Raw genomic sequence first — 71,311 nt, 5'->3', positions numbered from 1 at the left:
GCAGAATTATGTTAGAATTCAGTCCTTATAAAGTAATGTAGTGTATTTTTCTTCTTGGCTTTTGGAAATAGAATACAGTTTCAGACATAAACATTACTCACTCAGTTCCAGGTTGGATGGTGTTTTCAGGTTTCTGTTGTTTTCCAGAGAATTTGCTGTATAGAATAATAATCCTTGGTAGTTGTAAACCTTCCAGGTGATTCCGTAATTCCATCCAAAATCAGGTTGTAGGTTTTGAGTTTTGATTTGAAGTGAAGGTTATCTTGTAGAGGGTAGCATCCTGTATATGTTCCTGGCAAAAAAATCCAAGTTGATCTAACTCTAAATCTATATTTTTTAAGGAAAATGCAGGAGCTCATCTGATCATGACCTCTAGCCTGCTCTCTCTCCTTGTCCCCACTACCCCTCTCCCAATCTCCACTCCCCCTATTTCCACTACCACTCTCCTTGTCTCCACTACCCAGCTTCCTGTCTCCACTACCCAGCTTCCTGTCTCCACTACCCCTCCCCCTGTCTCCACTACCACTCTCCCTATTACCACTACCCCTCCCCCTGTCTCCACTACCACTCTCCCTACTACCCACTACCCCTCTTCCTACTACCCCTCTCCCTACTACCCACTACCCCTCTCCCTACTACCCACTACCCCTCTCCCTACTACCCATCTCCCCACTACTCCTCTCCCTACTACCCCACAACCCCTCTCCCCATCCCCACTACCCCTATCCTCCTTTCCCAGTCCCCACTAGCCCTGCCCTCCTCTCCCCGTCCACACTACCCCTATCCTCCTTTCCCTGTCCCCACTACCCCTATCCTCCTTTCCCTGTCCCCACTACCCCTATCCTTCTTTCCCTGTCCCCACTAGCCCTGCCCTCCTCTCCCCGTCCACACTACCCCTCTCCCTGTCCCCACTACCCCTATCCTCCTTTCCCTGTCCTCACTAGCCCTGCCCTCCTCTCCCCGTCCACACTACCCCTCTCCCTGTCCCCACTACCCCTATCCTCCTTTCCCTGCCCTCCTCTCCCCGTCCACACTACCCCTCTCCATGTCCCCACTACCCCTATCCTCCTTTCCCTGTCCCCACTAGCCCTGCCCTCCTCTCCCCGTCCACACTACCCCTCTCCCTGTCCCCACTACCCCTATCCTCCTTTCCCTGTCCCTACTAGCCCTGCCCTCCTCTCCCCGTCCACACTATACCCCTCTCCTTGTCCCCACTACCCCTATCCTCCTCTCCCTGTCCCCACTAGCCCTGCCCTCCTCTCCCCGTCCCCACTAGCCCTGCCCTCCTCTCCCCATCCACACTACCCCTGTCCCTGTCCACACTACCCCTATCCTCCTTTCCTTGTCCTCACTAGCCCTGCTCTCCTCTCCCCATCCACACTACCCTTCTCCCTACTACCCTTATCCTCCTCTCCTTGTCCTCGCTACCCAAAGTGGGATGGAGAGGGTGGAGGGACGGAGAGGGTGGAAGGGATGTGGAGGGACAGAGAGGGCGGAAGGGACAGAGAGGGTGGAAGAGGTGGAGGGACGGAGAGGGTGGAAGGGGTGGAGGGACGGAGAGGGTGGAGTGGAGGGACGGCAGGAAGAAAGGCTCTTTGTTGTCTGTCTCCGTGGCGAGGTGCTCCCGGGTCACCATGGCGCTGCTCGTCTGTCAAGGGCCTCAGGACGAACCTTCGTCACCACGGTAACCCAGTAGGGACGAAGATGATGGCAGCGATGACAACACCACTCAACCAGGTCTGACCAAGCAGAATCTGGCAGCGCACGTGGCTCTGGGACCATATTAACAAAGATCTCAGAGTAGAAGTGCTGATCTTGGATCAGTTTCCTATTGAATACAACTTCATGGACAGAAGGGATCAGATCCTAGATCAACTATTTTTTAATACGGGCTCTGGCCATGACTTGGCTTAACTCTTTCAGTGGAAAATAACTATTCTGAGCTTGAACGTTCCCTGGTCAGAAGTGTAAAGCATAGAAGTTTATTGGTTGGTGTATGTTGTAACAGTGATTAAATAAGGGAGTGGTCAAGAGGTAGAACATTTTGGCTCCAAGGACTAGTTTCCCACGTATGGATTAAATCAGGCCTGAGAGCACTTTTATATCCAAGACTGGGCTTACTTTGTGTCTGGGGAAACTGGCCCTAAGATGTCATAACAAGCTACTAAAATTAGGTCTAGGGTGACATGTTCACCTTGCCATGGAGCGTGAAACTGACTGTGGTGTAAATTAGATTCCCTGTCAATGACAGTCCATCTTTGAGACAGAAGTACATGACAGTTCAACTCTGAAGAAGAGAGCATCGTTACTAGAGTTAACATAAGACCAATCACCACAATGGTACTTCTTAATAATGTCCTCAGGAGTCTCTCCTCTCCATTCCCCATGACTGGCTCTCAGCCCTAACCTCAAGCCTTCTGCAACTTGGGTGTGATTCCCCCAAGACGTTACCCTGGCCTGTCTCCTCCGCCCTTTGCTGTGTGTCTCATCATAGCTCGTGGTCTAACACACTGACAGATTTATTACAACATGGACAGGCCAATGTCTATGGAACCGGCCCTTCAGATCTCACACCCACTGTACACATCTGAAATGACGCACTACTAGGGACTATGGGGTTCCATTTTGGATGGAGCCTCTGTCTTCTTATAGGGTCATATTGAGACAGTACAAACAAGTCGGCAGAATGTGAACAAAATGTCCTGTCCTCCTCAAGGACCAGATGTAATGCCGCCCAGACTGGTGACATCATGACATTCAGGCAGGAACTTGTGTTTAATCTCATTGTTGGTTGTCTTGGCAACTCCTATGGTTATTGTCATACGGTTGTCAAAAAAGTCTGTGTCCTACTTAGTCATGTACAGTACACGTTACTCTCTACCCTCTGTCTCCTACTTAGTCATGTACAGTACACGTTACTCTCTACCCTCTCTCTGTCTCCTACTTAGTCATGTACAGTACACGTTACTCTCTACCCTCTGTCTCCTACTGAGTCATGTACAGTACACGTTACTCTCTACCCTCTCTCTGTCTCCTACTTAGTCATGTACAGTACACGTTACTCTCTACCCTCTCTCTGTCTCCTACTTAGTCATGTACAGTACACGTTACTCTCTACCCTCTCTCTGTCTCCTACTGAGTCATGTACAGTACACGTTACTCTCTACCCTCTCTCTGTCTCCTACTGAGTCATGTACAGTACACGTTACTCTCTACCCTCTCTCTGTCTCCTACTTAGTCATGTACAGTACACGTTACTCCTCTGAGTCATGTACAGTACCCTCTCTCTGTCTCCTACTGAGTCATGTACAGTACACGTTACTCTCTACCCTCTCTCTGTCTCCTACTGAGTCATGGACAGTACACGTTACTCTCTACCCTCTCTCTGTCTCCTACTTAGTCATGTACAGTACACGTTACTCTCTACCCTCTCTCTGTCTCCTACTTAGTCATGTACAGTACACGTTACTCTCTACCCTCTCTCTGTCTCCTACTTAGTCATGTACAGTACACGTTACTCTCTACCCTCTCTCTGTCTCCTACTTAGTCATGTACAGTACACGTTACTCTCTACCCTCTCTCTGGCTCCAACTTAGTCATGTACAGTACACGTTACTCTCTACCCTCTCTCTGTCTCCTACTTAGTCATGTACAGTACACGTTACTCTCTACCCTCTCTCTGTCTCCTACTGAGTCATGTACAGTACACGTTACTCTCTACCCTCTCTCTGTCTCCTACTGAGTCATGTACAGTACACGTTACTCTCTACCCTCTCTCTGTCTCCTACTGAGTCATGTACAGTACACATTACTCTCTACCCTCTGTCTCCTACTGAGTCATGTACAGTACACGTTACTCTCTACCCTCTGTCTCCTACTGAGTCATGTACAGTACACGTTACTCTCCACCCTCTGTCTCCTACTGAGTCATGTACAGTACACGTTACTCTCTACCCTCTCTGTCTCCTACTGAGTCATGTACAGTACACGTTACTCTCGACCCTCTCTCTGTCTCCTACTTAGTCATGTACAGTACACGTTACTCTTCAGCAGTTTAGTGAAATAAGGATTGACGGATTAATTACCTCTGTCATCTACTGGTTATATTTTGACTTGATTACAGAATCGGGAACATTGAAATGTTAGTTTCCCTCTCCCCAAGCCCTGCATTCCAAATGGAGCCCTATTCCCTATATAGTGCACTACTATAGACCAGAGCCATATTCCCTATATAGTGCACTAATTTGGACCCTGAGCCCTATGGACCCCGGTTAAATGTAGTGCAATATATAGGGAATAGGGTGTCATTTGGGAGGCAAGCCCACAGCTCCTCAGCTCACGCTGCCCCTATTAAAGTCAGTATAATGGCTCTCATATGACCAGCAGCATCCCCTGGCTCCAGATTCACTTAACACACTGATTGGATCAAACTGAAAGAAGACGCATCACAGAGATGATCTATCTCCACCTATTATGGACCAGAGAGAGTCATATCACCTATTATAGACTGGAGAGAGTCATATCACCTATTATAGACTGGAGAGTCATATCACCTATTATAGACTGGAGAGAGTCATATCACCTATTATAGACTGGAGAGAGTCATATCACCTATTATAGACTGGACAGAGTCATATCACCTATTATAGACTGGAGAGAGTCATATCACCTATTATAGACTGGAGAGAGTCATATCACCTATTATAGACTGGAGAGAGTCATATCACCTATTATAGACTGGAGAGTCATATCACCTATTATAGACTGGAGAGAGTCATATCACCTATTATAGACTGGAGAGAGTCATATCACCTATTATAGACTGGAGAGAGTCATATCACCTATTATAGACTGACGAGAGAGTCATATCCCCTATTATAGACTGGAGAGAGTCATATCACCTATTATGAGATGGAGAGAGTCATATCACCTATTATGGACCAGAGAGAGTCATATCACCTATTATAGACTGGAGAGAGTCATATCACCTATTATAGACTGGAGAGAGTCATATCACCTATTATAGACTGGAGAGAGTCATATCACCTATTATAGACTGGAGAGAGTCATATCACCTATTATAGACTGGAGAGAGTCATATCACCTATTATAGACTGGAGAGTCATATCACCTATTATAGACTGGAGAGAGTCATATCACCTATTATAGACTGGAGAGAGTCATATCACCTATTATAGACTGGAGAGAGTCATATCACCTATTATAGACTGGAGAGAGTCATATCACCTATTATGAGATGGAGAGAGTCATATCACCTATTATGAGATGGAGAGAGTCATATCACCTATTATAGACTGGAGAGAGTCATATCACCTATTATAGACTGGAGAGAGTCATATCACCTATTATAGACTGGAGAGAGTCATATCAACTATTATAAAATGTGTTCCAACTTCATATTAAATATAAAACCAGCAACAGACTGGTCAGAACAGAACAGGTCCTCTGGAAGGGCTTCTGTCTGGACAGAACAGAACCTCTGGAAGGGCTTCTGTCTGAACAGAACAGAACAGGTCCTCTGGAAGGGCTTCTGTCTGGACAGAACAGAACCTCTGGAAGGGCTTCTGTCTGGACAGAACAGAACCTCTGGAAGGGCTTCTGTCTGGACAGAACAGAACCTCTGGAAGGGCTTCTGTCTGGACAGAACAGGTCCTCTGGAAGGGCTTCTGTCTGGACAGAACAGAACCTCTGGAAGGGATTCTGTATGGACAGAACAGAACCTCTGGAAGGGCTTCTGTCTGGACAGAACAGGTCCTATGGAAGTGCTTCTGTCTGGACAGAACAGAACCTCTGGAAGGGCTTCTGTCTGGACAGAACAGGTCCTATGGAAGGGCTTCTGTCTGGACAGAACAGAACCTCTGGAAGGGCTTCTGTATGGACAGAACAGAACAGGTCCTCTGGAAGGGCTTCTGTATGGACAGAACAGAACCTCTGGAAGGGCTTCTGTCTGGACAGAACAGAACCTCTGGAAGGGCTTCTGTCTGGACAGAACAGGTCCTCTGGAAGGGCTTCTGTCTGGACAGAACAGAACCTCTGGAAGGGCTTCTGTCTGGACAGAACAGCACCTCTGGAAGGGCTTCTGTCTTGACAGAACAGGTCCTCTGGAAGAGCTTCTGTATGGGCAGAACAGAACAGGTCCTCTGGAAGGGCTTCTGTCTGGACAGAACAGAACCTCTGGAAGGGCTTCTGTCTGAACAGAACAGAACAGGTCCTCTGGAAGGGCTTCTGTCTGGAGAGGACAGAAGAGGTCATCTGGAAGGGCTTCTGTCTGGACAGAACAGAACCTCTGGAAGGGCTTCTGTCTGGACAGAACAGAACCTCTGGAAGGGCTTCTGTCTGGACAGAACAGAACCTCTGGAAGGGCTTCTGTCTGGACAGAACAGGTCCTCTGGAAGGGCTTCTGTCTGGACAGAACAGAACCTCTGGAAGGGCTTCTGTCTGGACAGAACAGAACCTCTGGAAGGGATTCTGTATGGACAGAACAGAACCTCTGGAAGGGCTTCTGTCTGGACAGAACAGGTCCTATGGAAGCGCTTCTGTCTGGACAGAACAGCACCTCTGGAAGGGCTTCTGTCTTGACAGAACAGGTCCTCTGGAAGAGCTTCTGTATGGGCGGAACAGAACAGGTCCTCTGGAAGGGCTTCTGTCTGGACAGAACAGAACCTCTGGAAGGGCTTCTGTCTGAACAGAACAGAACAGGTCCTCTGGATGGGCTTCTGTCTGGAGAGGACAGAAGAGGTCATCTGGAAGGGCTTCTGTCTGGACAGAACAGAACCTCTGGGAGGGCTTCTGTCTGGACAGAACAGAACCTCTGGAAGGGCTTCTGTCTGGACAGAACAGAACCTCTGGAAGGGCTTCTGTCTGGACAGAACAGAACCTCTGGAAGGGCTTCTGTCTGGACAGAACAGAACCTCTGGAAGGGCTTCTGTCTGGACAGAACAGAACCTCTGGAAGGGCTTCTGTCTGGACAGAACAGAACCTCTGGAAGGGCTTCTGTCTGGACAGAACAGCACCTCTGGAAGGGCTTCTGTCTTGACAGAACATGTCCTCTGGAAGAGCTTCTGTATGGGCGGAACAGAACAGGTCCTCTGGAAGGGCTTCTGTCTGGACAGAACAGAACCTCTGGAAGGGCTTCTGTCTGAACAGAACAGAACAGGTCCTCTGGAAGGGCTTCTGTCTGGAGAGGACAGAAGAGGTCATCTGGAAGGGCTTCTGTCTGGACAGAACAGAACCTCTGGAAGGGCTTCTGTCTGGACAGAACAGGCCCTCTGGAAGGGCTTCTGTCTGGACAGAACAGAACCTCTGGAAGGGATTCTGTATGGACAGAACAGAACCTCTGGAAGGGCTTCTGTCTGGACAGAACAGGTCCTATGGAAGCGCTTCTGTCTGGACAGAACAGCACCTCTGGAAGGGCTTCTGTCTTGACAGAACAGGTCCTCTGGAAGAGCTTCTGTATGGGCGGAACAGAACAGGTCCTCTGGAAGGGCTTCTGTCTGGACAGAACAGAACCTCGAAGGGCTTCTGTCTGGACAGAACAGATCCTCTGGAAGGGCTTCTGTCTGGACAGAATAGTTTTCATCCCTCTTTTTGTGACACACAATCTTGGAACTGTGAGTCACAGTCTTATGTACTAAGTCAGGGAAGTAATTACTGAATGGGTTGAGGGAGGTCATTCTCCTGCCTTTAATTTGTAGCGCACAAACAGACAAAACCACCCTGAAGGCTCAGCCACTGATGATCAAAAAGTAGTCAAGATGACATAGTACCACAGTAGTTGGAGAGCCAGTCTGTCATAAGGAGAGCCAGTCTGTCATAAGGAGAGCCAGTCTGTCAAGAAGAGAGCCAGTCTGTCAGGAAGAGAGCCAGTCTGTCAGGAAGAGAGCCAGTCGGTCAGGAAGAGAGCCAGTCTGTCAGGAGGAGAGACAGTCTGTCAGGAGGAGAGACAGTCTGTCAGGAGGAGAGCCAGTCTGTCAGGAGGAGAGCCAGTCTGTCAGGAGGAGAGCCAGTCTGTCAGGAGGAGAGCCAGTCTGTCAGGAAGAGAGCCAGTCTGTCAGGAAGAGAGCCAGTCTGTCAGGAAGAGAGCCAGTCTGTCAGGAAGAGAGCCAGTCTGCCAGGAAGAGAGCCAGTCTGCCAGGAAGAGAGCCAGTCTGCCAGGAAGAGAGCCAGTCTGTCAGGAAGAGAGCCAGTCTGTCAGGAAGAGAGCCAGTCTGTCAGGAAGAGAGCCAGTCTGTCAGGAACAGAGCCAGTCTGTCAGGAAGAGAGAAGAGGAAAAAACCCAACTCATCTTGGGACAAGTCCAACATACCAGCAGAGGGGAAAGATAATGACGCTTATTGTTCATTGTGTGTGTACCTGGAGACAGAGAGCAGAGGAGGTTTCATGTTCTCATTTCACCTGTCCTCTACCACCCTAAACGCTGTACAACAAGGATGAATTGAGGTCATTGGCAGGAGCTGATGCTCAATGAACAAAACATCTGTCTTAGATGGGCTGATGCCACCTCTCCTCTCTCCCTCTGCATGACACCTCTCCTCTCTCCCTCTCTCTTCCTATGCATGACACCTCTCCTCTCTCTTCCTATGCATGACACCTCTCTACCTCTCTCTTCCTATGCATCTCTCTTCCTATGCATGACACCTCCTCTCTTCCTCTCTCTGCATGACACCTCTCCTCTCTCTTCCTATGCATGACACCTCTCCTCTCTCTGCCTATGCATGACACCTCTCCTCTCTCTTCCTATGCATGACACCTCTCCTCTCTCCCTCTCTCTGCCTATGCATGACACCTCTCCTCTCTCTGCCTATGCATGACACCTCTCCTCTCTCTTCCTATGCATGACACCTCTCCTCTCTCTTCCTATGCATGACACCTCTCCTCTCTCCTCCTATGCATGACACCTCTCCTCTCTCCCTCTCTTCCTATGCATGACACCTCTCCTCTCTATTCCTATGCATGACACCTCTCCTCTCTCCCTCTCTTCCTATGCATGACACCTCTCCTCTCTCTTCCTATGCATGACACTTCTCCTCTCTCCTCCTATGCATGACACTTCTCCTCTCTCCTCCTATGCATGACACCTCTCCTCTCTCCCTCTCCTCCTATGCATGACACCTCTCCTCTCTCTTCCTATGCATGACACCTCTCCTCTCTCTTCCTATGCATGACACCTCTCCTCTCTTCCTATGCATGACACCGCTCCTCTCTCTTCCTATGCATGACACCTCTCCTCTCTCTGCCTATGCATGACACCTCTCCTCTCTCTGCCTATGCATGACACCTCTCCTCTCTCTTCCTATGCATGACACCTCTCCTCTCTCTTCCTATGCATGACACCTCTCCTCTCTCCTCCTATGCATGACACCTCTCCTCTCTCCTCCTATGCATGACACCTCTCCTCTCTCCTCCTATGCATGACACCTCTCCTCTCTCCCTCTCTTCCTATGCATGACACCTCTCCTCTCTCCCTCTCTTCCTATGCATGACACCTCTCCTCTCTCCTCCTATGCATGACACCTCTCCTCTCTCCCTCTCTTCCTATGCATGACACCTCTCCTCTCTCCCTCTCTTCCTATGCATGACACCTCTCCCTCTCTCTTCCTCTCTTCCTATGCATGACACCTCTCCCTCTCTCTTCCTATGCATGACACCTCTCCCTCTCTCTTCCTATGCATGACACCTATCTCTCTCTCTTCCTATGCATGACACCTCTCCTCTCTCTTCCTATGCATGACACCTCTCCTCTCTCTTCCTATGCATGACACCTCTCCTCTCTCTTCCTATGCATGACACCTCTCCCTCTCTCTTCCTATGCATGACACCTCTCCCTCTCTCTTCCTATGCATGACACCTCTCCCTCTCTCTTCCTATGCATGACACCTCTCCCTCTCTCTTTCTATGCATGACACCTCTCCCTCTCTCTTCCTATGCATGACACCTCTCCCTCTCTTCCTATGGATGACACCTCTCCCCCTCTCTTCCTATGCATGACACCTCTCCTCTCTCTCTTCCTATGCATGACACCTCTCCTCTCTCTTCCTATGCATGACACCTCTCCTCTCTCCCTCTCTCTTCCTATGCATGACACCTCTCCTCTCTCCCTATGCATGACACCTCTCCTCTCTCCCCCTCTCTCTTTCTATGCATTTGACTCCTGCTGCACCTGAAACAGCTTAAAGGTGGTGTGCAGTACATCAGTCTCTGTTTTTAAAGGCAACCGTTCTTTAGTGCTGGTTCTACTGTCACCTTGGTAAACTAGCTATATCTCTAGTCTTTTAGTGGTAGCAGATTTGTTTGTGCTGTTTTGCCAACTCCTATGGTCAGCACAAATAAGTCTGTGACCAGGATGTTTTTATGGCTCAGGGACCTTTACATTAGAGAAATATGGGGGAATCCCCTCCATTACCAGACCAATCAGTGAGCTTCACACCAGCTGTTTCCTGTCTGGTGATCACCTGGGGGCCAATTAGAGACCTTTTAACGACCTTTGTCTCCTCATGAATCAATACTCTAATGTACGGTTTATCTGGGAACCTGTGGGTGTGTGCGTGTGCCTGTATGTGTGTGTGTGTGTGTGTGTGCGTACATTAATCAATACTCTACTGTAATGTTAATGTTCAGTTTAACAACTGTTAGACACAGATACTGCAGGGAGATTAAGATTACAGATACTGCAGGGAGATTACAGATACTGCAGGGAGATTAAGATTACAGAGACTGCAGGGAGATTAAGATTACAGAGACGGCAGGGAGATTAAGATTACAGAATCGGCAGGGAGATTAAGATTACAGATACTGCAGGGAGATTAAGATTATAGATACTGCAGGGAGATTACAGGTACTGCAGGGAGATTACAGGTACTGCAGGGAGATTACAGATACTGCAGGGAGATTACAGATACTGCAGGGAGATTAAGATTACAGAGACGGCAGGGAGATTAAGATTACAGAGACGGCAGGGAGATTAAGATTACAGATACTGCAGGGAGATTAAGATTATAGATACTGCAGGGAGATTACAGAGACTGCAGGGAGATTAAGATTACAGAGACGGCAGGGAGATTAAGATTACAGAGACGGCAGGGAGATTAAGATTACAGATACTGCAGGGAGATTAAGATTATAGATACTGCAGGGAGATTACAGATACTGCAGGGAGATTACAGGTACTGCAGGGAGATTACAGATACTGCAGGGAGATTACAGATACTGCAGGGAGATTAAGATTACAGAGACTGCAGGGAGATTACAGGTACTGCAGGGAGATTACAGGTACTGCAGGGAGATTACAGGTACTGCAGGGAGATTACAGGTTCTGCAGGGAGATTACAGGTTCTGCAGGGAGATTAAGATTACAGAGACTGCAGGGAGATTACAGGTACTGCAGGGAGATTACAGGTACTGCAGGGAGATTACAGGTTCTGCAGGGAGATTACAGGTACTGCAGGGAGATTAAGATTACAGATACTGCAGGGAGATTACAGGTACTGCAGGGAGATTACAGGTTCTGCAGGGAGATTACAGGTTCTGCAGGGAGATTACAGGTACTGCAGGGAGATTACAGGTTCTGCAGGGAGATTAAGAATACAGATACTGCAGGGAGATTAAGATTACAGAGACTGCAGGGAGATTACAGATACTGCAGGGAGATTACAGAGACTGCAGGGAGATTACAGAGACTGCAGGGAGATTAATAATACAGATACTGCAGGGAGATTAAGATTACAGACACTGCAGGGAGATTACAGAGACTGCAGGGAGATTACAGAGACTGCAGGGAGATTACAGATACTGCAGGGAGATTACAGAGACTGCAGGGAGATTACAGATACTGCAGGGAGATTACAGATACTGCAGGGAGATTACAGAGATATTGCAGTGAGATCAGAGATACTGCAGGAAGATCAGCAAGACTGCAGGGAGATCTGGGAGAGTGCTGGGAGATCGGCAAGAGTGTGGGGAGATCAGAGAGACTGCAGGGAGATCATAGAGACTGCGGGGAGATCAGAGACTGCGGGGAGATCAGAGACTGCGGGGAGATCATAGAGACTCCGGGGAGATCATAGAGACTGCAGGGAGATCATAGAGACTGCAGGGAGATCATAGAGACTGCAGGGAGATCATAGAGACTGCAGGGAGATCATAGAGACTGCAGGGAGATCATAGAGATGGCAGGGAGATCATAGAGACTGCAGGGAGATCATAGAGATGGCAGGGAGATCATAGAGACTGCAGGGAGATCATAGAGATGGCAGGGAGATCATAGAGATGGCAGGGAGATCATAGAGACTGCAGGGAGATCATAGAGACTACAGGGTATCTGAGAGAGTGCAGGGAGATCATAGAGACTGCAGGGTATCTGAGAGAGTGCAGGGTATCTGAGAGAGTGCAGGGTATCTGAGAGAGTGCAGGGTATCTGAGAGAGTGCAGGGAGATCAGAGATACTGCACTATCGTACGATCGTTTAGAAGCAGATACATCACAGGAGGTTGGTGGCACCTTAATTGGGGAGGACGAGCTCATTGTAATAGCTGGAACGGAATAAATGGAATGATATCGAACTCATCAAACACATGGTTTTCATGTGTTTTATACCATTCCTCCCCTCAGCAGTCTCCTGTGATTAGTAGTAATATTCAACTGTCACACACAACAAATAATGTCGCAGTGAGGTAGCTAGCAGCTAGTATTACAGTCACCTGAAATACTACATATTCAAATGATTGGAAGTCCAATTTGGTCCATTATTAAAAAATAATTTCTATAACCAGGAAAAACCAAATGGCCTTAAGAAGCTCTATCACTGCTCACTGTGTGTAGACATGATGTCCCGGAGACAAGGTGTTTTCCATTTGACACCCTCTCTACCATCACTCCATTCAGACACCCTATCCCCTATATAAGGCACTACTCTTGACCAGTGCCCTGTGGGGGAACTGTATAGGGAACAGGGTGCTATTTGGGACGCAGCCCAAGAGTCCCACTATGAGACGACGACACCTGATCGACACAGTGGAGCATAGTACCAACTAACCAGCCAGCCAGCCAGCCAGTCAACCGGCCAGTCGGCCAGCCAGTCAACCAGCCAGCCGACCAGCCAGCCAACCAACCAGCCAGCCAGTCAACCAGCCAGCCGACCAGCCAGCCGGTCGGCCAGCCAACCAGCCAGTCGACCAGCCAGTCGGCCAGCCAGCCAGTCAACCAGCCAGTCGGCCAGCCAGCCAGCCAACCAACCAGCCAGCCAGTCAACCAGCCAGCCAACCAACCAGCCAGCCAGTCAACCAGCCAGCCGACCAGCCAGTCGGCCAGCCAGTCGGCCAGCCAACCAGCCCATCGGCCAGCCAGCCAGTCGACCAGCCAGCCGACCAGCCAGCCAGTCGGCCATCCAACCAGCCGGGCCAGTCAGTCAGCCCTGTCTGCAACACAAACCAACATCTTGTCCTGCTATCTGCTACATTATTTGTTGTGGTAACCTGGCATATTATTAAGATTCACAAGCTCCATAACATCACAAATGATCACATTTCCGACTACATCAGCATTGGCTTGGTAACAGCAGCAGGGCTGAGTTGTGTCATCTGTTTAATGTTGCAGGCCGGAGGGGAGACATTACTTTGTTGGCTGCCAGTGGTAGGAGAGGCTCCCTCCTCTCCTCCTTCTTCTCTCCCTCTCTCTATCCCCCCTCCCTCCTTGCCCCCTTCCATCCCTCCATCTCTCCCTCCCTCCTCTCTAACTCCACTCTGAGGACTGTGCCAGGAGTCAGAGTGTAGACCAGACACTAGGCAGCCTGAGCTGTAGTGGCTGGTCTCCTCCCGTCCGGCCAATGCAGAGTTGATGTATATTAGTGCTGCAGAGTCCTCAGTCTTCAGAGCTCTGGGCTGTGGAGTCGTCACAGAGGAGATTAAAACACCAGTTTGTATCAAGAAGTACAAGTACAACTGCAGCAGGCAGTGTGAGAGGAATACAAGCATATAAACAGTGTGTCTACCCCAAAAACAACAACACTGAACTTACCTTAATACAGTACAAAGCCTACTTATCACATTAAACTTCCTAAAACTTCAGGTACTATATAGGTCTTAGTGTATGCCTAGTTATGGATAGACAGTGAGCTAGGGTAGGGAACAAGATATACTGACCAAGTAAAACCACTTCATGAATTACGCCTTAAGAAACTATTCAAAGTGATAGATGTATTAGGAAACAAATCATTTATACTTATGAAGAGATATAAACCTTGTTGCATTACTGCTGTATCAAACTCCCTTCTCTACAAATGTATACTATCATTTAGATGATAAATACTAAAATACTCATTCTTAATACTAAAATACTCATTCTTAATACTAAAATACTCATTCTTAATACTAAAATACTAAAAAATAAGTGTTTCCATGAAAATGTATAAAAACCTGACATCCAGCTTTGATGTGCCGTTTTGTTAGTCGAGTGTCTTTGGTATTGTTGGTTTGGTAAAGAGTGTAGCATTGTACCTACGTGACAGCATCTTAGAGAATAACAGAAATGACCGTCTATTCAATCTACATGCATTTCTCATTGGATCTGGTATCAAGATGAGACATTCCATTAGGTGTTATTGCAACATGTGACAAGTTCTCTGTGATATCCGTGACAGAACCAGCAGTGTAGATATTTTGGCCATTGATCGTCTTGTTTCACTATCCTCTGAAACGTCCATCTTGGACATCAATTAAAGAACTGTTGGGCGAAGCCTTTTATTCGAACAGTTCAATTGAACTTCAACACTTAATTTTCAGCGGGGTTCAACTTAGTTTGAACTAGTATTCAATAGACATTACAAAAATATTTTTTTTGTAAAACAAGAAAATCCTGCCACTGCAGAATTGGACTTATTCCTTGCAGTTAGTTGATCTGGAGTACCTCATCTGCAGACTGGGTAGATCTTCCATATAAACCAACAAGTGAACTGATTCTCCCATCCCATCTCATTTACAGATGTTTTTCCTTTTCAATTCTTCACAGTGTTCTCCCACCGCCTACGTTTCTCTTCCAATTTCTCCTCTAAACACTTGATAAGCACCGGGTCAACTTTGGGGTCAAACTTGTTAGCGAACCAGTGGCCATAGTTCAGCAACCATCGCAGCTCTGCAGCCCCATATATACAGACACTCCTCATGTGAGTCCCAGTGCAGGGAGGGTACAGAGACCCTTCCAGATAATTCCATTTCACCAGGCGTGTCTTACTCTTCAAGTCTGTTACATCTGGGGCAGACCGGGAGATCTCTCCCGGTACACCGGGGATTCTCGTCAACGTTGCCCAGAAGTGTTCATCCGGAGAGTAAGTGTCAGCTGACCATTCCAGGAAGTCCCTCGCCACCCGGCTGGTTTCCACGAACAGGACAAAGTCACGGGACAAGACGAAGTAGGCGCTGCCGATGAACATCTCAATGTTGTGCGGCGGCGGCGCCTTGGCCTGTGTGGTTCGGACGGGTATGCGGCGGTACTCGTAGGGCACATCCTTCAGCTGGTGCTGGAAACGGAAGCGCTGTTTCTTCAGCTCGCTGGGACGGGAGGTCTCCAGCATGTTGGCACCGTTCAGCGCCTGCAGCTCCGACACCAGCTCACCGTTCGACCTAATGATAATAATAATAATCATTATCAAACGTTTCAATTGTACAGTGCTTTTCAAGACTTTACAGATAAAGACTATACCGTGTACTGCTGACCAGAGTAGCGGTGCCATTTCAGGAGTATATGACTACAAGTACGATTTTAAAAGACTACAGATAAGGACTAGGACTATCATCTGTCGATGTGCTCTTGAGCAAGGCACTTAACCTTAATTGGCTCCAGAGAAGCCATTTCACTACATCTATCCAGTGTATGTGACAATAAAACATTATTAAAATAATTATACTATGAGTAAAATAATCTGTAAAAGTGTATGGAGGGGAGAGGGGGGGGTTTACCTGAGGGGGAAGTCCTGGCCGCAGAGGTTGATGACATACTTCCACTTGACCTCTGACCTTTCTAACAGGTCGTTGAGGCAGTTGAGGTCGGCGTTAAGCCGTGTGATGTGGGCGTACTGCACTGACTCCAGCTTGGAGGCCAGGAAGAGGTTAGGGAAGCAGTGAGCCAGGTTCCTCATGGCTGCTATGAAGCTCTGAGAGGACTAGAAGGATAAGAAGACGCCTATCAATAATCCATATAGGAGACAGGAAATGTGTCTGCTGCTGTACCCAACTCTTCCCATTACACACACAGACATCACTAAAAGCCCTCAAGTAGTCAGCACAAATCCCCTCCGATTGTCCCCTACCTTCTCCAGGCTACCTGGTTGCCGGCCCTACCTTCTCTAGGCTACCTTGCTGCCGGCCCTACCTTCTCTAGGCTACCTTGCTGCAGGCCCTACCTTCTCTAGGCTACCTTGCTGCAGGCCCTACCTTCTCTAGGCTACCTTGCTGCAGGCCCTACCTTCTCCAGGCTACCTTGCTGCAGGCCCTACCTTCTCCAGGCTACCTTGCTGCCGGCCCTACCTTCTCTAGGCTACCTAGGCTACCTTGCTGCCGGCCCTACCTTCTCTAGGCTACCTTGCTGCCGGCCCTACCTTCTCTAGGCTACCTTGCTGCCGGCCCTACCTTCTCTAGGCTACCTTGCTGCCGGCCCTACCTTCTCTAGGCTACCTTGCTGCCGGCCCTACCTTCTCTAGGCTACCTTGCTGCCGGCCCTACCTTCTCTAGGCTACCTTGCTGCCGGCCCTACCTTCTCTAGGCTACCTGGTTGCCGGCCCTACCTTCTCTAGGCTACCTGGTTGCCGGCCCTACCTTCTCTAGGCTACCTGGTTGCCGGCCCTACCTTCTCTAGGCTACCTGGTTGCCGGCCCTACCTTCTCTAGGCTACCTGGTTGCCGGCCCTACCTTCTCTAGGCTACCTGGTTGCTGGCCCTACCTTCTCCAGGCTACCGTGCTGCCGGCCCTACCTTCTCTAGGCTACCTGGTTGCCGGCCCTACCTTCTCTAGGCTACGTGGTTGCCGGACCTACCTTCTCTAGGCTACCTGGTTGCCGGCCCTACCTTCTGGTCATAGTGAATGCAGTAGAGGTTGTGAGGGGCGTAGGTGGCCCTGAAGATCCTCTCGACCATGGCAGCGTTCTTATGCACCACCAGGGAGTACGCCAGCGGGAACCCCCGCTCCTCTTCCGACACTGGGATGACGTCATATCCTCTCGTCTCGATGTACCTGAGATTAGAAGATATGAGAGATGCGATAGTACTTTATTAAAATCACCATTAGGCTGTCATCTTTACAGCCATAGAAAAACACTTACAAAATATTCACAACATTAAAAACCCTTCACAATAAATACATAGAAAACAAAAGGCAAGTTACAAAAGTAGTGTACAGAAAGCACAAGTACCTCTGACAGTCTGAGGTTAAAGACACGAGGCGGTCATCCTCCAAGTCCACTATGACTTTGCGTCTGATCTCCAAGGACTTCCCTACCTTTGACACAAGGATCATAACGGAAAAATAAAACGACTTCACCATCTTATCCTTTATTTTGAAATGTTTTATTTATTTATTTATTTACATATTTAAAATGGTCAAATTAATTCAATCTATTAATGTACCTCCACAGGGTCCAGTTGGTAGATGGCGGTGCAGTTGATGTTGTACTGGTGGTTGGGGTTCTGTGAGGAGCGGTCTGTGATTCCATAGGGTTCGATGTAGAAGTTGTTCCTCAAAGTTACTTTAACATAGAACAGCTTCAGCAGACACAGCAGCAGCAGGGCCAGGGACAACAGGAAGCACCTCTGTCTCAATTTATGGAACAGGGCACATCTTATTTTCATTCTGCAGAAGAAGAAGAAGCAGGAACAGTGTCAATGAACAAATGCACTGTAACAAACATAAGAGTATTCTGTCACTAAGCTACTAACATACATTTAATAAGAAAAGCATGTTATTAGGCTAACTACCCAATTTCAGCCTTTGCCCAACGCTTTCAAATATATATATATATATATATATATATATATATATCAAATGCATTCAGGTGAGAAGTTGTGGGTGGGAATTTATCATGAATATACATTTTGGGGGGGTAAACATAGTTTACCAGAAGTCTACTGACATGCTCTGATAATTAAATAATGTACATCGCAAGCCAATACTGCGTGGACAGTTAGCTCACAGTGGTAAGGCTGCTCCTTCCTGACATCGATCGCCACTTGCAATTGTGTAGGGAAGAAAAGTGCAATCATCACCTTGAAAATTAAGATTAGGGGCTCAATTCAATTTAACCCACATTGCAGTATTTACACAGTAGCTCTTTTCCCAATGGTCAAATTAACTCACAGATTGGTACTGTATAAAGACCTACAACTACTACCAGGGCGACCCTTCTCAGATAGGCTTTCACTTCTCAGAATTATAAACGTGTGGGGAACTGGATGGATATTGTAAATAAAAGATTTGGGGAAACTCACAGCCACTGACCTATCATATGAGCCAACTGTTAGCGAGTTAACATGACCACAGTCGTCATCGATAGTTAACATTGACCACAGTCGTCATCGATTTCTTGTTACGACCGATGTAGCTAAGAATATAAATGTAGAATCCTCAAAACCTACATGGTTTTTTTCTTCCTCTTCGTAAAACCACATAGATGTGTAGTAAAAGTTGTCCCAAATATAAATAGTAAAGTACAGAAACGCCCAAAAACGACTTAAGTTAACGTATTTTTTACTTAAGTACTTTACACCACTGTCTAGAAGGGAGTGTATTTAACACCGAACCCCTACATTGAGATGAGGTAGCGGTACCTTCTCAAGGTGCCTCTACATTACGATGTCAATGGTAGAGTTGAAGCGCTAGGGCAGGGATTCACAAACTTTTTTGGCCTAGTACCCCATTTTGATATCTGAACATTCTGGCGACAACAACCATGTGAAAAAAAAGAATGTTAACTTTTTTAATTGAGGCTATGACAGTCAATTGCAAAACATTCTAACAATATTTCTAATTGTATTCTCAACTCACCATCATATACGTTTCATGTGGGGCTACGAGAGTCAATTGAAAATTTTATTTCACCACCACTAATGAGATGGGGGCTTGATGGATGTTGCGACCGAGCTTCACAAAGTCAGGGGGCGTGGTCGACAGTGAGAACCTCATCTCTCCTGTCATATCCAACCTGGGTCAATATGTGTTTTTAATGCAGACAGCACTGAATAAGCATACAATTCCTTGTAATGCTCGGAGGGAGACGGCACAGTATTCCCTTTGAGTCAGGAACCGAATTTCCTCCATAGTGACCGGTGAATGCATGGTCTGACGCATTCGGCCACGTGACAGCTCGACCAGCTGTTCGATTCCACTTACCGGGATGTCAACTGAGCCAGGATCACAGTCAAACGGATTTCGCTGATTCGGTCACTCATCTGTAGAATTGTTTTGTATTTCCCCTGCATGCTTGCGTTCAGTTTCACAAAATATGTCTGTTACATAGGCAAGGAGACAATTTATTTTAATTACACAGAAAGTCAACAAAGTCTGTTTTTTTTTTACATCCATTGTGAATGACCACAGTTCCTCTCTCAATTCAAAAAAATATTTAAACACTTCACCTCAATAACCACCAAGACAAGTGAAATAGAACAGTCCTGCTCTGATCCGATATCTCCAGAAAGTTTTGCGATGTAGTTTACAATCGATGTTACCTGCTGCATATTTCCGGAGTTCAGCGCTTCAGCTCTTTTGCCGCCAGTTGCTCTCGGTGAACCCATTACAGCTCAGAGGGTGTATCATACAATGTGTCCATATGGCAGAGGGACACACATTCATAACTAGAGTGCAGAGGCCTGCCTTGCCGTCCTATGATCGATGGAGCCTCATCTGTGCAAAAGCCCACCATTCGATCCCATGAATATTCTCGTCAATATAATAACGCAGCACACTGAACATCCCATGTACCGTTTCTTGCTCGGTAATCGTGAGGCAGAACAATATGTCCTCATGAATAGCATCCCCCGAGAAGTATCGAACTAAAGTCAATGCATGGGCATCTCGGCCCTCACAGCTAACGTCCATTTAGAGAGCATAAGGTGGGTTGTTTTTGAGGCATTCAGTCAGTTTCTTCTTGAATGCTAGCTATAGCATACATTCTTAGTTTCACAGTGTTTTCTGACAAAGGTGTAGATGTGAATTGCTGTGCCTCTGCCTCCCCACACATATTAAATATCTGCATTAGTATGTGGTTTCATACCGTAGCTGCTTAGCCATTCACTGTAGGAATGATTCAAGTTGAAAGGTCAAGTGTGGCCTTTTCCCAGGATCCAAGGGCACTCTGTAGTTGAATTGAAACTTTTACATTTGACTAATCTTCATTTAGATTTTTAAGGTTCATCTCATTACAATGATTTTGAGAGACAGACAATATACTATGTTGTATTGATTTTTTACCAGGATTTTGGAAATTCTCCCTCCACCCCATTTTCATATCAGCCGACCCTACACGGGGCCGCAACCCCTAGTTTGGGAACTGCTGCGCTACAGGCAACAAGAGCTAGATTTACTACTCAAATACCAAAATGTATCAGTTTTGCAATGAACTGTCAAAATAAAGACCAGAATTGACGTGTTTCTCTATAACTAAGCCTAAAACATCTGGTTTTCAATAAAGTACAAATGTAAATCATGAAAGTTACTCTTTTAAGAGGCAATATGTAACTAATTGGGCGACCTACCAAATTCACGTAGAAATATGAGTTATAGATCTGTCATCGAAAGCAAGTCTAAGAAGCGTTAGATCAATTCTATGTGCACCAGTTTTATGTTTCATTTTAGCATCTTTTACTTTCGGTTTTGTACACCAGCTTCAAACAGCTGAAAATACAATATTTTTGGTTATTGAAAATATATTTCACCGTGGTTTAGATGGTAGAATGAATCTCTACATTATACTTATTTATTATGTCACAAACTGAAATTTGTCGAACTATTAGAATTTTAGCAACATGGAAATGCCAACATGGAGAGATTTCCACACAGTGCATCTTTAAGCGTATAGTTTTCATTCTGTAGCCAGGGGGCAACAACATGACATAAATGACTATTAGCTGTGTGATAACATACAGGCATTATGGTCTCTCTCTACAGTAATATGATCTATATTAACTGTGTGATAACATACATGCATTAAGTCATATTCATACGGGGGGGTATCGTGTTCATGTAACCGTTCTGTGCCATGCCACGCGCAACAACGTGCGCACGTGCAGAGACACACTCGTGGAAAAAGGTCCTTTAATGTACCGTACTGTCACGGAACAGGATATACCGTGTTCCTAAACTGTGGAATCTGACAGCCCAATATTTAAATAAACACAGCAGGGAAATAGACCAGTATTCATATCAAAACAAAAAGGACATACCTTGCACGCTAAAGACGTCTTTGAGTTTCTACTATGTGCCATCAAAAAGTTTTCCAAAGTCTCGCTAGACAGCCTACAGAGAGAAGAAAAAGTGTTTTACGCTACACAATACACTCACACAAGTTAAAAAGTCATTAAAAAGTAATTGAATTACATTATAAGTTAAAACACACAGCAGTAACATGTATCTTTAATTATAAATAAATTAAAACACACAGCAGTAACATTCATCTTTAATTATAAATTAAAACACACAGCAGTAACATGTATCTTTAATTATAACCTAGTAGTACAGATATTAATACACATTCTCACTACAGGAACGTAGTCACATAAACCTATATTTCAGTAAGCTAAAAGCACTCTCGCGACATACTTGACTAACCTAAACAGCGCTCCTAGTAATCAATGTTTTATCACTTTTTGAGTCAAATTAAACATTCATGCCAGGCAAAACGTAACGTCGGACAAAAATATCTATTACTGTACTGCTAAAGCAAAACAAGAAGAATAAAAAAGTCAGAATAACCTGGAAATGAAGGTGGTTAAAAAATGATCCCCTCTCCTCACCGAAAAACTTTGTCCGTCCAAAAATATGATACATCTTTTGGCATATAAGACTTTAAGCATCTGCCGTAGAGGAGATCTTAGTTTGCTCCGGGTAAAACACGTTATCTGTCAATCACAGGATATTACTGTAAAGCACAACAAATACTTACAAAGGCAGAGGACATAGAAAAATACTTACATTTGTGAAGGAACTTGATTCAGGAAATTCAGCACAGTCATGAGTCCTGTCTGTCTCTCCCTCTCTCTCTCTCTCCGGACCTCTGGCGCTCGATGGCTTGGAGGGGAGGTGTGGCAGAGTGAGGGAGAGGGAGAGGGGGAAGACACACACACACACTGCAGGCAGTCACGGAGACACGAGCGAAAGTCAAGTTCTCCACCCACTGCTGGCACTGACTCATAGCAGAGTGACACACACACACACACTCTCACACACACACCAAACTGCGGAAAATTACATTGAGTTTTATGTTTCACATCTTTCTTAGATGCTTCAAACTGAGGCAGACCAGACACCACTCATAAATAATAAGCAAATGGACACATTCAACAATTACTTAATTTTCTTTATTAAACACTTTATAGATATATATTTTTATTTATTTAATACTGTCAATAAACAATAACATAATATCCAATTATGGTTTACTTAAGAAAATAAAACTTGCTGTAATTGTGGGAGTCTAGATAAAGTCCAATAATAATGGAATTACTTTACACAAAAACAATAACCAATTAGGCTTCACAATAACCAATTAGGCTTCACAATAACCAATTAGGCTTCACAATAACCAATTAGGATTCACAACAACCAATTAGGATTCACAACAACAACACTTGGGAGAAAAACACAACCATGGGAAGAACAAATGAACATATAAAGGTGACGTCATAGAACCACTTTGATAGGCTTGAATATCAATAAATCATAACATTGATAAGTGTTCAAATAACGGTCATTTTTAAAACATTACATTATAACATTAGTGTAACTTAAGGGTTATTATAAACTGGGTAGTTCGAGTCCTGAATGCTGATTGGCTGACAGCCGTGGTATATCAGACCGTATACCAAGGGTATGACAAAACATTTACTTTTAACTGCTCTAATTACATTGGTAACCAGTTTATTATTATGGCAATAAGGCACCTCGGGAGTTTGTGGTATATGGCCAATATACCATGGCTAGGGGGTGTGTACAGGCACTCTTCATTGCGTCGTGCCTAAGAACAGCCCTGAGCCTCGGTATATTGGCCATATAACACACCCCCTCGTGCCTTATTGCTTAATTATAACATCAGTTGCCCTAGAGTGTTCAGTTCTCTTTGTGGGATAAAGATAAAGAGTTAATTCTAAAAACACCCACTTGTACATCTTGAATAATAACATTGATAACAGTGAATCACACATTAATATGAGTCCTCAGTGTCTCCATGGGGAATAAAGAGTTTAAAACAGCCAGTCGTCAGTGTGTGTCTGTGTAAGACTGTCCCAGTAGCGGTCCATTATATGATGTGGCACAAACTCCTCATCACCAATTAATCTGATCGACTTGATTTGCATTATATTTCTGAGTACTGCCGATGACTCTGTAGAGAGTGAGACAAAAACAGAATTAATTCAAAACTCATGTTTATTCTCTATCGGCAACTCTGAAGTGAGAGTTAGACCAATGAATCGTAAAATTCACACGCTGTAATGTTCATTTACATATTTCTCCTACTCCCATAGTGTGTGTGTGTTCCTGCATCCCATCACCAGGTTGTGTGTGTGTGTTTCTTCAGCAGGTGCACTATAGCCTAGGCCTCAAGTCTAGACCTATTAATGATTGAAAGATAGAAGACATGATTCAGCGGTCACACTCTATCTGTTGAGCTGCTCTCTCTCTCCCCCTCACTCTTTCTCTCTCTGTCTCCCCCTCTCTCTTTCTCTCCCTCCCCCTCTCTCTATCCCTCTTCCCCCTCTCTCTTTCTCTCTCTCTCTCTCTCCCTCCCTCTCCCTTCCACCCCTCTCTCACCCTCTTTCTCCATCCCTTATCTCTCTCTCTTCCTCTCACTCTCCATCCCTCTCCCCTTCTCTCTCGCTCCCCCCTCCCTCCCCTTCTCTCTCCATCCCTCTTTCCCTGCTCCCCCCCCCTCTCACTCTCTCAGAGGAAACAACAATGATAGTTAACATCAGCCAGTAAGAGTTTGAGACACTAGGCAACCTGTCACATATCTTTTTTTTTTGCCCGAGATGGCATAGCAGTTCAGACGTCTTTTGTCCTCGTCTTGTCGTGTCGTGTATATATATATATTTACAACTTTTTTCACATACATTTTATTTTTATTTTCCATCAACTCATCTTCAATACACTCTCCTGCAACCTGCCTCACCAATTGATATGTATAAATACGTATTATTTACCTCAAATCTGCAATCCTCCAAGAAGCTAGCCAGAAACTCCAAGAAGCTAGCCAGAAGCTAGCCAGGAGCTAGCCAGAAGCTAATCAGAAGCTAGTTAGCTTCTTTACTGGCAACTCGTTAGTATTCAGCTAACCACGGTTTGTGGTCATCAGCTATCCTTTAACTCGAAAATCTATCGCCAGTTTTGTACGGCGCAGCGCGGCTCGGAACGGAACATACCGGACCGATTTTTCTCTCCATGTCCCTGGATTTCAACTGCTCTCTGGACATTCACTCCCGGATCTCACAGCTAGCTGGCTGCTATCCGTGTGTCTATCTGCTTTCGTCGATTCCGGAGCAAACATCAATTACTCCGGAGCTAGCCAGCTCCGTCAATCACTCCTGAGCTCCGTCAATCACTCCTGGGCTGCAGTCACCTATCCGGACCCGTTTTACTGCCTACGCGGAGCCCCACCGGGCCTTCACAACTGGACTGCCGACGTTATCTACCCGAAGGAGATCCGGCTGGCTCCTCCGTCGCGACGTTACCTGAACGCCCATCTGCGGCCTGCTAACCGTTAGCTGTCTTACCGGCTGCTCTCAGAATAGACAATCGGACAATTTATTTATTTTTATTATGTTTCTTCTTGGGCCTCTATAACTATATCTATTGTTTTTATTTTTTTGTTGTTGTGTGATTTGGACTAATCCCCTCTACAACACGGAACTCCACTAATCTACTGACGGAACGCAAGAGGTGGCTAACAACAGACCTCCATCCTATGCTTGCTTGCTACCGATGTCCTGGCTAGCTGTCTAAATCGCCGTGACCCCCAAACCAACCTCTCCACTCCCTGGACCCTTTTGATCACTTGACTAAGGATGCCTCTCCTTAATGTCAATATGTCTTGTCCATTGCTGTTCTGGTTAGTGTTTATTGGCTTATTTCACTGTAGAGCCTCTAGTCCTGCTCACTATACCTTATCCAACTTATTAGTTCCACCACCCACACATGCAATGACATCTCCTGGTTTCAATGATGTTTCTAGAGACAATATCTCTCTCTTCATCACTCAATACCTAGGTTTACCTCCACTGTATTCACATCCTACCATACCTTTGTCTGTACATTATACCTTGATGCTATTTTATCGCCCCCAGAAACCTCCTTTACTCTCTGTTCCAGACGTTCTAGACGACCAATTCTTATTGCTTTTAGCCGTACCCTTATTCTTCTCCTCCTATGTTCCTCTGGCGATGTAGAGGTGAATCCAGGCCCTGCAGTGCCTAGCTCCACTCCTATTCCCCAGGCGCTCTCTTTTGATGACTTCTGTAACCGTAATAGCCTTGGTTTCATGCATGTTAACATTAGAAGCCTCCTCCCTAAGTTTGTTCTTTTCACTGCTTTAGCACACTCTGCCAACCCGGATGTTCTAGCTGTGTCTGAATCCTGGCTTAGGAAGACCACCAAAAATTCAGAAATTTTAATTCCAAACTACAACATTTTCAGACAAGATAGAACTGCCAAAGGGGGCGGTGTTGCAATCTACTGCAAAGATAGCCTGCAGAGTTCTGTCCTACTATCCAGGTCTGTACCCAAACAATTTGAACTTCTACTTTTAAAAATCCACCTCTCTAAAAACAAGTCTCTCACCGTTGCCGCCTGCTATAGACCACCCTCTGCCCCCAGCTGTGCTCTGGACACCATATGTGAACTGATTGCCCCCATCTATCTTCAGAGCTCGTGCTGCTAGGCGACCTAAACTGGAACATGCTTAACACCCCAGCCATCCTACAATCTAAACTTGATGCCCTCAATCTCACACAAATTATCAATGAACCTACCAGGTACCCCCCCAAAGCCTTAAACACGGGCACCCTCATAGATATAATCCTAACCAACTTCCCCTCTAAATACACCTCTGCTGTCTTCAACCAAGATCTCAGCGATCACTGCCTCATTGCCTGCATCCGTAATGGGTCAGCGGTCAAACGACCTCCACTCATCACTGTAAAACGCTCCCTGAAACACTTCAGCGAGCAGGCCTTTCTAATCGACCTGGCCGGGGTGTCCTGGAAGGATATTGATCTCATCCCGTCAGTAGAGGATGCCTGGATATTTTTTAAAAATGCCTTCCTAACAATCTTAAATAAACATGCCCCATTCAAGAAAATTAGAACCAGGAACAGATATAGCCCTTGGTTCTCCCCAGACCTGACTGCCCGTAACCAACACAAAAACATCTTATGGCGTTCTGCATTAGCATCGAACAGCCCCCATGATATGCAGCTGTTCAGGGAAGCTAGAAACCGTTATACACAGGCAGTTAGAAAAGCCAAGGCTAGCTTTTTCAAGCAGAAATTTGCTTCCTGCAACACTAACTCTAAAAAGTTCTGGGACACTGTAAAGTCCATGGAGAATAAGAACACCTCCTCCCAGCTGCCCACTGCACTGAAGATAGGAAACACTGTCACCACTGATAAATCCACCATAATTGAGAATTTCAATAAGCATTTTTCTACGGCTGGCCATGCTTTCCACCTGGCAACTCCTACCCCGGTCAACAGCACTGCACCCCCAACAGCAACTCGCGCAAACCTTCCCCATTTCTCCTTCTCCCAAATCCATTCAGCTGAAGTTCTGAAAGAGCTGAAAAATCTGGACCCCTACAAATCAGCCGGGCTAGACAATCTGGACCCTTTCTTTCTAAAATTATCTGCCGAAATTGTTGCCACCCCTATTACTAGCCTGTTCAACCTCTCTTTCGTGTCATCTGAGATTCCCAAAGATTGGAAAGCAGCTGCGGTCATCCCCTCTTCAAAGGGGGGACACTCTTGACCCAAACTGCTACAGACCTATATCTATCCTACCATGCCTTTCTAAGGTCTTCGAAAGCCAAGTTAACAAACAGATTACCGACCATTTCGAATCTCACCATACCTTCTCTGCTATGCAATCTGGTTTCAGAGCTGGTCATGGGTGCACCTCAGCCACGCTCAAGGTCCTAAACGATATCTTAACCGCCATCGATAAGAAACATTACTGTGCAGCCGTATTCATTGATCTGGCCAAGGCTTTCGACTCTGTCAACCACCACATCCTCATCGGCAGACTCGACAGCCTTGGTTTCTCAAATGATTGCCTCGCCTGGTTCACCAACTACTTCTCTGATAGAGTTCAGTGTGTCAAATCGGAGGGTCTGCTGTCCGGACCTCTGGCAGTCTCTATGGGGTGCCACAGGGTTCAATTCTTGACCGACTCTCTTCTCTGTATACATCAATGAGGTCGCTCTTGCTGCTGGTGAGTCTCTGATCCACCTCTACGCAGACGACACCATTCTGTATACTTCCGGCCCTTCTTTGGACACTGTGTTAACAACCCTCCAGGCAAGCTTCAATGCCATACAACTCTCCTTCCGTGGCCTCCAATTGCTCTTAAATACAAGTAAAACTAAATGCATGCTCTTCAACCGATCGCTACCTGCACCTACCCGCCTGTCCAACATCACTACTCTGGACGGCTCTGACTTAGAATACGTGGACAACTACAAATACTTAGGTGTCTGGTTAGACTGTAAACTCTCCTTCCAGACCCATATCAAACATCTCCAATCCAAAGTTAAATCTAGAATTGGCTTCCTATTTCGCAACAAAGCATCCTTCACTCATGCTGCCAAACATACCCTTGTAAAATTGACCATCCTACCAATCCTCGACTTTGGCGATGTCATTTACAAAATAGCCTCCAATACCCTACTCAACAAATTGGATGCAGTCTATCACAGTGCAATCCGTTTTGTCACCAAAGCCCCATATACTACCCACCATTGCGACCTGTACGCTCTCGTTGGCTGGCCCTCGCTTCATACTCGTCGCCAAACCCACTGGCTCCATGTCATCTACAAGACCCTGCTAGGTAAAGTCCCCCCTTATCTGGCGAGTGTAGAGAGTATAGAGATATTGTTATCCACGTCGGCACCAACGATGTTAGGATGAAACAGTCAGAGATCACCAAGCACATAGCTTCTGCGTGCATATCAGCTAGAAAGATGTGTCGGCATCGAGTAATTGTCTCTGGCCCCCTCCCAGTTAGGGGGAGTGATGAGCTCTACAGCAGAGTCTCACAACTCAATCGCTGGTTGAAAACTGTTTTCTGCCCCTCCCAAAAGATAGAATTTGTAGATAATTGGCCCTCTTTCTGGGACTCACCCACAAACAGGACCAAGCCTGACCTGCTGAGGAGTGACGGACTCCATCCTAGCTGGAGGGGTGCTCTCATCTTATCTACCAACATAGACAGGGCTCTAACTCCTCTAGCTCCACAATGAAATAGGGTGCAGGCCAGGCAGCAGGCTATTAGGCAGCCTGCCAGCATAGTGGAGTCTGCCACTAGCATAATCAGTGTAGTCAGCTCAGCTATCACCGTTGAGACCGTGTCTGTGCCTCGACCTAGGTTGGGCAAAACTAAACATGGCGGTGTTCGCCTTAGCAATCTCACTAGGATAAAGACCACCTCCATTCCTGTCATTACTGAAAGAGATCATGATACCTCACTTCTCAAAATAGGGCTACTTAATGTTAGATCCCTTACTTCAAAGGCAATTATAGTCAATGAACTAATCACTGATCATAATCTTGATGTGATTGGCCTGACTGAAACATGGCTTAAGCCTGATGAATTTACTGTGTTAAATGAGGCCTCACCTCCTGGCTACACTAGTGACCATATCCCCCGTGCATCCCGCAAAGGCGGAGGTGTTGCTAACATTTACGATAGCAAATTTCAATTTACAAAAAAAAAATGACGTTTTCGTCTTTTGAGCTTCTAGTCATGAAATCTATGCAGCCTACTCAATCACTTTTTATAGCTACTGTTTACAGGCCTCCTGGGCCATATACAGCGTTTCTCACTGAGTTCCCTGAATTCCTATCGGACCTTGTAGTCATTGCAGATAATATTCTAATCTTTGGTGACTTTAATATTCACATGGAAAAGTCCACAGACCCACTCCAAAAGGCTTTCGGAGCCATCATCGACTCAGTGGGTTTTGTCCAACATGTCTCTGGACCCACTCACTGTCACAGTCATACGCTGGACCTAGTTTTGTCCCATGGAATAAATGTTGTGGATCTTAATGTTTTTCCTCATAATCCTGGACTATCGGACCACCATTTTATTACGTTTGCAATTGCAACAAATAATCTGCTCAGACCCCAACCAAGGAACATCAAAAGTCGTGCTATAAATTCACAGACAACACAAAGATTCCTTGATGCCCTTCCAGACTCCCTCTGCCTACCCAAGGACGCCAGAGGACAAAAATCCGTTAACCACCTAACTGAGTATCTCAATTTAACCTTGCGCAATACCCTAGATGCAGTTGCACCCCTAAAAACTAAAAAAATGTCTCATAAGAAACTAGCTCCTGGTACACAGAAAATACCCGAGCTCTGAAGCAAGCTTCCAGAAAATTGGAACGGAAATGGCGCCACACCAAACTGGAAGTCTTCCGACTAGCTTGGAAGGACGGTACCGTGCAGTACCGAAGAGCCCTTACTGCTGCTCGATCATCCTATTTTTCTAACTTAATTGAGGAAAATAAGAACAATCCGAAATTCCTTTTTGATACTGTCGCAAAGCTAACTAAAAAGCAGCATTCCCCAAGAGAGGATGACTTTCACTTTAGCAGTGATAAATTCATGAACTTCTTTGAGGAAAAGATTATGATTATTAGAAAGCAAATTACGGACTCCTCTTTAAACCTGCGTATTCCTCCAAACCTCAGTTGTCCTGAGTCTGCACAACTCTGCCAGGACCTAGGATCAAGAGAGACGCTCAAGTCTTTTAGTACTATATCTCTTGACACAATGATGAAAATAATCATGGCCTCTAAACCTTCAAGCTGCATACTGGACCCTATTCCAACTAAACTACTGAAAGAGCTGCTTCCTGTGCTTGGCCCTCCTATGTTGAACATAATAAACGGCTCTCTATCCACTGGATGTGTACCAAACTCACTAAAAGTGGCAGTAATAAAGCCTCTCTTGAAAAAGCCAAACCTTGACCCAGAAAATATAAAAAACTATCGGCCTATATCGAATCTTCCATTCCTCTCAAAAATTTTAGAGAAGGCTGTTGCGCAGCAACTCACTGCCTTCCTGAAGACAAACAATGTATACGAAATGCTTCAGTCTGGTTTTAGACCCCATCATAGCACTGAGACGGCACTTGTGAAGGTGGTAAATGACATTTTAATGGCAACGGACCGAGGCTCTGCATCTGTCCTCGTGCTCCTAGACCTTAGTGCTGCTTTTGATACCATCGATCACCACATTCTTTTGGAGAGATTGGAAACCCAAATTGGTCTACACGGACATGTTCTGGCCTGGTTTAGATCTTATCTGTCGGAAAGATATCAGTTTGTCTCTGTGAATGGTTTGTCCTCTGACAAATCAACTGTAAATTTCGGTGTTCCTCAAGGTTCTGTTTTAGGACCACTATTGTTTTCACTATATATTTTACCTCTTGGGGATGTTATTCGAAAACATAATGTTAACTTTCACTGCTATGCGGATGACACACAGCTGTACATTTCAATGAAACATGGTGAAGCCCCAAAATTGCCCTCGCTAGAAGCATGTGTTTCAGACATAAGGAAGTGGATGGCTGCAAACTTTCTACTATTAAACTCGGACAAAACAGAGATGCTTGTTCTAGGTCCCAAGAAACAAAGAGATCTTCTGTTGAATCTGACAATTAATCTTAATGGTTGTACAGTCGTCTCAAATAAAACTGTGAAGGACCTCGGCGTTACTCTGGACCCTGATCTCTCTTTTGAAGAACATATCAAGACCATTTCGAGGACAGCTTTTTCCATCTACGTAACATTGCAAAAATCAGAAACTTTCTGTCCAAAAATGATGCAGAAAAATTAATCCATGCTTTTGTCACTTCTAGGTTAGACTACTGCAATGCTCTATTTTCCGGCTACCCGGATAAAGCACTAAATAAACTTCAGTTAGTGCTGAATACGGCTGCTAGAATCCTGACTAGAACCAAAAAATTTGATCATATTACTCCAGTGCTAGCCTCTCTACACTGGCTTCCTGTCAAAGCAAGGGCTGATTTCAAGGTTTTACTGCTAACCTACAAAGCATTACATGGGCTTGCTCCTACCTATCTCTCTGATTTGGTCCTGCCGTACATACCTACACGTACGCTACGGTCACAAGACGCAGGCCTCCTAATTGTCCCTAGAATTTCTAAGCAAACAGCTGGAGGCAGGGCTTTCTCCTATAGAGCTCCATTTTTATGGAACGGTCTGCCTACCCATGTCAGAGACGCAAACTCGGTCTCAACCTTTAAGTCTTTACTGAAGACTCATCTCTTCAGTGGGTCATATGATTGAGTGTAGTCTGGCCCAGGAGTGGGAAGGTGAACGGAAAGGCTCTGGAGCAACGAACCGCCCTTGCTGTCTCTGCCTGGCCGATTCCCCTCTTTCCACTGGGATTCTCTGCCTCTACCCTGTTACGGGGGCTGAGTCACTGGCTTACTGGGGCTCTCTCATGCCGTCCCTGGGGGGGGGGGTGCGTCACCTGGGTGGGTTGATTCACTGTTGTGGTCGGCCTGTCTGGGTTGGCGCCCCCCCCTTGGGTTGTGCCGTGGCGGAGATCTTTGTGGGCTATACTCGGCCTTGTCTCAGGATGGTAAGTTGGTGGTTGAAGATATCCTCTAGTGGTGTGGGGGCTGTGCTTTGGCAAAGTGGGTGGGGTTATATCCTTCCTGTTTGGCCCTGTCCGGGGTGTCCTCGGATGGGGCCACAGTGTCTCCTGACCCCTCCTGTCTCAGCCTCCAGTATTTATGCTGCATTAGTTTATGTGTCGGGGGGCTAGGGTCAGTTTGTTATATCTGGAGTACTTCTCCTGTCCTATTCGGTGTCCTGTGTGAATCTAAGTGTGCGTTCTCTAATTCTCTCCTTCTCTCTTTCTTTCTCTCTCTGAGCCCTAGGACCATGAGGACCTGAGCCCTAGGACCATGCCCCAGGACTACCTGACATGATGACTCCTTGCTGTCCCCAGTCCACCTGGCCATGCTGCTGCTCCAGTTTCAATGCTGGTCTGGCATCTGGGCCCTAGGACCATGTCCCAGGACTACCTGACATGATGACTCCTTGCTGTCCCCAGTCCACCTGGCCATGCTGCTGCTCCAGTTTCAACTGTTCTGCCTTACTATTATTCAACCATGCTGGTCATTTATGAACATTTGAACATCTTGGTCATGTTCTGTTATAATCTCTACCCGGCACAGCCAGAAGAGGACTGGCCACCCCACATAGCCTGGTTCCTCTCTAGGTTTCTTCCTAGGTTTTGGCCTTTCTAGGGAGTTTTTCCTAGCCACCGTGCTTTTACACCTGCATTGTTTGCTGTTTGGGGTTTTAGGCTGGGTTTCTGTACAGCACTTTGAGATATCAGCTGATGTACGAAGGGCTATATAAATAAATTTGATTTGATTTGATCTCAGCTCGCTGGTCACCATAGCATCTCCCACCTGTAGCACACGCTCCAGCAGGTATATCTCTCTAGTCACCCCCAAAACCAATTCTTTCTTTGGCCGCCTCTCCTTCCAGTTCTCTGCTGCCAATGACTGGAACGAACTACAAAAATCTCTTAAATTGGAAACACTTATCTCCCTCACTAGCTTTAAGCACCAACTGTCAGAGCATCTTACAGATTACTGCACCTGTACATAGCCCACCTATAATTTAGCCCAAACAACTACCTCTTTCCCAACTGTATTTAATTAATTTATTTATTTTGCTCCTTTGCACCCCATTATTTTTATTTCTACTTTGCACATTCTTCCATTGCAAAACTACCATTCCAGTGTTTTACTTGCTATATTGTATTTACTTTGCCACCATGGCCTTTTTTGCCTTTACCTCCCTTCTCACCTAATTTGCTCACATTGTATATAGACTTGTTTTTTTTTTACTGTATTATTGATTGTATGTTTGTTTTACTCCATGTGTAACTCTGTGTCGTTGTATGTGTCGAACTGCTTTGCTTTATCTTGGCCAGGTCGCAATTGTAAATGAGAACTTGTTCTCAACTTGCTTACCTGGTTAAATAAAGGTGAAATAAATAAAAAATAAAATAAATAAAAATCAGGCTGTATAGGATAATCAACCAGTCACATAGCAGGCTGTATAGGATAATCAACCTGTCACATAGCAGGCTGTATAGGATAATCAACCTGTCACACAGCAGGCTGTATAGGATAATCAACCTGTCACATATCAGGCTGTATAGGATAATCAACCTGTCACATAGCAGGCTGTATAGGATAATCAACCAGTCACATAGCAGGCTGTATAGGATAATCAACCTGTCACATAGCAGGCTGTATAGGATAATCAACCTGTCACACAGCAGGCTGTATAGGATAATCAACCTGTCACACAGCAGGCTGTATAGGATAATCAACCAGTCACACAGCAGGCTGTATAGGATAATCAACCAGTCACACAGCAGGCTGTATAGGATAATCAACCTGTCATATAGCAGGCTGTATAGGATAATCACCAACTGACAGACCTGAGAGAGGTGCCCCTGCAGAGGGGACATCCTGAGGCTGAGCAGAGGAGCCATCATGGTGTGTGGATTCGGCAGGCTTCTGTGATGCTGCTGCTGGGGCTGTCACGTCCACTACGCCCAGTAAGCAACCAGACAGAGACCTGTCTCCGTACGTCACCTGTCAAAACAAAGACAAGGGTTTCCAAACCATTTCAACAATTGGAAACGCTGTAATGTTATTGAGGAGATGTGTGTGTTATGTGTGTGTGTGTACGTACGTGTGCGTGTGTGTGTACGTGTGTGTGTTATGTGTGTGTGTGTACGTGCGAGCGAGCACCAACACAAGTGCATTACTTTCTCCCACCACATTTAATGTGGCATATAACCAGGCCACTGTGACCATGGCACACTGACAAGACAGTAGAGTGACACAATCAATCTACAACCGATGGAGGCAACAACAATGGGTTAATGTTTTATAGATGTTAACCATTGCATTATATATGTAGAGAGAGGCTACTGTGGGTTACCTGAACCAATGACTGACAGCAGACCCCCCTTTAACACCATTTAATCCATGAGCATCCATCCATCCTGGATAAAGCCCTTACATCTTCCATAACCATTACATAGCTATTGTAAACATATCCATGCCTTTACCCTCTGTGTGTGTGTGTGTGTTTTTGCTTTCCAAGCAAAATGAGAACGAGTGCAGAGCGGAGGGTCTATCTTCTTAGGCTTCAGCTGTCCCCTAACTGTGCTTCAGCTGTCCTCTAGCTGTGCTTCAGCTGTCTTCTAGCTGTCCTCTAACTGTGCATCAGCTGTCCTCTAACTGTGCTTCAGCTGTCCTCTAACTGTCCTCTAGCTGTGCTTCAGCTGTCCTCTAGCTGTCCTCTAACTTCAGCTGTCCTCTAGCTGTGCTTCAGCTGTCCTCTAGCTGTGCTTCAGCTCTCCTCTAACTGTGCTTCAACTGTCCTCTAGCTGTGCTTCAGCTGTCCTCTAACTGTGCTTCAGCTGTCCTCTAGCTGTGTTTCAGCTGTCCTCTAACTGTGCTTCAGCTGTCCTCTAACTGTCCTCTAACTGTCCCCTAACTATGCTTCAGCTGTCCTCTAACTGTCCCCTAACTGTGCTTCAGCTGTCCTCTAACTGTGCCTCACCTGTCCTCTAGCTGTCCTCTAACTGTCCTCTAGCTGTGCTTCAGCTGTCCTCTAGCTGTCCTCTAGCTGTGCTTCAGCTGTCCTCTAGCTGTCCTCTAACTTCAGCTGTCCTCTAACTGTGCTTCAGCTGTCATCTAACTGTGCTTCAGCTGTCCTCTAATTGTGTTTCAACTGTCCTCTTGCTGTCCTCTAACTGTGTTTCAGTTGTCCTCTAGCTGTCCTCTAACTGTCCTCTAGCTGTGCTTCAGCTGTCCTCTAGCTGTGCTTCAGCTGTCCTCTAGCTGTCCTCTAGCTGTGCTTCAGCTGTCCTCTAGCTGTCCTCTAACTTCAGCTGTCCTCTAACTGTGCTTCAGCTGTCCTCTAACTGTGCTTCAGCTGTCCTCTAATTGTGTTTCAGCTGTCCTATAGCTGTCCTCTAATTGTGTTTCAACTGTCCTCTTGCTGTCCTCTAACTGTGTTTCAGTTGTCCTCTAGCTGTCCTCTAGCTGTCCTCTAACTGTCCTCTAGCTGTCCTCTAGCTGTGCTTCAACTGTCCTCTTGCTGTCCTCTAACTGTGTTTCAGTTGTCCTCTAGCTGTCCTCTAGCTGTGCTTCAACTGTCCTCTAACTGTGCTTCAGCTGTCCTCTAGCTGTCCTCTAGCTGTGCTTCAGCTGTCCTCTAGCTGTCCTCTAACTGTGCTTCAACTGTCCTCTTGCTGTCCTCTAGCTGTGCTTCAGCTGTCCTCTAACTGTGCTTCAGCTGTCCTCTAACTGTGTTTCAGCTGTCCTCTAACTGTGCTTCAGCTGTCCTCTAATTGTGTTTCAGCTGTCCTCTAGCTGTCCTCTAACTGTGCTTCAACTGTCCTCTAACTGTGCTTCAGCTGTCCTCTAGCTATGCTTCAGCTGTCCTCTAGCTGTGCTTCAGCTGTCCTCTAACTTCAGCTGTCCTCTAACTGTGCTTCAGCTGTCCTCTAATTGTGTTTCAGCTGTCCTCTAGCTGTCCTCTAGCTGTGCTTCAGCTGTCCTCTAATTGTGTTTCAGCTGTCCTCTAGCTGTCCTCTAGCTGTGCTTCAGCTGTCCTCTAACTGTGCTTCAACTGTCCTCTAACTGTGCTTCAGCTGTCCTCTAGCTGTCCTCTAACTGTGCTTCAGCTGTCCTCTAACTGTGCTTCAACTGTCCTCTTGTTGTCCTCTAACTGTGTTTCAGTTGTCCTCTAGCTGTCCTCTAGCTGTGCTTCAGCTGTCCTCTAACTGTGCTTCAACTGTCCTCTAACTGTGCTTCAGCTGTCCTCTAGCTGTCCTCTAACTGTGCTTCAGCTGTCCTCTAACTGTGCTTCAACTGTCCTCTAACTGTCCTCTAGCTGTGCTTCAGCTGTCCTCTAGCTGTGCTTCAGCTGTCCTCTAGCTGTGCTTCAACTGTCCTCTTGCTGTCCTCTAACTGTGTTTCAGTTGTCCTCTAGCTGTCCTCTAGCTGTGCTTCAACTGTCCTCTAACTGTGCTTCAACTGTCCTCTAACTGTGCTTCAGCTGTCCTCTAGCTGTGCTTCAGCTGTCCTTCAGCTGTCCTCTAGCTGTGCTTCAGCTGTCCTCTAACTGTGCTTCAACTGTCCTCTTGCTGTGCTTCAGCTGTCCTCTAGCTGTGCTTCAGCTGTCCTCTAGCTATGCTTCAGCTGTCCTCTAGCTGTGCTTCAGCTGTCCTCTAACTGTGCTTCAGCTGGCCTCTAATTGTGTTTCAGCTGTCCTCTAGCTGTCCTCTAGCTGTGCTTCAGCTGTCCTCTAACTGTGCTTCAACTGTCCTCTAACTGTGCTTCAGCTGTCCTCTAGCTGTCCTCTAACTGTGCTTCAGCTGTCCTCTAACTGTGCTTCAACTGTCCTCTTGTTGTCCTCTAACTGTGTTTCAGTTGTCCTCTAGCTGTGCTTCAGCTGTCCTCTAACTGTGCTTCAACTGTCCTCTAACTGTGCTTCAGCTGTCCTCTAGCTGTGCTTCAGCTGTCCTCTAGCTGTGCTTCAGCTGTCCTCTAACTGTGTTTCAGCTGTCCTCTAGCTGTGCTTCAGCTGTCCTCTAGCTGTGCTTCAGCTGTCCTCTAACTGTGTTTCAGCTGTCCTCTCGCTGTGTCTCAGCTGTCCTCTAACTGTGCTTCAGCTGTCCTCTAACTGTGTTTCAGCTGTCCTCTAGCTGTGCCTCAGCTCTCCTCTAACTGTTCTTCAACTGTCCTCTAGCTGTGCTTCAGCTGTCCTCTAGCTGTGCTTCAGCTGTCCTCTAACTGTGGTTCAGCTGTCCTCTAACTGTGCTTCAGCTGTCCTCTAACTGTGCTTCAGCTGTCCTCTAGCTGTGCTTCAGCTGTCCTCTAACTGTCCTCTAGCTGTGCTTCAGCTGTCCTCTAACTGTGCTTCAGCTGTCCTCTAGCTGTGCTTCAGCTCTCCTCTAACTGTTCTTCAACTGTCCTCTAGCTGTGCTTCAGCTGTCCTCTAGCTGTGCTTCAGCTGTCCTCTAACTGTGGTTCAGCTGTCCTCTAACTGTGCTTCAGCTGTCCTCTAACTGTGCTTCAGCTGTCCTCTAGCTGTGCTTCAGCTGTCCTCTAACTGTCCTCTAGCTGTGCTTCAGCTGTCCTCTAACTGTGCTTCAGCTGTCCTCTAACTGTCCCCTAACTGTGCTTCAGCTGTCCTCTAGCTGTGCTTCAACTGTCCTCTAACTGTGCTTCAGCTGTCCTCTAACTGTGCTTCAGCTGTCCTCTAACTGTGTTTCAGCTGTCCTCTAACTGTGTTTCAGCTGTCCTCTAGCTGTGCTTCAGCTGTCCTCTAGCTGTGCTTCAGCTGTCCTCTAACTGTGCTTCAGCTGTCCTCTAACTGTGTTTCAGCTGTCCTCTTACTGTGCTTCAACTATCCTCTAGCTGTGCTTCTGCTGTCCTCTAACTTTGCTTCAGCTGTCCTCTAGCTGTGCTTCAGCTGTCCTCTAACTGTGCTTCAGCTGTCCTCTAACTGTGCTTCAGCTGTCCTCTAACTGTGATTCAGCTATCCTCTAACTGTCCCCTAACTATGCTTCAGCTGTCCTCTAGCTGTGCTTCAGCTGTCCTCTAACTGTGCTTCAGCTGTCCTCTGTGCTTCAGCTGTCCTCTAATTGTCCCCTAGCTGTGATTCAGCTGTCCTCTAGCAGTGATTCAGCTATCCCCTTGAAATCAATAATAAAATCCCTATAAATCTATAGATGGTTATGTCTATCTTATGAAGCAATCCTCTTTCAATGTACCACATAGCAGCATTCGCCAGCCAAGACAACATTCAGCTTTACGGCCCACAATGCACCAACAAGTCTAGGACAGCAGACACGCCCTAGAATCAGATAAGATTCAGTATGTTGACCACGACAGCCAACAGTTCTACAGTTTGTTAGACATCGCTAGGGAGATGACAATCCAACGTCAATAGTCCTGGCAAGTGTTTTTGTGTGTGTGTGTTTCTTCTTATGTAAGAGAGAAGGTTTTGATATGATCATGGTCAAAGAGATCAAGATACATCCAAATACTCGATCTGTTTCCGTTTCCCAAGTAAATATTTACACCAATTAAATAAGCACAGAACAAACTGAAACTCAGCCAGATCATTAGGAATGAGTCAACTTCATTATTTTTCTTATGAAAACTTTAGTAACAAAAGACTGTACCAGTTCTCCAGAATGTGATGTGTTTTGCTATGTTCGACCGTTGAGTTAACACCCCAAATTAAGTACAAACACCTATTTCAATCCATTTCAAGCACTGGGGCAAACTTCTCTACCAGCTTGGGCTCAGGACAGCGCAGTCTTTCCTAGATTAATTTCCAGACAGGGGTGCAAAGGTCCCCAAAGCAACACACACTTTTAGGTGGGGAGAAAGAGAACTAACTTTAGGCTACCTGAACATAATTTTCAGCAAGGTATGCAGTCAAGGAAATGCAGTGCAAAATATTCTAAGATTTGTCACATTAAATGATCAATGTGTTTGTAGTCTTTGTGTAGCACTAGGTGTGTTTTAGTGTATTTCCTCATAGAGGACTCAGGAAGACTGTAGTGTAGTGTTGACCTTGTCCCAGGCGTAGGCTGAGGAAACAGGGATGTTGTTTCCCAGGATAGCTGCTACCCAGAGCTCTGGGGCCTGGAACTCTCTGCCCGTGACGCTGTCTCTGATCCAGCCTTCTAGGAGCAGAGACGCCTGGTGGACACAGCCCTGGAAGACAGATCAGAATATGGCCATATCATTTAAACCATTCCATTGAAATATTAGGAAATATATGATTTTATATGAATGTTAAATGGACCTTTCTAACGAAATATATACTGTGTATGACGTTCCTCATCGAAAACAACGAGGACAATGTGAATCGAACTTACCTTCCTGAATTGATTACATTTAAATGGAATTGCCCCCAGCCCTGCCTCACCCTCCACATCAGCTGTAGTACATCCTCTCCTGGTGTGATGACCCCTCTCTTGATGAGCCTGATCAACTTCCTGTTCTCTTCTTCATTGGCCGTCCCTTGTTGTAACACATTGCTTCCCATGTCAGGGGTGTTTCCATGTTGTGGTTTGCTGTTTCTGTTTCCTTGTTGTGATGGAAAGGTAGTGTTGTTTTTGTTGTTGTCATCCCGGTGTTGTGTTGGATGTGTTCGAGGCGGCGCTACCTGAGATGTCTGGCTACTACCTTCTTGTTTGTCTCGGTTGTCGTGACTACTAGTAGAGCTGAACAAGGGGGAAGCGTGGCTCTCCTCCTGGTTGCCTGTGAGGCTCCTTTCTGAGGGAGCAGGGCTGGAAGTGGTGGTTGATGAGTGGGAGATGTTCTGATCTCTCCCTGTCTGGGAGTGCTGAGTCAGGGTCGGGCCCTTCCAGGTGCGGAGCTGGAGCTTGAAGTCGCTTTGCTTCTGGAGGATACCCAGCAGCCTCTTCTGACGCGACGCCAACGAAGTCAGCTGACTACGCAGCACTCCCTGCCGGAACGAGTCTGACGCTATCCTGCAGGAGAAGAAGAAGAGAGGAAGAGGAGGAGAAGGACAGGAGGAAAGGAAGACGAGGAGGGAGAAGAGGAAATGAAGGAGGAGGAGGAAGAGGAGGAGAACGAGGAGGAAAGGAGGAAAAGGAAGAGGAGAGGGAAAGGAAGAAGGAGGAGAAGGAAGAGGAGGAAAGGAAGACGGGGAGAAGGAGGAGAAGAAGAGGAAGATGAGGAGGAACAGGAGAAGGAAGAAGAAGAGGATGAAGAGAAGTTGAAGGAGAATAACTTATCCATGTATTATCCATACAACAAAGTATTTTAGGAATGTATCTACCCTTACCAGACAAACCCTGGATGCTCAACTCTTCCCATAATAAACTCATAACTCATAATGAACCTTTACAGTACTGACCCTAATACATGTTGACCCCCACAGAGATACACTATATATACAAAATGATGTGGACACCCCTTCAAATGAGTGGATTTGGCACAGGTGTGGCTGAAAATCAACCATGCAGCCATGCAATCTCCATAGACAAACTTTGGCAGTAGAATGGGCTTACTGAAGAGCTCAGAGACTTTCAATGTGGCACCGTCATAGGATGCCACCTTTCCAACAAGTCAGTGTGTCAAATTTCTGCACTGCTAGAACTACCCCAGTCAACTGTAAGTTCTGTTATTGTGAAGTGGAAACGCCTAGGATCAACAATTTGCTGAAGTGAGTAAAAATAGTCTGTCCTCGTTTGAAACACTCCCTACTGAGTTCCTAACTGTGTCTGGAAGCAACGACAGCACAATAACTGTTTGTCGGGAGCTTCATGAAATGTGCTTCCATGGCCGAGCAGCCGCACACAAGCTTAACATCACCATGCGCAATACCAGCACCGGCTGGAGTGGTGTAAAGCTCGCCGGCATTGGACTCTGGAACAGTGGAAATGCATTCTCTGGAGTGATGAATCACACTTCACCATCTAGCTGCCTCTTTATAACGCACATTGTTGAAGAAAAGTTTCAAATTAAATCACGCTGCCAGATTATAATGAGGTTTAATAATGTTTTAATGAGTTATATATATATATTTTTACCCCCCCCTTCGTGATAACGATCTTGTCTCATCGCTGCAACTCCCCAAAAGGCTCGGGAGAGGTGAAGGTCGAGTCATGCTTCCTCCAAAACATGACCCACCAAACTGCACTTCTTACCACCCGCTCGCTTAACCTGGAGGCCAGCTGCACCAATGTGTCGGAGGAATCACCGTTCAACTGATGACCATCGTCAGCCTGCAGGCGCCCGGGCCCGCCACAAGGAGTCGCTAGAGCGCGATGAGCCAAGTAAAGCCCCGCGGCCAAAACCTCCCCTAACCTGGACGACTCTGGGGCAATTGTGTGCCGCCCAATGGGACTCCGGTTCACAGCCGCTTGTGGGATAGAACTATAGAACTATAGTGACGCCGCAACATATGAGGTTTTATAATGAGGTTTCATAATCCATGTTTTATAATGAGGTTTCATAATTAAGAATTATTAATGATGAGGTTTAAGCTTTGCAAAATGCTTTCACACGACAAGAAGGTCACCCTTTCTGTTCTTTAATTCTATGCACCCCACTGTTTGCTTTAGTCACTGACTCACCAATAATAAGAGTCACCCAGCAGAGCTTGATAAACATCACACTCAGGATGCTGGTGTGAGTGTACAAAACATCATAAACTTGAAACTCAAGATGTTGTGAAGCAATAGGAAGCAGTGTTGTTTCCAGACCTGTACTTCTTGGTGAGGTCATCTTTCTCTGCCTGCTGTTTCTCCAGCACAACATTCAGAACACTCTGGATCTCTGATAGCGCCATCGTCAATTTGTCTACAGGGAAATTTAAACAAATGAGTAGGTGAGGGCATGTCAGAAAGGTTCTCTGGAGAGATGAATCACAAAACCTGTTTTAATACAACAAAAACCTCCCAGCTCAGCGTTGGTTTTTGGTGGTGATGCTAAGCCAGTGCTCTGGCAAACTCTGAGCCAGGAGTAAAATCAACTCCTAAAAAGTTTATCTCAGCTGGTAATCACGACAGCTTGAGGTACCGCAAAGGAAAGATAGTGATGACGCTGATTGACATTGTAGCAAGTATGTGGAATAACCAACGCTCCAGAGAACCACGGTTAATGTGACTGTACATCAAATGTTGCAATGGTAAAACATTTTAAATAATTGTCGCCTTACACCATCACTTTGCCTACTCTTAATTGCCTAATATATTGGCATGCATATTTTGCATATTTCATTATAATACATTTTTAAAAAACAATTCTGAAGGTTGTTAGAAGCATAATTTTGACAATATTAACATAACACACTCGTCACTCCGTTTAATAACTCTAAAACGCTTTGGCAAAGTAGGTGTCAAGTCACTTGATGATAAAGTTGTATTGAACTTTTGAAAGGTCTGTCATTTTCGTCAACACAGTCAAAGTTAACATAAACCAGCTAGATACCTTCAAATAAATAAAACGGAACATAATACAAGAGAAACACGGACATGAAACAGAAACAATAACGCCTGGGGAAGGAACCAATGGGAGGGACATATATAGGGAAGGAACCAATGAGAGTGACATATATAGGGAAGGAACCAATGGGAGGGACATATATAGGGAAGGAACCAATGGGAGTGACATATATAGGGAAGGAACCAATGGGAGGGACATATATAGGGAAGGAACCAATGGGAGGGACATATATAGAGAAGGAACCAATGGGAGTGACATATATGGGGAAGGAACCAAAGGGAGTGCCATATATAGAGAAGGAACCAATGGGAGTGACATATATAGGGAAGGAACCAATGGGAGTGACATATATAGGGAAGGAACCAATGGGAGGGACATATATAGGGAAGGAACCAATGGGAGTGACATATATGGGGAAGGAACCAAAGGGAGTGCCATATATAGAGAAGGAACCAATGGGAGTGACATATATAGGGAAGGAACCAATGGGAGGGACATATATAGGGAAGGAACCAATGGGAGGGACATATATAGGGAAGGAACCAATGGGAGGGACATATATAGGGAAGGAACCAATGGGAGGGACATATATAGGGAAGGAACCAATGGGAGGGACATATATAGGGAAGGAACCAATGGGAGTGACATATATAGGGAAGGAACCAATGGGAGTGACATATATAGGGAAGGAACCAATGGGAGGGACATATATAGGGAAGGAACCAAAGGGAGTGCCATATATAGGGAAGGAACCAAAGGGAGTGACATATATAGGGAAGGAACCAAAGGGAGTGACATATATAGGGAAGGAACCAAAGGGAGTGCCATATATAGGGAAGGAACCAAAGGGAGTGACATATATAGGGAAGGAACCAAAGGGAGTGACATATATAGGGAAGGAACCAAAAGGAGGGACATATATAGGGAAGGAACCAATGGGAGTGACATATATAGGGAAGGAACCAAACGGAGTGACATATATAGGGAAGGAACCAATGGGAGTGACATTTCAAGCCAATACTCAATGAAAGTGTCTCTGCGTCATTGTCAAGCCTCCTTAAAAGTTTACCTTCAGGGCCTCCCGGGTGGCGCAAAGGCTAAGGGTGCTGTACTGCAGCGCCAGCAGAGACTCTGGGTTCGCGCCCAGGCTCTGTCGTAACTGACCGGGAGGTCCGTGGGGCGACGCACAATTGGCCTAGCGTCGTCTGGGTTAGGGAGGGTTTGGCCGGTAGGGAAATCCTTGTCTCATCGCGCACCAGCGACTCCTGTGGCGGGCCGGGCGCAGTGCGCACTAACCAAGGTTACCAGATGCACAGTGTTTCCCGGGTTGGAGGGCGCAGTGCAGCTTGGTTGGGTTGTGTATCGGAGGACGCATGACTTTCAACCTTTGTCTCTCCCGAGCCCGTACGGGAGTTGTAGCGATGAGACAAGATAGTAGCCACTAAAACAATTGGTTACCATGAAAAAGGGGTAAAAAATAAAAAAAGTTTACCTTCTGCTGCTATACCCTCTGAATTATTTAATTTCCAGGTTGACATTTCCTCTTGCTTTCGCTCCACATCCTCCAGAGCCGTAGTGATAGCTTCAGAGGGATGCAGCTAGAGAAACAACATCAAAGGGGATCTTATTATACATATCAATGTTCCAATATTTTATAATGACTAAATTGCATTTGGATCACTGTTACAGTACCATGTGGGTTAATTGGGATTCATTCTGACATTTGAAGATGTTTTATTTATTTTTAATTTGGATTATTTGTGTATTTGTTGACATTTTACTGCCTTGTAAGGAGCTAGTAACATAAGCATTTGGCTTTAAGCACTATAATCTGCTAAACTGTGTGCACAATCAATCAACTTTGATTTGACTGGACTAGACACAGAATCCAACCCAATGCTAGATCATTCTTACAATAAAACACGTTGCACTCGATCAAATATTCTCTTTTTCTCTCAAAGAAATTCCTAAAGAACTAACTCTAATGTTAAACTAGTATTTATTCTACAACTTTCAGAGGTGTGTACTGTATTCAGCTTTTACTGTCTCAGTGGTGCTGTCTTTCTGTCTGGGCTGAATGTCACCAGGCTGCCTGTCTCGTTCTCCGACTCTGTCTGTATCCCTGACACCTGTGTGTCTGGCTTTGTGCCTTTCCCAGTCGCCTTCACAGCAGAGACGTGCTGGGCCAGCTGGCTTCCTTCTGCTGCGACCCTCAGACCCAGACCTAGAGACACCACAACGCTCAGAGGGCCTCTCAGAGGGCGCGGAACTTCCTGAATGAATACATACCACATTATCTCAGGTCATGGACAACTGATATTGTGAAGAGTTGCAGCTAACACTATGTCTCTTTATCAGGGTCAATTCAAAATGAAGACAGTCAATACAAAAAGTAAACTGACATTGTTACTTAATTATTGTAAAATCTTTTTAAAAATACATTTTCGATGACTTCGCAATACTCAAAATTACTTACATTTTAAATTCAAATAACTTCCTGAATTGACTGACTTCATTTGACCCCAACCCTGCTCTTTATGTACATGTTGTAAAGAGTGTTGTGTGTACATGTCTTATCTTAAATCAATATTATATTTATGATCAATAAAGTGATGTTGTCAATTTTGACAACTGATAACAAATGCGTAAATCTGGATAGTAACAGCCGAATAGGAATTCTTTAAAAAGCACTTCCGGCCTGTCAATCTGAGGCCTAAAAATATCCCATTGAACTTTTGTCAACGTACCATCTAATCGATATTGCAGCATCGTGGCCTGTACTAGGCTGGGAATGTGCCTGGGTTCAAATACTATTTGAAATCGTTCTATTGGTTTCATTGCAATAGGCAAGCTCAATCAAGCGCAGCTACAGTATTTTAAATGATTTCAAATAGTATTTAAACCCAGGTCTGCAAAAGACTGGTATGAATGTTATGTACCTTGGTTACAGAGAAGGGGGTAGCTGCTGCTCATCATGGTGACCGGATTATGGGTGAGTGGCTGTGTCGAAAGGAAAGTAATGGACGTGTGGATAGAAGTGGGTGTGGCTAAAGGAAAGTAATGGACATGTGGATAGAAGTGGGTGTGGCCAAAGGAAAGTAATGGACGTGTGGATAGAAGTGGGTGTGTCCAAAGGAAAGTAATGGAAGTGTGGATAGAAGTGGGTGTGTCCAAAGGAAAGTAATGGAAGTGTGGATAGAAGTGGGTGTGTCCAAAGGAAAGTAATGGACGCGTGGATAGAAGTGGGTGTGTCCAAAGGAAAGTAATGGAAGTGTGGATAGAAGTGGGTGTGTCCAAAGGAAAGTAATGGACGCGTGGATAGAAGTGGGTGTGTCGAAAGGAAAGTAATGGACGTGTGGATAGAAGTGGGTGTGTCCAAAGGAAAGTAATGGAAGTGTGGATAGAAGTGGGTGTGTCCAAAGGAAAGTAATGGAAGTGTGGATAGAAGTGGGTGTGTCCAAAGGAAAGTAATGGACGCGTGGATAGAAGTGGGTGTGTCGAAAGGAAAGTAATGGACGTGTGGATAGAAGTGGGTGTGTCCAAAGGAAAGTAATGGACGTGTGGATAGAAGTGGGTGTGTCCAAAGGAAAGTAATGGACGTGTGGATAGAAGTGGGTGTGTCGAAAGGAAAGTAATGGACGTGTGGATAGAAGTGGGTGTGTCCAAAGGAAAGTAATGGACGCGTGGATAGAAGTGGGTGTGTCCAAAGGAAAGTAATGGACGTGTGGATAGAAGTGGGTGTGTCCAAAGGAAAGTAATGGACGCGTGGATAGAAGTGGGTGTGTCGAAAGGAAAGTAATGGACGTGTGGATAGAAGTGGGTGTGTCCAAAGGAAAGTAATGGACGTGTGGATAGAAGTGGGTGGGTCGAAAGCACTCTGCTATAGGTTAGACCAAGGTTTCCAAAACTCTGTCCTGCCCCGCTCCCCAGCCCCCCGTGCACGATTTGGTTTTTGCTCTAGCATGACATAGCTGATTCAAATAACCAACTCATCATCAAGCTTTGATTATTTGAATCAGAGGTGTAGTGCTAGGGCCTAAAACAAAATGTGCACCCAGGAGAGGGCCCCAGGACCTGGTTTGGTTAGACGGTTTTGATTGAGCTGTGTTTTTTTTATTTTCTTCCACTAACATACATTACATTGGGCTAGCATACCACGAGAGATTGTGGACTACTTTTTTTTTTTTTTTTTTTACTGGATGAGTCTGAGTCGTATTTCACTGTTCCAATTTTCCACAAATAATTGTAAATTTTCAGTTATAAAAGTGAAGATTGTTTATTTTTTCTTTTAGTTAAAAGTACTGATGATGGGTGTACTGTTGCTTCCTGCGTTGTATGTGTGTGCTTACTGTGACCGTCAACCTGTTACTAGGTAGCTACTTCTCACGCCACTGCCGGACAAGTAGTGCGTGTCAAGCGGGAGCAAAGGGCAGTGTGTCCCGGGGGTTGTTGCCGTTCATGCCCTACATCTAGATGGTTAACAATATGAATGATTTATTGTGTAGGCTGGTGTCCTACTTTAAATAAAATCACAGGAGGGAAAAACATGGTCACGTTAGCTACCGCCGGAGACGTGACCGTTTTACCAGGTAGGAAGTGATGGACTCTGTTTCAAGTTAAACTGTAGTTTAGTTTGTACCCTGTTTAGTGAATGATTACTGTGAGTATTAATGGAGTTTAGTCCATGAAACTGTGCGTATGCTAATTTAGAAAAGGTCGACCCAATCGGATAAGAGGAAATTGCCTCGGATCAGAGAGCAGGGTCAGGCCCAGAACAGAAGGACAGGGTGTGATTCTGACATCTGGCTAAACAAAGAGAGGACCATGGACATTCTATAGAGAGAGGACCATGGACATTCTATAGAGAGAGGACCATGGACATTGTACAGAGAGAGGACCATGGACATTCCACAGAGAGAGGACCATGGACATTCCACAGAGAGAGGACCATGGACATTCCACAGAGAGAGGACCATGGACATTCCACAGAGAGAGGACCATGGACTTTCCACAGAGAGAGGACCATGGACATTCTACAGAGAGAGGACCATGGACATTCTACAGAGAGAGGACCATGGACATTCCACAGAGAGAGGACCATGGACATTCCACAGAGAGAGGACCATGGACATTCCACAGGGGAAAAGAGGGAAACTCATTGGGGTCGTAAAATGTATAGCTGGGGAGGTGACGCCTACAAGGGAAGAGTGTAAAATGTGTTGTGATCTTTCTAAATGGATGCACTCAGCTGACTGTATCATTGGTATTAAACACTTGAAACTTCTCTTGAGCTTTTGGTCTCAATTCCTTATTGCAAAGAGGTTGCAATAGCATTTCTTCTTTTTAACAGAAGCTTCCTACTGGGTATTAAGGTCAGATCTCAGGTCTCACCGGTGCACTGGTTGCCGGCTTATTGACTTTTCGTGCAACCTGATCAGCAACGCAAAACTGTCTTGAGTGGCAACAAATCTGCCCAATTAGCCGATTCGCTTTCCACACACTCACTTCTTTCAACACACCCACTGGCCCACACTCTGTTCACCATATTGGGCTGCAGCTACCTATACTTGTGTTTAGGTGCTTCGCTAGGCTGCTCACGTTGGACAAACGGTCCTGGGGATGTGGAGAGGAGTTGTTTGATGTCGTCGTGGCAGGCTAGGTCCACGGCGGTCTGGCCCAGAGCGTTTTTGTCTTGCGGGTTTGCGCCATACTGAAGAAGGAGCTGCACTACCTGAGGGTCTCAATGCAGGACACACACACACACACACACACACACATTTCAGCCTCACATTATCAAACAATATTGATAGAAATGTTGATGATGAAAAACACACAATTCACACAAAAAAAGAAGGGCACTATATATTCAGACAGGAAGTTGGGAATAACTTGTTTGATTCTCAACAGGCATACAATACACATCCAAGTGTCAGTACATCATAATCAACGTGAGTGAGCCACTAAAGTCGGTTAATCGTATCAATCAGAGTATGTAGCGTACTTTACAGTGTCCTGAGGCAGCAGCATCATGTAGAGGAGTGAGGCCCTCCAGACCTCTACTGGTAACATCAGCCCCAGCCTGCAGTAGCTCCTTGACCACAGCCTCGGAGCCTGCAGCACTGGCCTCATGCAGCGCCGTCCAGCCTGACACACACACACACACAGACACACGCAGGCAGGTTACGATGCATTATAAGCATTCGTCGTCATTTACAAACAGTGATAAAGACATAAAAGGATTGTGTAACTAAGTTGTACTAATGGACATAAAGACAGAACGCTAAAACAATAGTAAAAGAGGACTGGTTTCCCCCCCAAAAAAACTGGGAACATGTTGGGGATCAGTTTGATTTTACATGAAAAGTCTGTCCTTTTTAAGTACTGTATTGGGGAAGGAAAGCAGCCATGGATCTGACCAGATGTTTTGTAGATGTATTATTTGATTTTGATAGTGTTGTATTGATGTGTGTTTGTATTGTGCAGGGCTCATTTGAAGAAGACAAAAATAAGACTTGGTTTCAGTGACACCCTGCTAAAAATAAAGGTGAATAAAAATGAAATAGTCTATACTGCCGTACCAAGCAAAAAGGCAGTAACTGCTCATTTGTTCAAAAATGAGTTAATGTCATTTTTTTGCTACATTAAATACATGCTTAATCATGTGGACAAGTATCTTGCCTCTACTGTATTGTGTTTTGGAGAAAATGGGGGGGGGGGGTCATGTTAGCAGTAACTGCATATAGTTACTATGAAACCAAGGTAAATAGAAGCCATATTTATCAGTTCCACGCTATGAGCAGTCACTGCCTTTGTGCTTGGTAGGGCAGTATAGCGTCTGGTCTGTTACAAACCTGCGTGATCTATCTGATTGACATTTAGGCCTGCTTCCAGAAGGCCTCTCACTAGAGCCAGGTCTCCTTTCTTGCATGCCAGGTGAAGGTGGCTCTCTCCCATACTGTTTCTCTTGTGTATATTCCTCAAGGGAATCTTTGTGCCAGGCATGGGACCTACTGATAAAACATTGATAGAAAGATGAGCATATAAATTAAATATGTATGAAATATAAATAAAATATGATTGATCAAGGTGACAACAATGGGAAAGTCACAGACACAGAATTATGTAAGATGTTCTATTTGATACAATATGTTTTATTTTACGATCTGTTTGCCATACATATTTGGATATTGAGTTATTATCATTTTGGCTCTGTACGCCAACTTTCAGCAGACTTCCAGCTTTAATTTGAGGGTATTTTACATCCAAATCAGGTGAACGGTGTAGGAATTACAGCATTTTTTACTTGTGAGCCCCCCCTTTTAAGGGACCAACAGCTGCTCAGCTGTTCCATGGCCAGGTGTGTTATTCCCTCATTAGTTAATTTACAAGTAATCAGATAAAAGGTCTAGAGTTGATTTCAAGTGTGACATTTGCATTTGGAATCGGTTGCTGTTTAACCCTCAATATGAAGGCCGAAGAGCTGTCACTGCCAGTGAAGCAAGCCATCATTAGACTGAACAATCAAAACAAACCCATCAGAGAGATAGCAAAACCATTAGGTGTGGCCAAAAGTATTTTATTTATTTAACCTTTATTTAACTACCCTAACCCGGACGAGGCTGAGCCAATTGTGCGCCGCCCTATGGGAATCCCAATCACTGCCGGTTGCGATACAGCCTGGAATAAAACCAGGGTCTGTAGTGACGCTTCTAGCACTGAGATGCAGTGCATTAGACCGCTGCGCAACTTGGGAGCCCCAAATCAACTATTTGGTACATTCTTAAAAAGAAAGAACATACTGGGGAGCTCAGGAACACAAAAAGGCCCGGAAGACCACGGAAAACAACTGTTCTTCCCAGGTGAAGAAAAAACCCTTCACAACAGTTGGCCAGATCAGGAACACCATCCAGGAGGTAGGGATATCTGTGTCAAAGTCAACATTCAAGAGAAGACCAGAGTAAATACAGAGTGTTTACCACAAGATGTAAACCACTGGTAAGCCTTAAAAACAGGAAGATTAGAGATTAGAGCTTGTCAAACAACATCCTATCGACAGACGAGACAAAGATCAACTTGTACCAGAATGATGGGAAGAGAAGAGTATGGAGAAGGGAAGGTACTGCTCATCATCAGAGCATACCACCTCATCTGTGAAGCATGGTGGAGGTAGTGTTATGGAGAAGGGAAGGTACTGCTCATCATCAGAGCATATCACCTCATCTGTGAAGCATGGTGGAGGTAGTGTTATGGAGAAGGGAAGGTACTGCTCATCATCAGAGCATACCACCTCATCTGTGAAGCATGGTGGAGGTAGTGTTATGGAGAAGGGAAGGTACTGCTCATCATCAGAGCATATCACCTCATCTGTGAAGCATGGTGGAGGTAGTGTTATGGAGAAGGGAAGGTACTGCTCATTATCAGAGCATACCACCTCATCTGTGAAGCATGGTGGAGGTAGCGTTATGGAAAAGGGAAGGTACTGCTCATCATCAGAGCATACCACCTCATCTGTGAAGCATGGTGGAGGTAGTGTAATGGAGAAGGGAAGGTACTGCTCATCATCAGAGCATACCACCTCATCTGTGAAGCATGGTGGAGGTAGTGTTATGGAGAAGGGAAGGTACTGCTCATCATCAGAGCATACCACCTCATCTGTGAAGCATGGTGGAGGTAGTGTTATGGGGTGGGCATGTATGGCTGCAAATGGAACTGGTTCCCTTGTATTTATTGATGATGTGACTACTGACAAAAGCAGCAGGATGAATTCTGAAGTGTTTAGGGCTAATGTTATTATCTGCTCAGATTCAGCCAAATGCTTCAAAACTCATTGGACGGCGTTTCACAGTGCAGATGGACAATGACCCGAAGCATACTGCGAAAGCAAACCAATACTTTTTTAAGACAAAGAATTGAAATGTTCTGCAATGGCCAAGTCAATTACTTGACCTGAATCTAATTGAGCATGCACTTCACTTGCTGAAGGCAAAACGCCCCAAGAACAAGCAGAAACTGAAGACAGCTGCAGTAAAGGCTTGGCAGAGCATCACCAGGGAAGAAACCCAGCATCTGGTGATGTCTATGGGTTCCAGTCTTCAGGCAGTCATTGACGGCAAAGGATTTGCAACTAAGTATTAAAACAATTTAATTTATGTTCATGTTAGTTTGTCCAATTACTTTTTGAGCCCCTAATATTGTGGTGACCACATAAAAAAGTGCTGTAATTCCTACACCGTTCACCTGATTTGGATGTAAATATCCTCAGAATTAACTTTAATCTCATCTTGATAGTCAAATCCATTGTGGTGGCATACAGAGCCAAAATAATAATAACTTCTTCAATGTGCAAATATTTATGGACCTGACTGTATTTATGAATCAAATGAACAATGTTGAAAAAGTGAATCTATTCATAAATACAATATTCCAATACCTGAACTAGACGAGGTATCAGCACGACTGGTTGTGTAACTAGTACTTGTGTTTTGCGATGCCCAAGGGTTTGGCTTTGGCTTCAACAACAGTTTGGCCTGCCTCTTGCCAGGTCTGGCTCTACTGCTCTTGGCTTTCCTCTTGTGTTGACTACAGCTGTTGTGGTGTTTGGCGCTGCCCGTATCACTTTGCATAGTGTTCATCTCTGGTTCATCTTCCTTCACACCGTCTTTAGCTTGGCAGTCATCTAAAGCGGGTAACAGGCTAGTGGAGTCTTCCATTACAGTAGTGGTATATCCATTACCATTCATCTCACACGCCTCAGAGTAATCTATTAATGTATCTAAAGTCTCAACTTCAGTCCCGGGGGTTTGGTTTTCTACTCCTCTCACCTGATGTTGGACGGAACCAATTGTCGCTTCTGAATCAAGTTGAACATGAGCTTTCGCCACCTCCTCCTTTTCAACTTGTCCCAGATCATTGTTCTTTGTCTCTGCTTGGTCCAGCTCAGAGACCACGGTGATGTCAGAGTCAGCACTATTGTCTTTATTGTCGGAAGACAAAGTCTTGTCAGTAGAAGCATCCGGGTCTCTAGACACTCTGTGTGTTACAGAGCCTCCCTCACGTTGTCCACCATCAATATGACATCTCTCACCATCTCTACCAGTCACAGCAGCTGTGGTCTCTCTGTCCAGTCTGTCTCCAATCAGCTGGAGATCGAGACCAGTGCATTTGAGCAGGTTGGCTTTTAAACCAACATCTGATCCAATGGAAGAAGCTTTGGGGATTTGACTTGCTCTCTGCATAAACAGTGTATCGATATTGGTCTCTGTACATTCTGATATCCCCACAGGGCCGTGGAGCTCCTCAGCCACTAGGAGGGATGGTGAGCTAGTGTTGCAAGAGTCAAGATATTCATCATTATCATCCTCCATCGCTGATGGTGCCTCTACTGGTTGTGTCTGCTTCTCGTCAACAATGGAAGCTTGTCTTGTGACATCCAGGTGTGTTGTTGTTGTAGCGTCTGAATGAGGCGAAAGAAGAGACACGCTACACTCCTCCTCCAAGTCTTCCTTGGACAGGAGACCATTGTCTAGCTTACACTGATCATCAATATATGGAGATGATGTCCCAGCCACACAGGCATTCACAACTTCAGTGGTTTCCAAAGGGACAGGTGCTTTGGACAGGGACAGGTGTTCAACAAGTGAGACGTTGTCTATAAGGGTACAGCAGGTGTCATCCTGGTCCATTTGGCTCAGGTCAACCTCTACCGCAGATCTGGTCTTGTCCATGGGGTCAATCTCTGGCCTAGCAGGTCGGTGGGTGAGGGTGACCTTTGACTTATCGGTGGAGATGCTGTTTCTTGTGGCATCCAATCCAGCTAGCGGCACTAAGGCTTCAGGACATGTATTCTGGTCAGGGTTTTGACTGGTTTCCTCTGCCCAGATAGTGTTATTGTGTTGGTATCTGTCAGCACTCGTTGTTGGGTTAAAATTGAAATATTCACCTAGATTGAACCTTGCTTCGTCTGTGTGGTCAGTATGCTGGGAAAGATGCCCCTCTTGAGTTATCTCCTCTCTCTGGCTCTGGCAGTGGTCAGTATGCTGGGAGAGATTCCTATCTAGAGTGATCTCCTCTCTCTGGCTCTGGCAGTGGTCAGAATGCTGGGAGAGATTCCTATCTAGAGTAATCTCCTCTCTCTGGCAGTGGTCAGTATGCTGGGAGAGATTCCTATCTAGAGTGATCTCCTCTCTCTGGCTCTGGCAGTGGTCAGTATGCTGGGAGAGATTCATATCTAGAGTGATCTCCTCTCTCTGGCTCTGGCAGTGGTCAGAATGCTGGGAGAGATTCCTATCTAGAGTAATCTCCTCTCTCTGGCAGTGGTCGGTATGCTGAGAGAGATTCATATCTAGAGTGATCTCCTCTCTCTGGCTCTGGCAGTGGTCAGTATGCTGGGAGAGATTCATGTCTAGAGTTATCTCCTCTCTCTGGCAGTGGTCATAGGTATGCTGGGAGAGATTCATATCTAGAGTGATCTCCTCTCTCTGGCAGTGGTCAGTATACTGGGAGAGATTCCTATCTAGAGTAATCTCCTCTCTCTGGCAGTGGTCGGTATGCTGAGAGAGATTCATATCTAGAGTGATCTCCTCTCTCTGGCTCTGGCAGTGGTCAGTATGCTGGGAGAGATTCATATCTAGAGTTATCTCCTCTCTCTGGCAGTGGTCGGTATGCTGGGAGAGATTCCTATCTAGAGTAATCTCCTCTGTCTGGCTCTGGCAGTGGTCAGTATGCTGGGAGAGATTCCCATCTTTAGTTAGAGTTAGCTCCTCTGAGGATTTTGTAATTTCCTGCTTTTCTGTGTTCCATTTCTTTCCTTCCTCTTTTCCTTTGAAATCTGCTGTCTCCAGCAGGAAACCTGCACTTCGACTTCTCAACACAACCGAATCAACAGAGTCATGAAGACTTCCTGTTGTCGCCTGACCATTTCCTGTCTGGGCCGCCAATAGAATACTGTCCAGGTCGAACGGGTTGCTCTGCAGGAGCAAATCAAAGATATCCTTCCGTTTGGTGGTGATGCGTTTAATGACTTTTCTAGGTGTGGATGTGTCTGATAAAATGGCATGATTAGGCCTTGAGTCTTCTTCCCCTGCCTGGTCCTCCAGTTTCCTCTTCATAGCTGGTGCTGTAGACCGCGTCCCATCCTGGACAGAAGGTAGTGGACGGTTTGGACCAGTAGAGCCATCGCCATGAGGCTCCTCTTTCTCTCCCACGACCCCTGCAACTGAGCACAAAACACCTAGTTAGAAAAAAATAAAAAATAGATGGTTTGGTAGAACCAAAAAACCCCAACGGGATGGACATCTCAAATGGTGCAGACCACCTTAATAATAACACTGTCCAACAATCAATGTGTCACTGCCGTTCAGGAGTGGGGAAAAAGGTTAAGCATCGTAGGTGTCAAGTGTGTTGTGTTTGACTGCAGAAAATGGCCAACATTTGACGAAGCAACATGTCAACTTTAATAGCAAAAAAGCACTTTATAATTTCAGGATGATCTCTTAACATTAACAAGTATTATGATACAATAGAAGGAGATGCGTTGAACGTGAGCTTTCAAATAAATAAGATACTTTGTTACACTTTTACAACAAATTATTTAATTGTACCAGCTACTACTGTAGCTACTCTACAAAAAAATTATACATATCATACAATATATTATCCCAATGTCACAAACATATTAACACATCACAAATGTTTAAAGGTATTCTTTGTGAAAAAAATAACTTGGAAAAATATACTCAACAAACATGCACATAATCTTTCAAAACTAAAACACAAGATAAAACGGAATTAATTTTTAAAACCTTTGAATCCAATATGATCAACATTCATAAGACTGAGAAAGGTTTTTACTAGTTTCAACTGGGACAATAGACGAAACACAACAACAAATGTGATGTCATAGACTAAACACGACAACAAATGTGATGTCATAGACTAAACACGACAACAAATGTGATGTCCTAGACTAAACACGACAACAAATGTGATGTCACAGACAAAACACGACAACAAATGTGATGTCCTAGACAAAACACGACAACAAATGTGATGTCCTAGACTAAACACGACAACAAATGTGATGTCACAGACAAAACACAGACAACAAATGTGATGTAATAGACGAAACACAACAACAAGCTATAATTCAGCTCAACCAGAGTCCTCCCTGCTCCTCACAGCTCCCTCTCTATAGAGCTCCAGCGTGGTTTCATGAGTCCAGTCTTCTGTTTCGTCCGACGAGAAGTTAAAAACCTCTCCCGTGTAGTCAACGGTCTCGTCACTCTCGCTGTCATTAATAGCAACACTGTCCTCTCCTTGTACCTCTGGATCAGGGTTGGGGACATAGAGCGGACTCCTTCTCCTCAGGACCTCTGGGATTGGTTGAGGGCGAGGAGGAGGAGTAAATGTTCTTCTGGTGGCCAGGTCTGTATGGGGACCATAGAAATCGAATCACTAGAAACAACAAAGCCCTGACCAATATGGATTTTTTTCATGCTTATTTTTTCATAAAAAAAAAAAATGTTTCCCCCAATTTCATGGTATCCAATTGGTAGTTACAGTCTTGTCTCATCGCTGCAACTCCAGTACGGATTTGGGAGAGGTGAAGGTCGAGAGCCCTCTGAAACACAACCCAACCAAGCCGCACTGCTTCTTGAAACAATGCCTGCTTAACCCAGAAGCCAGCCACACCAATGTGTCGGAGGAAACACCCTACCCCTGGAAACTGTCAGCGTGCACTGCGCCCGGCCCGCCACAGGGGTCGCTAGAGCGTGATGGGACAAGGACATCCCTGCCGGCCAAACCCTCACCCTAACTCGGACGGTGCTGGGTCAATTGTGCGCCGCAAACATGGATCTCACGGTTGCGGCCGGGCTGCGACAGAGCCGGCCAGGATCTCTAGTGGCACAGCTACTAGATCTTTAGTGCCTTAGACCACTGCGCATCTCGGGAGGCCTGACCAATAGTGATTTGACTGGTGGGTACACGCAAAGGAGAATGGTAAGAATGTCCGTTCTAGTAATGCTAGTTCTATGATGGGGACTAGTACAGGGAAGAATACATGACTGTACTACAGGGGAGAACCAGTCTTCATATGTATTGGACAGAGAGAGAGACAGGAGGTGATAGAAAGGGCCCTACATCACTACAGCCCAACCTACAGCCCTACATCACTACAGCCCTACATCCCAACCTACAGCCCTACATCACTACAGCCCAACATCACTAAAGCCCTACATCGCTACAGCCCAACCTACAGCCCTACATCACTACAGCCCAACCTACAGCCCTACATCCCAACCTACAGCCCAACATCACTAAAGCCCTACATCGCTACAGCCCAACCTACAGCCCTACATCACTACATCCCAACCTAAAGCCCTACATCACTACAGCCCAACCTACAGCCCAACATAACTAAAGCCCTACATCACTACAGCCCAACATCACTACAGCCCAACATCACTAAAGCCCTACATCACTACAGCCCTACATCACTACAGCCCTACATCACTACAGCCCTACATCACTACAGCCCTACATCACTACAGCAGAAGTAAAGATACCTTCATAGAATGTTACCCAGTAAAATCCTACTTGAGTAAAAGTCTAGTTGGTTTTAAATGTACTTAAGTATCAAAAGAAAAAGTATAAATCATTTAAAATGTCTTACATTAAACAAACCAGACGACACCATTTTCTTGATTTCTTTTCATTTACTGATAGCCAGGGTCACAGCTCAACACTCAGACATAATTTACAAACAAAGCATTTGTGTTTAGTGAGTCCATCAGATCAGAGGCAGAAGGGATGACCAGGGATATTCTCTTGATAAGTGTGTGAATTGGAGCTTTTTCCATTCCTGCTAAACATTGAAAATGTAACGAGTACTTTTGGGTGTCAGGGAAAACGTAAGGAGTAAAAATACATTTTCTTTAGGAATGTAGTGGAGTAAAAGTTGTCAAAAATATAAATAGTAAATTAAAGTACAGATACCCCAAAAAAACGATAAGTATTACTAAAAAGTATTTTTACTAAAGTACTTTACAACACTGCTACAGCCCTACATCACTACAGCAGCACTACAGCAGAACTACATCACTACAGCAGAACTACATCACTACAGCAGAACTACATCACTACAGCAGAACTACATCACTACAGCAGAACTACATCACTACAGCAGAACTACAGCTCTACATCACTACAGCAGAACTACATCACTACAGCAGAACTACAGCTCTACATCACTACAGCAGAACTACATCACTACAGCAGAACTACATCACTACAGCAGCACTACATCACTACAGCAGCACTACAGCTCTACATCACTACAGCAGAACTACATCACTACAGCAGAACTACAGCTCTACATCACTACAGCAGAACTACATCACTACAGCAGAACTACATCACTACAGCAGCACTACAGCTCTACATCACTACAGCCCTACATCACTACAGCAGAACTACATCACTACAGCAGAACTACATCACTACAGCAGCACTACAGCTCTACATCACTACAGCAGAACTACATCACTACAGCAGCACTACAGCTCTACATCACTACAGCAGAACTACATCACTACAGCAGCACTACAGCTCTACATCACTACAGCAGAACTACATCACTACAGCAGAACTACATCACTACAGCAGCACTACAGCTCTACATCACTACAGCAGAACTACATCACTACAGCAGCACTACAGCTCTACATCACTACAGCAGAACTACATCACTACAGCAGCACTACAGCTCTACATCACTACAGCAGAACTACATCACTACAGCCCTACATCACTACAGCAGAACTACATCACTACAGCAGCACTACAGCCCTACATCACTACAGCCCTACATCACTACAGCCCTACATCACTACAGCAGAACTACATCACTACAGCAGCACTACAGCCCTACATCACTACAGCCCTACATCACTACAGCAGAACTACAGCCCTACATCACTACAGCAGCACTACAGCCCTACATCACTACAGCCCTACATCACTACAGCAGAACTACAGCCCTACATCACTACAGCAGCACTACAGCAGAACTACATCACTACAGCAGAACTACATCACTACAGCAGCACTACAGCTCTACATCACTACAGCAGAACTACATCACTACAGCCCTACATCACTACAGCAGAACTACATCACTACAGCAGCACTACAGCCCTACATCACTACAGCCCTACATCACTACAGCCCTACATCACTACAGCAGAACTACATCACTACAGCAGCCCTACATCACTACAGCCCTACATCACTACAGCAGAACTACATCACTACAGCAGCACTACAGCCCTACATCACTACAGCAGAACTACATCACTACAGCAGCACTACAGCCCTACATCACTACAGCCCTACATCACTACAGCAGAACTACAGCCCTACATTACTACAGCAGAACTACAGCCCTACATCACTACAGCCCTACAGCAGCACTACAGCCCTACATCACTACAGCCCTACAGCAGCACTACAGCCCTACATCACTACAGCAGAACTACAGCCTTACAGCAGCACTACAGCCCTACAGCAGCACTACAGCCCTACATCACTACAGCAGAACTACAGCTCAACAACACTATAGCCCTACATCACTACTGCCCTACATCACTACAGCAGAACTACAGCCCAACAACACTACAGCCCTACATAACTAGAGCAGCCCTACATCACTACAGCAGAACTACAGCCCAACAACACTACAGCCCTACATAACTAGAGCAGCCCTACATCACTACAGCAGAACTACAGCCCAACAACACTACATCACTACAGCAGCACTACAGCCCTACATCACTACAGCAGAACTACAGCCCAACAACACTACAGCCCTACATCACTATAGCCCTACAGCACTACATCACTACAGCCCTACATCACTACTATAGCACTACAGCCCTACATCACTACAGCCCTACACCACTACTACAGCCCTACAGCCCATACATAGACATGACAGTTTTCACAGAGACACGCAGACACCTGGTTCAAATACCTTTAGTAGAGGTTGTTGTGTCTCTCTGCTGGTCAGTGTTGCTGGTTTCAGACCTGGTTGTTGTCCGTCTCTGCTGGTCAGTGTTGCTGGTTTCAGACCTGGTTGTTGTCCGTCTCTGCTGGTCAGTGTTGCTGGTTTCAGACCTGGTTGTTGTGTCTCTCTGCTGTTCGGTGTTGCAGGTTTCAGACCTGGTTGGTGTGCGTCTCTGCTGGTCAGTGTTGCTGGTTTCAGACCTGGTTGTTGTGTCTCTCTGCTGGTCAGTGTTGCTGGTTTCAGACCTGGTTGTTGTGTCTCTCTGCTGTTCGGTGTTGCAGGTTTCAGACCTGGTTGGTGGGCGTCTCTGCTGGTCAGTGTTGCTGGTTTCAGACCTGGTTGTTGTCCGTCTCTGCTGGTCAGTGTTGCTGGTTTCAGACCTGGTTGGTGTGTCTCTCTGCTGGTCAGTGTTGCTGGTTTCAGACCTGGTTGTTGTGCGTCTCTGCTGGTCAGTGTTGCTGGTTTCAGACCTGGTTGTTGTGTCTCTCTGCTGGTCAGTGTTGCTGGTTTCAGACCTGGTTGGTGTGTCTCTCTGCTGGTCAGTGTTGCTGGTATCAGACCTGGTTGTTGTGTCTCTCTGCTGTTCGGTGTTGCAGGTTTCAGACCTGGTTGGTGGGCGTCTCTGCTGGTCAGTGTTGCTGGTTTCAGACCTGGTTGTTGTCCGTCTCTGCTGGTCAGTGTTGCTGGTTTCAGACCTGGTTGGTGTGTCTCTCTGCTGTTCAGTGTTGCTGGTTTCAGACCTGGTTGGTGTGTCTCTCTGCTGTTCAGTGTTGCTGGTTTCAGACCTGGTTGTTATGTCTCTCTGCTGGTCAGTGTTGCTGGTTTCAGACCTGGTTGTTATGTCTCTCTGCTGGTCAGTGTTGCTGGTTTCAGACCTGGTTGTTGTCCGTCTCTGCTGGTCAGTGTTGCTGGTTTCAGACCTGGTTGTTGTGTGTCTCTGCTGGTCAGTGTTGCTAGTTTCAGACCTGGTTGTTGTCCTTCTCTGCTGGTCAGTGTTGCTAGTTTCAGACCTGGTTGTTGTCCTTCTCTGCTGGTCAGTGTTGCTGGTTTCAGACCTGGTTGGTGTGTCTCTCTGCTGGTCAGTGTTGCTGGTTTCAGACCTGGTTGTTGTGCGTCTCTGCTGGTCAGTGTTGCTGGTTTCAGACCTGGTTGTTGTGTCTCTCTGCTGTTCAGTGTTGCTGGTTTCAGACCTGGTTGTTATGTCTCTCTGCTGGTCAGTGTTGCTGGTTTCAGACCTGGTTGTTGTGTCTCTCTGCTGGTCAGTGTTGCTGGTTTCAGACCTGGTTGTTGTGCGTCTCTGCTGGTCAGTGTTGCTGGTTTCAGACCTGGTTGTTGTGCGTCTCTGCTGGTCAGTGTTGCTGGTTTCAGACCTGGTTGTTGTGCGTCTCTGCTGGTCAGTGTTGCTAGTTTCAGACCTGGTTGTTGTCCTTCTCTGCTGGTCAGTGTTGCTGGTATCAGACCTGGTTGTTGTGTCTCTCTGCTGTTCAGTGTTGCTGGTTTCAGACCTGGTTGTTGTGCGTCTCTGCTGGGCAGTGTTGCTGGTTTCAGACCTGGTTGTTGTGCGTCTCTGCTGGTCAGTGTTGCTAGTTTCAGATCTGGTTGTTGTCCTTCTCTGCTGGTCAGTGTTGCTGGTATCAGACCTGGTTGTTGTGTCTCTCTGCTGTTCAGTGTTGCTGGTTTCAGACCTGGTAGTTGTGCGTCTCTGCTGGTCAGTGTTGCTGGTTTCAGACCTGGTTGTTGTGTCTCTCTGCTGGTCAGTGTTGCTGGTTTCAGACCTGGTAGTTGTGCGTCTCTGCTGGTCAGTGTTGCTGGTTTCAGACCTGGTTGTTGTCCGTCTCTGCTGGTCAGTGTTGCTGGTTTCAGACCTGGTTGGTGTGTCTCTCTGCTGGTCAGTGTTGCTGGTTTCAGACCTGGTTGTTGTGCGTCTCTGCTGGTATCTCTCCTGGTCAGTGCTGGTCTGATCTGCCTGAACTGGTAACCTCCTGAGCTTTCTCCCTGTTCCACTTTGGGACGGGCTGAGTTGGGACGAGTCTGCAGGTCGTTTTGTTGGTGCTAGGATAAACAGAACAGAACGAGACAGGTGAGAGTTTCCTGGAAGCTTTGTAGGACTAAGATCACCTTGTCACTGGACCAAAAATGACATTGTTACAAAGCTTTTAGGAAACTCACCCAAGCCTAGAACAATATAACTTTACCATGAAATAATATAGACAACAGCAAAACATTTGGTAGAAACCTAAACCAAAGAAACAACAGAATAACATGTCTTTGTTTATGGACAGGTCCAGACCTGCTAGTGCCTTTCTCTTGTTCTTGGGGATGTTTTTCTCCAAGAGTTTAATCAGAGAGGGTTCTGTGGTGTTGCTAAAGGCTGTCTGTCCGTTGTTTGTCTTCAGTAGAGGGTCTGCCCCGTGCTTCAACAGCAACTCTGCTATCTGTGATACACAAAGCAAACCACAGCTGACCTAGTATGCATTTACAGAGGTAACACTCACACGTGCAAACACAGAGCTGGGCCGATAAACCACATTTTTTTGACACCGACCAAACTGACCACTTATCGTGGACATTTTGCTGATACCGTTCATTACAATAAATAACCAATTCATGGGTTGCATGTTTCGTAACGTTAGCTAGTTAGCTAAGGTTGAGGGGAGTACAACAGATTTTAGCTAACTAAAGTTAGCATTGCTAGCATTTTTTTTTACTAACTTTGCTAGCTAATGACAACATTGGCATCTGTCTAAAGTAAATTTGACGACATGATAATATATTTTTCTATTTATTTAACCAGGTAGGCCAGTTGAGAACAAGTTCTCATTTACAACTGCGACCTGGCCAAGATAAAGCAAAGCAGTTGGACAAAAGCAACAAAGAGTTACACATAAACAAACATACAGTCAATAAACACAATAGAACAATCTATGTACAGTGTGTGCAAATGTAGAAGAGGAGGGAGGTAAGGCAATAAATAGGCCATAGAGGTCGAAATAATTACAATTTAGCATTAACACTGGAGTGATAGATGTGCAGATGATGATGTGCAAGTAGAGATACTGGGGTGCAAAATAGCAAGTAATAATATGGGGATGAGGTAGTTGGGTGGGCTGTTTACAGATTGGCTGTAAATTATATTAGTGGAGAAGGTACGGTGGGATTCGAAATGGTCGGTGATCTGCTGGCAAAGTTGTTTCCTACTAAATATTTGACTATGTTAGTAATGTCATAGTATTGACAAGCACTATTAGTGTAATTTATACTAAACAATTGTTAGCCTCCGTCCAGAATGACTGGGCTTATCACGACTTCAGGGCATCACTATTGTGCGGCTGGTAGAGGGAGGCTTGAGAACGTTCATAACAATGACATGACGAGACCGAGTGCCGGAGGTGCAACCTATGACTAGGGTCCTAATAGAGAAACGTGAAGTTTGAAATGAAATAAGTTTGCTAATATAGGTGATTGTTAATAGGACAATTGATAGGTACAACATTCAAAGCAGTAATAGTAGTTTTATGAATCTTATCATTTAATTAATTTTATCGTGATAAAATCGTGATAATAATAATCATAATAATTCAGTCAATTTATTGCGAAATGGATTTTTGTCAGTATTGGCCAGCTCTAGAGCACACAAACACAAATTGTCTCACGCACGCACACAATTTCTCAGTCTTTCTCTTTCACACAAACATGGATACACACTGAAACTAGTCTGGGTGCTAAAGGCCATTAGTGATTCTGTACTTTATTTGGATGTAGGTGGACGTGGTTTATAGTGACACACACACAGACATATATGTACCTGCAGGTGTCCATCTACTACAGCATCAAGTAGAGCTGTGGTTCCATTTTCTCCAGTACAGTTGACCAGAGCTCCTGCCTGGATCAGGTGCTTACTGATCTCATAGTGACCGTGGAACACTGCCTCGTGAAGAGGAGTCCAACCTGCATGAGATGACAGACAAACATTTATTTTTTAAATACTATAGTATACTATGGTATAAATACTATAGTATTCCCTGTAGTGTTTTTGCGGACTTTACTGTAGTATTCCGCAAGAACATTACAGTGAATACTGTAGTATTTTCCATAGTATACTTGTCACGACTCCGACCGAAGGTGGCTCCCCTTCCCGTTCGGGTGGCGCTCGGTGGTCGTCGTCCTACTAGCTGCCACTGATTCTTTTCTCCCCCTCCTTATGTGTTTATTGATTACACCTGTTTTGAGTTTGTTGTAATTAGTTGGGCTTTATTGATTATTGTAACCCTGGTGTTTGATACAGACGAATGTGTTGGTGTATGTCCGTGTATAGTGCTGGACTGTTTTCGTTCCCCGTGTCTATGGCATTTTGTTTTGAGCACCCAGTGTTTAGTGGGGTGGCCGTGGTTCACCGTGTGTGCATTAAAAGAGCACGATATTGAACTCTCTGTTTTCCTGCGCCTGACGTCACACTCACGACACCCAGTACCTTACAATACTGTAGTATATATTACTGTAGTATACAAAACTGTAGTACACACTATAGTAATTAATCTCGTTTTTTTCGGATTGATGTATCCTGTAGTATTTAATGTAGTGTTTTTGAGGACTGTAGTATTTACTGTAGTGTTTTTGAGGACTGTAGTATTTACTGTAGTGTTTTTGAGGACTGTAGTTTTTACTGTAGTGTTTTTGAGGACTGTAGTACACTAAACAGCTGATTTTTTAAATGGAATATCTACATAGGCGCACAGAAGCCCATTAATCAGCAACCATCACTCCTGTGTTCCAATGGCACGTTGTGTTAGCTAATCCAAGTTTATCATTTTAAAAGGCTAATTGAACATTAGCAAATCCTTTTGCAATTATGTTAGCACAGCTGAAAACTGTTATTCTGATTAAAGAAGCAATAAAACTGGCCTTCTTTAGACTAGTTGAGTATCTGGAGCATCAGCATTTGTGGGTTCGATTACAGGCTCAAAATGGCCAGAAACCAAGTATTTTCCTCTGAAACTTGTCAGCCTGTTCTTGTTCTGAGAAATGAAGGCTATTCCATGCAAGAAATTGCCAAGAAATTGAAGATCTCGTACAACACTGTGTACTACTCCCTTCACAGAACAGCGCAAACTGGCTCTAACCAGAATAGAAAGAGGAGTGGGAGGCCCCGGTGCACAACTGAGCAAGAGGAGAAGTACATTAGAGTGTCTAGTTTGAGAAACAGATGCCTCACAAGTCCTCAACTGGCAGCTTCATTAAATAGTACCCACAGAACACCAGTCTCAACGTCAACAGTGAAGAGGCGACTCCGGGATGCTGGTCTTCTAGGCAGAGTTGCAAAGAAAAAGACATATCTCAGACTGGCCAATAAAAATAAAAGATTAAGATGTGCAAAATAACACAGACACTGGACAGAGGAAGATTGGAAAAAAGTGTTATGGACAGACTAATCTAAGTTAGAGGTGTTCGGATCACAAAGAACATTTGTGAGCTGCAGAAAAAATGAAAAGATGCTGGAGGAGTGCTTGACGCCATCTGTCAAGCATGGTGGAGGCAATGTGATCTTCTGCTGGTGCTATGGTGGTGGTGAAGTGGGAGATTTGTGCAGGGTAAAAGGGATCTTGAAGAAGGAAGACTATCACTCCATTTTGTAACGCCATGACAAACCCTGTGGACGGCGCTTAATTGGAGCCAATTCCCTCCTACAACAGGACAATGACCCAAAGCACAGCTCCAAACTATGCAATAACTATTTAGGGAAGAAGCAGTCAGCTGGTATTCTGTCTATAATGGAGTGGCCAGCAGTCACTGGATCTCAACCCTTTTGAGCTGTTGTGGGAGCAGCCTGACCGTATGGCACGTAAGAAGTGACCATCAAGCCAATTCAACTTGTGGGAGGTGCTTCAGAAAGCATGGGGTGAAATCTCTTCAGATTACCTCAACAAATTGACAACTATGTCAAAGGTCTGCAAGGCTGTAATTGAGGCAAATGGAGGATTCTTTGACAAAAGCAGTTTGAAGGACACAATTATTATTTAAATTAAAACTCATGATTTAGAACCTTGTCAACATCGTGACTATATTTTCTATTAATTTTGCAACTCATTTCATGTATGTTTTCATAGAAAACAAGGACGTTTCTAAGTGACCCCAAACTTTTGAACGGTAGGGTAGGTAGGTAGGCAGGGCTGGGGTCTGATAGTTCAGAGCGTCTGCTCTTTTCTATAACCTTTAGGGAACACAATATATTCCATAACAGGGAGGCAGGCAGAAATACTAAAAGAGCAAATGTTTCATGGTAGGTAGGTCGGTCTGATAGTTCAGAGCTTCTGCTCTTTTCTATAACCTGTAGGGAACACAATATGGTCTATACTTGGCATGTAGGTTTACCAGTTATGGGTGGCACAAATTGCAATATGAGGGAGGGGAATGGGCAGGGTATAAGCAAATGAAATAGTTTAGTATTTACTATAGTTAAAAAAGTGTAGGGTTTTGGTGGAATGCAGTGTTTCTGCTGAAATTACTGTACTATTTACTAGTGTTGCAGATAATACTATAGTATTCTATGGTATTCTACAACAATCTACAGTAAGTACTACACATGAGGGATACTACCATTTCCTATAGAAGTTCTGTAGTACTCTATAGTAAACTGTATTATTTTTTCACGTGGGAAAACCTGGTCACTTGTTGATTGAGCCTTCCATTATGAGTCACTAATACTGTACACATAGAGAAATACTGAATAGAAAAGGAGTGCCCATTTAAGTCAATGTTAGCATAGTGGGTGGACTGGCAGAATGTTGACCTGTTGCAAGTGTACTCTAGGAGCAAAGCAGGAAGTAAAATATATATATATATTTTCATAACTGTTAACACGCCATAAATGTACAATATTATTAAGTCTTAGCAGTGTAAAATTACTGTACTAGTTGGAATATTATTGAAGTGCTATGTGTGAGTATCTATAATGAACAAAAATATAAATGCAACATGTAAAATGTTGGTCCCATGCTTCATGAGCAGAAATACAAGATTCCAGAAATGTTCCACATTCATTAAAATATTATTTCTCTCATATTTTGCGCAGAAATGTGTTTACATCCCTGTTACTTAGCATTTCTCCTTTGCCAAGATGATCCGGACAGGTGTGGCATATCAAGAAGCTGATTAAACAGCATGGTCATTACACAGGACAATAAAAGGCAACTCTAAAATGTGCAGTTTTTTCACACAAAACAATTCCACAAAGGCATGCTGACTACAGGAATGTCCACCAGAGCTGTTGCCTTAGAATTGAATGTTAATTTCTCTAACATAAGCTGCCTCCAATGTCGTTTTAGAGAATTTGGCAGTACATTCAAATGGCCTCACAACCGTAGACCACATTTAACAACCCAGCCCAGGACCTCCACATCTGGCTTTTTCACCTGCGGGATTATCTGAGACCAGCCCCTCGGACAGCTGATGAAACGTATATATATATAAAGGTTATTTAACTAGGCAAATCAGTTAAGAACAAATTCTTGTTCAGGGGCAGAACAACAGATTTGTACCTTGTCAGAATGTCTGCTCGGGATTCGAACTTACAACCTTTCGGTTACTAGTCCAATGCTCTAACCACTAGGCTACCTGCCGCCCCTATATGTACAGTGGGGCAAAAAAGTATTTAGTCAGCCACCAATTGTGCAAGTTCTCCCACTTAGAAAGATGAGAGAGGCCTGTAATTTTCATCATAGGTACACTTCAACTATGACAAGACAAAATGAGAAAAAAAATCCAGAAAATCACATTGTAGGATTTTTAATGAATTTATTTGCAAATTATGGTGGAAAATAAGTATTTGGTCAATAACAAAAGTTTATCTCAATACTTTGTTATATACCCTTTGTTGGCAATGACAGAGGTCAAACGTTTTCAGTAAGTCTTCACAAGGTTTTCACACACTGTTGCTGGTATTTTGGCCCATTCCTCCATGCAGATCTCCTCTAGAGCACTGATATTTTGGGGCTGTTGCTGGGCAACACGGACTTTCAACTCCTTCCAAAGATTTTCTATGGGGTTGAGATCTGGAGACTGGCCAGGCCACTCCAGGACCTTGAAATGCTTCTTACGAAGCCACTCCTTCGTTGCCCGGGCGGTGTGTTTGGGATCATTGTCATGCTGAAAGACCCAGCCACGTTTCATCTTCAATGCCCTTGCTGATGGAAGGAGGTTTTCACTCAAAATCTCACGATACATGGCCCCATTCATTCTTTCCTTTACACGGATCAGTCGTCCTGGTCCCTTTGCAGAAAAACAGCCCCAAAGCATGATGTTTCCACCCCCATGCTTCACAGTAGGTATGGTGTTCTTTGGATGCAACTCAGCATTCTTTGTCCTCCAAACACGACGAGTTGAGTTTTTACCAAAAGGTTCTATTTCCGTTTCATCTGACCATATGACATTCTCCCAATGTTCTTCTGGATCATCCAAATGCTCTCTAGCAAACTTCAGACGGGCCTGGACATGTACTGGCTTAAGCAGGGGGACACGTCTGGCACTGCAGGATTTGAGTCACTGGCGGCGTAGTGTGTTACTGATGGTAGGCTTTGTTACTTTGGTCCCAGCTCTCTGCAGGTCATTCACTAGGTCCCATCGTGTGGTTCTGGGATTTTTGCTCACCGTTTTCGTGATCATTTTGACCCCACGGGGTGAAATCTTGCATGGAGCCCCAGATCGAGGGAGATTATCAGTGGTCTTGTATGTCTCTCATGTCCTAATAATTGCTCCCACAGTTGATTTCTTCAAACCAAGCTGCTTACCTATTGCAGATTCAGTCTTCCCAGCCTGGTGCAGGTCTACAATTTCGTTTCTGGTGTCCTTTGACAACTCTTTCATCTTGGCCATAGTGGAGTTTGGAGTGTGACTGTTTGAGGTTGTGGACAGGTGTCTTTTATACTGATAACAAGTTCAAACAGGTGCCATTAATACAGGTAACGAGTGGAGGACAGAGGAGCCACTTAAAGAAGAAATTACAGGTCTGTGAGAGCCAGAAATCTTGCTTGTTTGTAGGTGACCAAATACTTATTTTCCACCATAATTTGCAAATTAATTCATTAAAAATCCTACAATATGATTTTCTGGATTTTTTTTCTCATTGTGTCTGTCATAGTTGAAGTTTACATATGATAAAAAATTACAGGCCTCTCTCATCTTGTTAAGTGGGAGAACTTGCACAATTGGTGGCTGACTAAATACTTTTTTGCCCCACTGTATATAAATGGGGGAAAAACATATTCTGATTGGCTGGACCTGGCTCCCAAGTGGGTGGGCCTATGCCCTCCCATGCCCAATCACGTGAAATCCATAGATTAGGGCCTAATGAATTTATTTATGAACTGTAACACAGTAAAATTGTTGAAATTGTTGCAAGTTGCATTTATATTTTTGTTCAGTATAAATGGCTGCTATATGTCTTACCTGCATTATCGGGCATGTTGACGTCGAGCCCCTGTGACAGCATGTCTCTGACCCCCTGGGTGTCTCCCTGAATGGCTGCAATGTGGAGTAGAGTCTCCCCGTAACAGTTCTTCCGGTGGAGGATATTCAGAGGGGTGACGGTCCGCCCGCTCTGGGACCCCCAGGGATGTTCCTGGACACAGTGCCCTCGGACACGGACCTCAACGGTCTCCTTTACAGACAACTGATATTAGGCTAATATACCACAGACAAGGGCTTCCCAACCCTGTTCCTAGAGAGCTACCGTCCTGTAGGTTTTTACTCAAACCCTAATCTAGCACACCTGATTCTAGTAATTAGCTGGTTGATATAATAGCGCCAGTGGGGATGGCTGATATTTTACGGGCACATAACCAACTGTGCTTTTTTGTGTGTTTTTTCATATTGTTTGTAACTTATTTTGTGCATAATGTTTCTGCCACCGTCTCTTATGACCGAAAAGAGCTTCTGGATATCAGAACAGCGATTACTAACCTCGAACTGGACAAAGATTTTTTATTTAATGAATCTGACGCGAAGGATATACTGCTTCTCCGAGACCAGGCCCAAATCCCTGTCATTCACGTGAAGGAAAGACGGAAATACAGGGGGAAGAGATTGGGGTGCTTTGTGAGAATTCATTGACGAGTGGGTAACGCGCCTCTATCATTCGTTCTATTGGCCAACGTGCAATCACTGGAGAATAAACTGGATGAGCTCCGTTCGAGACTATACTACCAACGTGAAATTAAAAACTGTAATATCTTATATTTCACTGAGTCGTGGCTGAACGACGACACGGATAATATACAGTTGGCTGGGTTTCCGTGCATCAGCAGGACTGAACAGTTACGTCTGGTAAGAAGAGGGGCGGGGGTGTGTGTCTATTAGTCAATAACAGCTGGTGCGCGATGTCTAATATCAAGGAAGTCTCAAGGTATAGATCGCCCGAGGTAGAGTATCCCATGATAAGCTGTAGACCACACTATTTACCAAGGGAGTTTTCATCTATATTCTTCGTTGACGTCTATTTACAACCACAAACCGATGCTGGCACGAAGACCGTGGACTTTAATGCAGGCAAACGTAAATCCGTTTTACCTCATTTCCACCATCATGTCACATGTGCAACCAAAAAAATAAAAAACTCAAGACCACCTTTACTCCACACACAGAGACGCATACAAAGCTTTCCCTCGCCCTCCATTTTGCAAATCTGACCATAATTCTATCCTCCTGATTCCTGCTTACAAGCAAAAACGAAAGCAGGAAGTACCAGTGACTCGCTCAATATGTAAGTTGTCAGATGACGTGGATGCTACACTACAGGACTGTTTTGCTAGCACAGACTGGAATATGTTCCGGGATTCATCCAATGGCATTGAGGAGTATACCATCTCAGTCATCGGCTTCATCAATAAGTGCATCGACAAAATCGTCCCCACAGTGACCATTCGTACATATCTCAACCAGATCCCTTGGATTACAGGCAACATCCGCACCAATCTAAAGGCGAGAGCTGCAGCTTTCAAGGAACAGGACATTAATCCGGACGCAAATAAGAAATCCCGCTATGCCCTCAGACGAACAATCAAACAGGCAAAGCGTCAAAACAGGACTAAGATTGAATCTTACTACACCGCTCTGACGCTCGTTGAATGTGGCAGGGCTTGCAAACTATTACGGACTACAAAGGGAAACCCAGTCGCGACGTGCCCAGTGACGCAAGCCTACCAAACGAGCGAAATGCCTTTTATGCTCGCTTCGAGGCAAGCAACACTGAAGCATGCATGAGAGCACCAGCTGTTCTGGACGACTATGTGATCACGCTCTCCGTAGCCGATGTGAGCCAGTCCTTTAAACAGGTCAACATTCTCAAGGCTGCGGGGCCAGACAGATTACCAGGACGTGTACTCAGAGCATGCGCTGACCAACTGACAAGTGTCTTCACTGACATTTTCAAACTCTCCCGGACCGTGTCTGTAATACCCACGTTTCAAGAAGACCACCATAGTCCCTGTGCCCAAGAAAATGAAGCTAACCTGCTTAAACGACTACCACCCCATAGCACTCACGTCGGTAGCCATGAAGTGCTTTGAAAGGCTGTTCATGACTCACATCAACACCATCATCCCGGAAACCCTAGAACCAATTCAAATACCGCCCTAAGAGATCCACAGATGACGCAATCTCAATCGCCCTCCACAGTGCCCTTTCTCACCTTGAC

General features: G+C 45.3%; 4 protein-coding genes across 8 annotated transcripts in view; all 4 read right to left on the bottom strand.

Moving 5' to 3' along the window:
• Nucleotides 1-14,195: 14,195 nt before the first annotated feature.
• Nucleotides 14,196-22,370, bottom strand: LOC115140350 (beta-1,3-galactosyl-O-glycosyl-glycoprotein beta-1,6-N-acetylglucosaminyltransferase 4-like). 5 transcript variants are annotated; one of them, XM_065026856.1, is made up of 9 exons: nucleotides 22,188-22,370; nucleotides 21,969-22,114; nucleotides 21,440-21,512; nucleotides 19,389-19,504; nucleotides 17,630-17,852; nucleotides 17,416-17,501; nucleotides 17,072-17,237; nucleotides 15,969-16,171; nucleotides 14,196-15,632 (listed from the first exon to the last, which is right to left on the bottom strand). In XM_065026856.1, exons 2-9 carry the CDS (start codon nucleotides 22,067-22,069, stop codon nucleotides 15,008-15,010), a joined length of 1,593 nt encoding a protein of 530 aa, XP_064882928.1. In that variant the 5' UTR covers nucleotides 22,070-22,114; nucleotides 22,188-22,370; the 3' UTR covers nucleotides 14,196-15,007. The 5 variants fall into 5 exon arrangements, with proteins under 5 accessions (XP_064882928.1, XP_064882929.1, XP_029534556.1 ...); XM_065026857.1 differs by lacking the exon at nucleotides 21,969-22,114; XM_029678696.2 differs by lacking the exon at nucleotides 19,389-19,504 and having other exon boundaries at nucleotides 22,188-22,367.
• A 253-nt stretch (nucleotides 22,371-22,623) lies between these two features.
• Nucleotides 22,624-44,845, bottom strand: LOC115140617 (ankyrin repeat domain-containing protein 31-like). The gene is made up of 6 exons (XM_029678965.2): nucleotides 44,056-44,845; nucleotides 41,822-41,918; nucleotides 39,514-40,081; nucleotides 39,156-39,299; nucleotides 33,986-34,142; nucleotides 22,624-23,595 (listed from the first exon to the last, which is right to left on the bottom strand). Exons 1-6 carry the CDS (start codon nucleotides 44,099-44,101, stop codon nucleotides 23,456-23,458), a joined length of 1,152 nt encoding a protein of 383 aa, XP_029534825.1. The 5' UTR covers nucleotides 44,102-44,845; the 3' UTR covers nucleotides 22,624-23,455.
• Nucleotides 44,846-49,406: 4,561 nt separating this feature from the next.
• Nucleotides 49,407-56,350, bottom strand: LOC135574814 (uncharacterized). The gene is made up of 4 exons (XM_065027014.1): nucleotides 56,278-56,350; nucleotides 55,718-55,987; nucleotides 51,994-54,777; nucleotides 49,407-49,573 (listed from the first exon to the last, which is right to left on the bottom strand). The coding sequence occupies exons 1-4, from the start codon at nucleotides 56,348-56,350 to the stop codon at nucleotides 49,407-49,409; spliced, it is 3,294 nt and encodes a 1,097-aa protein (XP_064883086.1).
• A 3,234-nt stretch (nucleotides 56,351-59,584) lies between these two features.
• The window catches only part of LOC135574813 (ankyrin repeat domain-containing protein 31-like), a 17,608-nt gene continuing 5,881 nt past the window's right edge, over nucleotides 59,585-71,311 (bottom strand). Inside the window, exons 5-8 of the mRNA XM_065027013.1 lie at nucleotides 69,067-69,252; nucleotides 63,431-63,573; nucleotides 61,916-62,060; nucleotides 59,585-61,677 (exon numbers count right to left, since the gene is read on the bottom strand). Coding sequence (XP_064883085.1) covers nucleotides 59,585-61,677; nucleotides 61,916-62,060; nucleotides 63,431-63,573; nucleotides 69,067-69,252 — 2,567 coding nt within the window. The remainder of the gene's footprint in view (nucleotides 61,678-61,915; nucleotides 62,061-63,430; nucleotides 63,574-69,066; nucleotides 69,253-71,311) is intronic.

This window comes from Oncorhynchus nerka, linkage group LG13 (genome assembly GCF_034236695.1).
Source record: "Oncorhynchus nerka isolate Pitt River linkage group LG13, Oner_Uvic_2.0, whole genome shotgun sequence".
Taxonomy (NCBI): Eukaryota; Metazoa; Chordata; class Actinopteri; order Salmoniformes; family Salmonidae; genus Oncorhynchus; species Oncorhynchus nerka.
The sequence above is the reverse complement of the archived record's forward strand: the minus strand, read 5'-3'. Positions and strand labels throughout refer to the sequence as shown.

Coding starts and splice junctions, on each gene's coding strand:
- LOC115140617 (XM_029678965.2), bottom strand. CDS start 44,101: ATGTCAACCTGGAAATTAAATAATTCAGAGGGTATAGCAGCAGAAG. Junction 41,919..44,055: donor AGAGGGTATAGCAGCAGAAG/GTAAACTTTTTT, acceptor ATTTCCCTGTAG/ACAAATTGACGATGGCGCTA. Junction 34,143..39,155: donor CAGCCTACGCCTGGGACAAG/GTCAACACTACA, acceptor TTGTTTTGACAG/GTGACGTACGGAGACAGGTC.
- LOC115140350 (XM_065026856.1), bottom strand. CDS start 22,069: ATGCTTAAAGTCTTATATGCCAAAAGATGTATCATATTTTTGGACGGA. Junction 17,238..17,415: donor TTAACCTCAGACTGTCAGAG/GTACTTGTGCTT, acceptor TTCTAATCTCAG/GTACATCGAGACGAGAGGAT. Junction 15,633..15,968: donor GGCCAGGACTTCCCCCTCAG/GTAAACCCCCCC, acceptor TATTATCATTAG/GTCGAACGGTGAGCTGGTGT.
- LOC135574814 (XM_065027014.1), bottom strand. CDS start 56,350: ATGTCCTTGTCCCATCACGCTCTAGCGACCCCTGTGGCGGGCCGGGCG. Junction 55,988..56,277: donor CACGCTGACAGTTTCCAGGG/GTAGGGTGTTTC, acceptor GTCCCCATACAG/ACCTGGCCACCAGAAGAACA. Junction 49,574..51,993: donor TGATACCTCGTCTAGTTCAG/GTATTGGAATAT, acceptor ATGTTTTATCAG/TAGGTCCCATGCCTGGCACA.